Source organism: Acinonyx jubatus, chromosome B3, assembly GCF_027475565.1.
Source record: "Acinonyx jubatus isolate Ajub_Pintada_27869175 chromosome B3, VMU_Ajub_asm_v1.0, whole genome shotgun sequence".
Classification (NCBI taxonomy): domain Eukaryota; kingdom Metazoa; phylum Chordata; class Mammalia; order Carnivora; family Felidae; genus Acinonyx; species Acinonyx jubatus.
The window spans coordinates 69,503,019-69,575,107 of NC_069386.1; the positions used below are offsets into that span (position 1 = coordinate 69,503,019).

A 72,089-nucleotide genomic window follows, 5' to 3' on the forward strand; every position below is an offset into this window, starting at 1 on the left:
TTCCATTGATCTATGTGTCTATTTTTGTGCCAATACTGTTACTGAGAGATAAAAAAGGAAAAAGCCTTGGTTCTTTTTGCTGCCACTGTGAAGAATAACAGGACAGGAAGATGAAAGTAAAGCAGAGCAGTTTTACTAAAGTATACACCAAGGGAGGAACAGGCCAGTTAAGAGAGACAAAGGCCCCAGAAACTCTGGGGTATGAGCTTATATCAGTTTTTTCTCTTTTGGGTGGGTCCTAGAGTAGCAACATTTGAGTGACAGGCCTGGATGATATAATAATTAGCCAACCATGCATGTCTTTTACCAAGATGCATTTGAAATCCCTGCACAGGGTAGGAACCCGCATTATTTCTATTCTAGAGATAGAGGTCAAATAAGGACAGGCAGCTGCTTTCTGCACAAATGCAACAAGCACAACAAATTTAACTCTTCTTCTGCTAGGATGTTGTAACTGCAAGCTGACTGCTAAATGAGTGGGATGGAGTGGTCCCAGCGTGTCCCTTGGTTAGGGCTCTCTGTCAGGACGTCTAAGGTCCATCCTCCTGTTGCACATGCCAAGCTTCCTGCCTATCAAGTACCATACTACTTTGATTACTACTACTTCATCGTAGATCTTTTTTCTAAAGTTTATTTATTTATTTTGAGAGAAAGACAGTGTGAGCAAGGGAGGGACAGAGAGAAAGGGAGAGAGAAGGGATCCTAAGCAGGCTCCACACCGCCAGCTCGGAGCCCAATGTGGGGTTCAAACCCATGAAACCATGAGATCACGCATGACTTGAGCCAAAACCCAGAGTCGTACAGTTAACCAACTAAGCCACCCAGGTGCCCCTGGAGTATATCTTTAAATCTGGGGTTGTAATACCTCCAGCTTTGTAACTCTTTAAGACTACTTTGGCTATTCAAGGTCTTTTGTGGTTCCATACAAATTTTAGTGTTATTTGTTCTAGTTCTGGTGAAAACTGCTATTGGTATTTTGATAGGGACTGCAATGAATATGTAAGAATGCTTTGGGGAGCATGGATATTTTAATATTAATTCTTCCAACCCATGAGCATGGAATATTTTTCAATTTGTTTGTGTCTTCAGTTTCTTTCATCAGTGTTTTATAGTTTTGGAGTACAAGTCTTTCACTTCCCTGGTAAAGTTTATATAAATGGGATTGTTTTCTTAAAGTCTCTGTCTGCTACTTCATTATTAGTGTATAGAAATTTAACAGATTTCTGTATCTTTTCTATCTGCAAATTTACTCAATTTTTGTTTTAGTACTTTTTTAGTAGAGTTCTTAGGGTTTTCTAAGTATAATACCATGTCATCTGCAAATATGGACTGTTTTACTTCTTCTTTACCAATTTGGATACCTTTTTTTCTTATCTGATTGCTATTTTGAGGACTTCCAAGATAAGTTGAATAAAAGTGGTGAGAGTAGACATTCTTGTCTTGCTCCTGATCTTAGAGGAAAAGTTCTCAGTTTTCACCATTGAGTATGATGGGATAGCTATGGCTTTTTCCTTTGGGCCTTTATTGAGATATATTCCCTCTAAACCCGCTTTGTTGAGGGTTTTTATCATGAATGGATGTTGCACTTTGTCAGATATTTTTTTTCTGTGTCTATTGAAATGATCATATATGATTTTTATCCTTTCCCTTGTTAATGCAGTGTGTCACATTGATTTGTAAATGTTCAACCACACTTGCATTCTGGGTATAAATTCCACTTGATCCTGGTGAATAATTTTTTGATATATTGTTGGTTTAGTTTGCTAATATTTTCTTCAGGATTTCTGAATCTATGTTCATCAGAGACACTGGCTAGTAGGGTTTTGTTTTGTTTTGTACTGTCTTTGGTTTTGGTATCAGGAAAATGCTGGCCTCCTAGAATGAATTTGGAAGGTTTCCTTCCTCTTCTATTTTTTTGGAATAGTTTCAGGACAGTGGGCATTAACTCTTCTTTAAATGTGTGCTAGAGGGGCGCCTGGGTGGCTCAGTCCGTTAAGCAGCCGACTTCAGCTCAGGTCATGACCTCGCAGTCCATGAGTTTGAGCCCCGCGTCGGGCTCTGTGCTGACAGCTCAGAGTCTGGAGCCTGTTTCTGATTCTGTGTCTCCCTCTCTCTGACCCTCCCCCGTTCATGCTCTGTCTCTCTCTGTCTCAAAAATAAATAAACATTAAAAAAAATAATAAATGTGTGCTAGAATTCATCTGTGAAACCATCTGGTACTGTACTTTTGTATCTGGAGAGTTTTTTGATTACTGATTCAATTTTGTTGCTAGTAATTTTTCTGTTCAGATTTTCTGTTTCCTCATTCAGTTTTGGAAGGTTATACATTTCTAGGATTATGTCCATTCCTTCTAGGTTTTCTAATATGTTGGCATATGATTTTTCATAATATTCTCTTATAACCCTTTTTTAATGGTGTCCTTACTTCATTTCTGACTTCATTTATTTGAGTCCTCTCTCTTTTTTATTGATGAGTCTGGCTAAAGGTTTATCAGTTTGGTTTATGTTTTCAAAGAATTAGCTCCCAGTTTCATTCATTTTTTCTATTGTTTTGTTGTTTTTGTTGTTGTTGAAACTATTTCACTTATTTCTGCTTTAATCATTATTATTTCCTTCCTTCTACTGGCTTTTGGCTTTGTTTGCTCTTCTTTTTCTAGATCCTTTAGGTGTAAGGTTAGGTTGAGATTTTTCTTGTTTCTTAAGATAGGCCTACACAGTTGTAAACTTCTTTTAGAACAGCTTTTCCTACATCACCACACAATGGTTGTGTTTTCATTTTGATTTGTCTCTGTGTATTTTTTATTTCCTCTTTGATTTCTTGAGTAACCCAACCATTTTTTAGAAGTACATTATTTAGCTTCCATTTATTTGCTTTGTTTCCAGATTTTTTTTCCTGTAACTGATTTCTAATTTCATACCATTGTGGTCAGAAAAGATGTATTTTATTATTGCAATCTTTTTTAATGTATTAAGATTTGTTTTGTGTCCTAACGTGTTCTATCTAGGAGAATATTCCATGTGCGCTTTAAAGAATGTGTATTCTGCTGTTTGACGATGGAACAGTGTGTGTGTGTGTGTGTGTGTGTGTGTGTGTGTACACAAGAATGACACAAGACTGCATAGATCTGTGTCCTTGTTGATTTTCTGTCTGAATGAACTATCTCATTGATGCAACTGGGGTGTTAAAGTCCCCTACTATTATTGTATTATGATCAATTTCTCCCTTTTTCCCTGTTAATAGTTGCTTTATGTATTTAGATGCTTCCTTTTGGGATGCATAGATATTTGCAATTGTTCTACCCTCTTGTTGGAATGTTTCCTTTATCTTTCCCTACAGTCTTTGCTTTAAAGCCTATTTTATTGGTTATAAGTATTGCTACCTCAGCTTTCTTTTCACTTTCATTTGCATGATGTTTTTCTATCCCCTTACTTTTGTGTGTGTGTGTGTGGTGGTATCTCAGTACTGTTTTTTTTTTAATATATGAAATTTATTGTCAAATTGGTTTCCATACAACACCCAGTGCTCATCCCAAAAAGTGCCTTCCTCAATACCCATCACCCACCCTCTCCTCCCTCCCACCCCCCATTAACCCTCAGTTTGTTCTCAGTTTTTAACAGTCTCTTATGCTTTGGCTCTCTTCCACTCTAACCTTTTTTTTTTTTTTCCTTCCCCTCCCCCATGGGTTCCTGTTAAGTTTCTCAGGATCCACATATGACCCAGCAATAGCACTGCTAGGAATTTATCCAAGGGATACAGGAGTACTGATGCATAGGGGCACTTGTACCCCAATGTTCATAGCAGCACTCTCAACAATAGCCAAATTATGGAAAGAGCCTAAATGTCCATCAACTGATGAATGGAGAAATTGTGGTTTATATACACAATGGAATACTACGTGGCAATGAGAAAAAATGAAATATGGCCTTTTGTAGCAACGTGGATGGAACTGGAGAGTGTGATGCTAAGTGAAATAAGCCATACAGAGAAAGACAGATACCATATGGTTTCTATCCCCTTACTTTCAATCTGTGTCTTCAGGTCTGGAATGAGTCTCTTGTAGGCAGCATATAGATGGGTGTTGCTTTTTAATTCATTCTGTCACCCTTTGTCTTTTGATGCAGCATTTAGTTCATTTACATTTGAAGTAAGTACTGATAGGTGTGTACATATTGCTATTTTGTTACTTGTTTTCTGGTTGTTTTTGTAGTTGTTTTCTGTTCTTCTCTTGTCTCCTCCCTTGTGGTTTGATAGCTTTCCTTAAATTGTTATGCTTGGATTTTGTTCTCTTTTTTGTGTGTGTATCACAGGTTTTTGATTTGTGGTTACTATCAGGTTCATATATATCATCTTAGGCATATAGCATTTCTATATTAAGTTGATGGTCACTTACATTCCAAAAACACTAAGTTTTAACTCCCCTCCCTTTTATGTGTATAACTTTTTACATCCTGTTGTGAATCCCTTGATTAATTTTTGTCAATATAATTGATTTTTACTGCTTTCATGTTTTAACCTCCCTACTGGTTTTATAAGTGATTAATCTACTACCTTATTATTTTTTTTAACTGCCAATTATGGACTTTCCTCCTTTCCACTCAAAGAATTCTCCTTAACATTTCTTGTAAGGCTGCTTGAGTAGTGATGAACTCCTTTAACTTTTCTTTGGGAATCTCTTTATCTCTCCTTTTCTGAAGGATAGCCTTGCTGAATAGAGTATTCTTGGCTGCAGGTTTTTTCCTTTCAGCACATTTGAATATATCACCACTCCCTTCTGGACTGCAAAGTTTCTGCTGAAAAATCAGTTGGTAGCCTTATGGAGTGTCCCTTGTATGTACTATTTGCCCTTGCTGCTTTAAAAATTCTTTATCATTACTTCTTGCCATTTTAATTATTATATGTCTTGATGTGGACTTCCTTGGGTTGATTTGGGTGGTGGCTTTTGTTCCTCCTCCATCTGATATCTGTTTCCTTCACTAGATTAGGAAAGTTTTCAGCTATTATTTCTTCCAATATGTTTTCTTTCCCTTTCTCTCTCTCTTCTACTGGGATCCTTATAATGTGAATGACATTATGCTTGATGATGTCACTGAGTTTCCCTAACCTATTTTCATTTTTTATTCTTTCTTCATTTTAGCTTGCCTGCTTTCCATTACCCTGGCTTCCACATTGCTGGTCCTTTCTTCTGCCTCTTCTAATGTGCTATTGATTCCCTCTAGTGTGTTTTTAATTTCTGTTATTGTGTTCTTCATCTCAGACTGGTTCTTTTTTACATTTGTGATCTCTTTTTTGGAGGTCTTACCGAGATTCTCCACTCTTTTTTAAGTCCAGTATCTTTATAACCATCACTTTGTCTTTATCAAGCATATCCCTTATCTTCATTTAAGCTTTTTTGTTGTGATTTTCTTCTGTTCTTTCATTTGAGACATAATCCTGTCTCCTTATTTTGTCTAACTCTGTCTGTTTCTATGTATTAGGAAAGCCAGCTATGTCTCCTGATCTTGACTGTAGTGCCCGTTTGAAGAAAAAGTCATGTGGTGCCTTGTAATGCACATACTCTCTGGTCATCAGAATCAGGCTCTCCAGGGGTGTCTTCTATGGGTCCATGCATCCTAGTGTTCTGGCTGAGCCATGTTTCCTTCAGATCAGTTGGCTGCAGTGGCCCACTTTGGCTGCTGTGGGTGCATAGGGCAGGGTTAGGTCGTGTGCTGTTGAGAAGTCTGAGGCTTCCATGGGCTTATAGCTGGGCAGTGTCAGCAGTCAGGCTAGCTGTATGCACTCATTCTGTCAGTCTGTCACAGTTACTTGCACAGTGAGCTGCAGGGTACTCTCCCTGGGCTGCCCACTGAGAGATTTTTGTTTGTTAGTGGAGCTGGCATTCAGACCAGTTACTTATCTGCCGGAACTGTGGGCACTCTGCTGTGTGTGGTTATCTTCCCCACTCCTCAGGACAGGAATCACTTTGGGGGGACACCAGTCCCTGCTGGGGCTGCCTGCAGGGTGTGTCAGGGCAGGAGCTGCTTTACAAGGACCCCTGTAAGTGGGGCAGGTCTGCCTGGGAATGCAGGGGTGGGGAACATGGTAGCAAGATAGGTGAAGAGTGTTCATGCTGGTTCTCACAGTGCTGGCCTATCTAGGCTGGAGGAGGGGAAGAGAAATGGTGCCCATCAGCACTTTTATTTTTGGAGAAGTCTTCTAAAACTCCCTGCCTTTCCTGGATTCTAAGTACATCTCCTTCATATACCCAGGCACTTTTCAAACTACTGCATCTATGTTGTGTTTTCATTTGGTTGTTATGCTGGCTATATGGTTATATGTTACAGTAACTCAGTTTCTTATTGCCCTCCAGCACTCCTAGAGGTTAGAGAGCTAATAAACCCACTGATTTTTAAAATACTTGGGAGTTAAGCCCCATTCCTCTTCCTAGTGTGAGTCCCCCATGCCTGGGGTGCCTGGAGAGTGGTCTAATCCTCTTTCTTCTCCATGATGGTGGGATCCCTCCCATGGGTGATTAGTTTCTTAAAGAGGTTTGGTTCCCAACCACATCTCTGCACCTCCTACTCTTTTTAATGTGGCCTCTTTACTATATGATTAACTGTAGAAGATCTGTTCTGCCAGTCTTCATACTGTTCTCAAAGTTAGTTGTACAGATGTAGCTGTTATCTCAGTGGGTTCATAGGCTGAAGGATTCTCCTACTCCACCATTTTCCTGACCTCCAGCAACAAGTAAATAAGATTTTTTTTAATTAACAAAATAATTCCAAAGTTTGTCTAGAGGCAAATAACTGGAAATGTTATTTTGGGCCACCTGGGAGGCTGTCTTTAAACCCCATGTCAGGCTTTGTGCTGATAGCTCAGAGCCTGGAGCCTGCTTTAGATCCTGTGTTACCCTCTCTGTCCATCCCCAGCTCACACTCTGTCTCTCTCTCAAAAATAAACATTAAACAAAGAAAACAAAAGAAAAATAATTGAAAAGGTAATGGCTTAGGGACTTTGCAAATTTGATAAAAGCTATTCTCACGTAGATCCAAACAAAAAAAAATATGGAAAATCACTATTTTATATGTACACATAAAATAATGTGATTGCTGAAAATCAATGATAAAAATGAAAAATTGTAAAGCAGCCAGAGAAAAAATAATACATGGCACATAGGGAGAAACAAAGATGCATGACTACAGATTTAGTAGTCATTCTTCTAATAAATTCCAAAAGTATGCACAAATAAAAAGGCAATGGGAGTGGGATATTTGAAATATGAAAAGAAGGTGGGGGTAGCAGGACTCTGTCAGCCCAGAATTCTATTCCTATCAAGAAAGTCATTCAAAAAAATAAGAGTTTTCAAAAACTGAAATGCTGAAATATAATGCATTATAAGTAGACCTGTACTCAATGAAAGCTAAAGGCAAGTTTTCATGTAGAAGGGAAATGATATCAGATGTGAATCTGAATATACAAAAGGGAATAATAAAATATTAAATATATATATGAGTAAATATGTAAGAATTTTGTTCTCATTTTTAAACTCTTTAAAGCAAAAATAGTAACAACGTGCTGTAGGTTCCATAATACATATAGCAATAAAATGTACGAAAACAGTAACACAAGGGAACAGGAAGGCAGAAATGGAAATATACTATTCTAAGATTATAATAAAGTTATATTAATTTGTAATATAGAAATTAAGAATGCATATTCTTAAGAATGCATACTTAACAATGTAAATCCTAGAACAACCTGGAGAAAAGAAAAAAAACAATATAGCTAATTAAAGAGAGAAAAAATAAGAACAAATGATACAAATAGAAAAAAAAAGCACAAGATGATAGATTTAAAAACAATACTGATGAGTACATTAAGTATAAATGAAATAAACCATGTATTATGGAGTAACCATATACTGGAAACTACAAGTGTGAGCCCTAAATATTTTTAAAAATTAATATCCACATCTTAAAAAGTAAACTGATGAAATTAGTTTAAAAATATTTTATTAAACCAAGTATATCTAAATATTACTTCAATATGTAGTAGATGCAATCTTTTTTATATACTTTTTCATACTAAGTCTTTGAAATCTGATAGGTTTATATAGCACACCTCAAGTCAGACTAGCCAGAATTTCAGGGCTAAATAGTTTCATGGGGCTAGTAGTTACTTTATTAGACAGCGCAGGCCTAAATACTCCAATTAGACTTTTCAGAAGTCATATGGACTTTATAAGTAAAAAGGAACAACTTTTAGCTCTTTAAATAAAATAAATCAATAAAAAAGATGGTGTTACAAGAAACCCATTTCAAATATTAAAGATGAGTTAAACATCTAATAAAAAAATCATACAAATATGAATTAAAAGTCTGAAATGACTATATTAAAATCAACAAAGTAGACTTCAGTACAAGTAATATTATGAAAGAAGGGAATAAATGACAAAGAGGTCAATAACTGAAGAGAAAATAACAATCCTGAATATGTATGCATCTAGTAATAGATCTTTGAAATACACAAAGCAAAAAGTGGTAGAATTAACAGGAGAACTAGAGAAACTACTTACATATTTTAGATTTCAATGCCCCTACCTCAGTAAATGATTGAGTAAACAGAAAATTAGTAAGTATATAAAAGACTTGAACAACATTATCAACCAGCTTGTTTTAATTGAGACATCTAGCAACTGCACCAAACAGCTTCTTTTAAAGTGTTAGGAAATATTAAGGCCTTAATAAATCCAAAAGATTTGAAATGAAAAATATGTGTTTTAATTACAATGCAATTAATTGATTTGGAAATCAGTAAGAGAAAGCAGTCTGAAATATCCCAAACATTTAGAAATGTATTTCAAAATACATTCTGTGTATTTTGAATACAGTGTATTTCAAAATAAGTTGAAGAAGAAATCACAATAGAAATGAGGAAATATTTTTAAATGAATGAAAATGAAAACATGACTGATCAAAATTTATAGGATGCATCTAAATCAGTGCTTAGAGGAAAATGTATGCCATTAAATGCTCATATTAGAAAAGAACAGTCGGGGCGCCTGGGTGGCTCAGCAGGGTTAAGCATCCGACTTTGGCCTAGGTCATGATCTCACAGTTCTCTGGGGTTGGAGCCCTGCATAGGGCTCTGTGCTGACAGCTCAGAGCCTGGAGCCTGCTTCAGATTCTGTGTCTCCCTCTCTCTCAAAAATAAGTAAACATTAAAAAAATTAAAAAAGAAAGAAAAGAACAGAACAGTCCTCTCTGGCATTCTGTCCTGCAAATTGTACATGTTGAGTTCTCCCCCTAGAAACTCAAGTCCTTCTTAACACAGAGTCTGCAGACTTCTCTAAGTTTCCTGTCCTTCATTGCTCCCCAGAAATTCTGTCAGGAAAATAAGTTAGGAAACCACAGAACTTACCTGTTTGGTTTTTGGTTTTACCATTTGTTGCCTGATGTTCAGTGTCTTGAAATCTTTTTGGTATATTTTTTTTCTGTTGCTCTAAGCAGGAGGGTAAATTCAATTCCTGCCTCTCCATCTCAATCAGAACCAGAAATCCTGGTTTTCAGAACTGGTTAAAAGCTTTAAATATAAATGACAGAGTTTATTCACTTCATATGGCAATAGTGTTACAAATCGTATGGATAAAATAAGCACAACTATTTTTAAAAGTGAGCAATTCACATGAAAATTGAATACATGAAAAAATATAATCAATAAACACTGTTTGCAATAGTTAAAATAGAAACCTCTACCAGATATAATACTTTGATCTTTTCTAAATGCAGATCTTTAAAAGAGAACAAATACTGGTGTTAGAAATAATGAGGGCAGATAATTTCATATATTTTGGTGGAAAATTAAATTGATAGAATTTCTATGTATATATCAGTGTTTATACCTTGTGATCTAATAATGGTGCTTCTAAAAATTTATTCCCAGAAAATAATTAAATAATTGTGAAAAGTTGTATTTAAAACAATTAAAAAAATTTTTTAATGTTTATTTTTAAGAGAGAGAGAGTGTGTGTGAGTGGGCTAGGGGCAGAAAGAGTGGGAGACAGAATCAGAAGCCGGCTCTGAGCTCTTAGCACAGAGCCTGATGGGGGGCTCGAACTCAAACTGTGGGATCATGACTTGAGCCGAAGTCAGACACAATCGACTGAGTCACCCAAATGCCACTAAAACATTTTTATATGAACTTAACTTAAAATAGCAAAAATCTAAACTTAGAAAGGCAGAGATTAAATATCAAAAATGATAAATAATACATTGTTAAAGAGTATTGTGATCTGTATGTACTTCTTTGAAATATAACTGTAATATTAAGAGAAAAGAACAAGTTTTAAACTCCGAATATAATATGACCCAATTTTAACAAAAGAGTAACTTATTTATATATGTAAACTGACAAAATTTTAATATTAGGTATTTCTGAGTATTTAACTTTCACATTCTTTAATTCATTTATTTAAAAAATATTTACAAGCACCTTCTTTGTTACAATAGTAACAAACAAATCTGTGCTTTCATGGATGTTATATAGCATCATGAAGAAAGAATAAAATAAGTATATGGGACATAGGTCATGTTAAAAAATAATAAGTGCTATGAAAAAAAGTAGTGCACAGAAGGGGGATACAGAGTATTGTGGAAATGGATTGCAAATTTCAATATGGTAGTCAGGAAGGTTTCACATGGAAGGTGACATTTGTGGGAAGGTCTGAAAGAAATTATGAAGTGAGTCATGCCAGTATCTTGGGAAAGCACATTCCAGACAGAGGAAACAAGTCAGAGGTCCTAAGGAGGGAGTAGCCTAGCATGTTCAAGGGTCAAGAAACCAGTTAGGCTGAACAGAGTCAGTGAAATGGGATGTAGTGGGATAAGAGATCAGAAAGTGAAAAGGCGTAGGAATTGGGGCATGCATACAGGGTCACATGGACTTTATAAGTAAAAAGGAACAACTTTTAGCTCTTTAAGAAGTCATTGAAGATCTTTGTTTCAAGTTTTTATTTAAATTCTAGTTAGTTAACATATAGTATAATACTATATGTAATATAGTAACATACCAGTGCTCAACACAAGTACCCTCCTTAATACCCATTACTCATTTAGTCCATCCCCCACCCACCACCCTGTATCAACCCTCAGTTCTCTATAGTTAAAAGTCCCTTATGGTTTGCCTCCCTCTCTCTTTTTTTTCTCCTTCCCCTATGTTCATCTGTAAAGCATATGGTATTTGTCTTTTCTCTGATTGGTTTTGCTTAACATAATACATTATAGCTAGATGCATGCACACACACACACCCCTATGTATTCCACATCTTCTTTTCCAATCATCAATGGACATCTGGGCTCTTTCCATAATTTGGCTATAAACATTGGGGTGCATGTGTCCCTTTGAATCAGTGTTTGTGTATCCTTTGGGTAAATACTTGGTAGTGCAACTGCTGGATTGCAGGGTAGCTCTATTTTCAACTTTTTGAGGGATCTTCATACTGTCTTCCAGAATGGCTATACCAGTTTACATTCCTACCAACAGTATAAACAGGTTCTCCTCTGCATCCTTAATAACATCTGTTGTTTCTTGTGTTAACTTTAGCCATTCTGACAGGTGTGAGGTAATATCTCATTGTAGTTTTGATTTATATCTGCCTGATGATGAGTGATGTTGTGTATCTTTTCATGTGTCTTTTAGCCATCTGGATGTTGTCTTTGGAAAAATGGCTATTCATATCTTCTGCCCATTTCTTAATTGTATTATTTGGTTTTTTGGGTGTTGTGTATCTTAATAAGAAGAGAGATTTGATACATATTTTAACCAGATAATTCTGAGAAAAAAACAATAGAACATGAGCATAAGTGAGACCAGTGAAAAGGCTACAGCCTTAATGTAAGCAAGAGATGATGGTTTGGGCCTAGCTGGCAGAATTTGAGGGAGAGATGACCTAAATCGGTAATTTTATTGTCATAAAAGTAATCCAGACTTGTTAATATATTCTATTTCCAATCTAAGAGAAAATATTTCTAAAATACTATGAATCCAAGACTTTGGGTCAGAGACTAAAAAGATGGAATTATAGTTTTCTAGGTTGGGGTGTGGGGTAGGAGGGAGGTTGTGATGAAGGAAGATTAGGGGTCAGTCTGGAATGCTATGTGTGAGGTGATATTAAAATATGAAAGTAGAGCTGTGGCAGTGGCATAAGGCTGCTGGGTAGAGGAGCTGAGAGTTTATGAGAAAGATATAAAGAGAAGTTATCAATATTTCTTAGATGGAATTCAAAACCGAGGAAGCTTGGTAGCTAAGGAGAAACTCCCAAAGAAGAATGAGGAACAGCTGGCTAAGTGGAGGCGAGACTATGAAAGTGAAGACTTTTGATAAGGCAGTGATGCACTATGTCAAATGCCACTTAGAGGCACTACACTAATGGAAAATATTAATGGGGGGGGGCGCCTGGGTGGCTCAGTCCGTTAAGAAATTAACTTCAGCTCAGGTGATGATCTCACAGGCTCTGCACTGACAGAACCTGGAGCCTGCTTCAGATTCTGTCTCCCTCTCTCTCTCAAATGAATAAACATTAAAAAATATTAATAGGGGAGCATATGTATGTATAGAAGGTGTATGAGAACTCTATTTCCTGCTCAACTTTTCCGTAAACCTAAAATCACACAGGAAAAGTCTACTAATTTTTAAATCTAAACAATGTTTGAGGAGCTTTGCTGTAAAAAAGAAGGGGGAAATGAGATAATATGTAGAGGGGAAAAGGCAGTGAAGTTTTCTTTAATATGAAAGAAATGTGATTATGTACCTAGAAAAAGAATCCAATTGGGAAGATAATGGTGCAAAAGAGAGAAAAAATAATTACCAGAATAATTGCCTTTAGTAGCAGAGAGGATGAATTCTGATGCATAGATCAGGGAGTTGACTCTTGTAGAAGCAGTACCAAGCGACCCAGTTTCAAGAGAGATGAAAGGGAACATGGTCCCAGATGCAGGTATATGGGTAGATGTAGTGGTATGGGCTTGAGCAGTTCTCTTCTTGTTTTAGTGAAATAGTAAGCAACATGATGGGAGTGGAGCTGGAAGAGATATTTGAGAAATGAGAACATTTTTTAATAGCCTGCATATTTTTACCATGGATATGATTTACTTTTATGAGTATTTTAACTTTTGATTAGTTTTTAAATATAAAAAAGTCCTAGACTTCTTTACATTTTTGGTTACAGTGTACTCATAAGAGACTTGAATTTGGGTAAGTTTAATGGGGCAGAGAGGCAGTAGTAGAAGAAGCTTCTCTTTTGCTAGAGGAGATCTGATAGGTACACAGTGCTCTGGATCATTCTCTTGGCTCAAGTCCTATGGTTAATGTGGTGGTATTTTTCAGATAACAGAGGGCAAAGATTGTAGCAAGAACAGCCAGCCCTCTTGACAGCCTAGGTCTTCTGTGTTGTTCTGGGAGACATCTCTGGATGCCCTACTCATTGTCTGTTCTAGACCTTCAAACTCTTTTGTAAACATGTAATCCTCTGTATTAAATCATACTGTGTTTAAAATAACTAGAATAGTTTCTGCTGTCTGCAATAGATTCATGACTGGTCCACCAAGGAATTATTATACTTAGTGTGAAATCAACTAGGGATGAGATCAACAAACATCTAGGAGTCATAAAAAACTGCCAGGAGTAATCATGAAGTTCTGGGAAAAAGTGAAATGTTTCCATGACCTTTTCACATGAAAATAACCAACTCTGGGCTTCTGGTCCAAGATGGCCATGTAGGAAGACCTTGAACTCACTTCCTCCATAAACACACCAAATTTACATTTATTTAAACAGCAGTTTCTCCTGAAGAACTGAGGGCTGACTGAACAGCTTCTGCAGAAGAGCGGACAGCAAAAGAAAATGGCAGGAGAGACAGAGACAGGGTCATGAAGGGAATGCCCATCCCTGAAGCTGTGAACTGCAGTGGCAGGGATAATATTGAGGGACTGTGAACAGATTCATCTGCCTTGGGGCATAGAAAGAAAAGAAGCATGGTTTAAAAGAACAACTAGTATATAAAAGATCTAACCCTGGGGCTCTACCAAATGGCCAGAGGAGCCACTGGAACTCTCTCTGGGTTGGAGGATCTGAGTTGGTGAATGCCAACGGGTTGACACTCCACCTCCATCTCAAGAATGGAGACTGGTGCAGGGTCTCACTGCTGCCTCAGTGAGCCCCAGGTCCCCTAGCCCACCCCAGCCCTTTACACTCAGGGCCACAAAATAGAAGTACAGTTCAAAGCAACTAGCATATAAAAGACCCAGCCCTAGAACTCTACCAAGCAGCAGAGGAGGCTGTTGGAACTTTCTGTAAGTCAGAGGGGCTGGTGAGAACCATGGTTTATACTCCCCCTCTCCCTAAATAACCTGAACTGAAGCAGGGTCTAGGTGCCCTAAACATGCTGCCTTAGGGCTGGTATAGGCTGGGGGACCCGGTGCTTGCTAACTGTGCCACCAAGGTGGCTACAGGTTGTGACACACTGGGACACCCCTAGTCAGCACTCACTATAGCTGCAGTGTTTGCACCAAGGTGACACAGAGGCAAAGCACCCTAAAACACTCCATGCCTGCACCACTTCAGCTTCAGCCAGCTTGCTAGGGCTTCCTCAGTGCAGAATGCTCCCGGACTTCCCAGCTGATAATTCCAGCCTTGATTCCAGTAACCCCACCAAGGTGCCCCCTATGTGGAGTACCCATGACCACCCCCCAGCCTGTGCCTACATCAGTTCCAGCCACTCCACCAGGGCACCCCCTGCACTGGGGACTCTGGGACACCCTGGCTCTTATCCATGTCATCTTGAACTGTCCTGTCAGGGTACACTTTGAATGGAGAGCCAAGGGGATAAACTGGCCCATACCCATTGCAGCTTCCTGTGCAGAGTGCTGCAGGATCCCTAGCCTGCACCCCACCTTGGCTCCAGCCACCCTCCTGGGGCACCTTTGTGCAGAGAGTCCTGGAACACCTTAGTTTACACTCCCTTCAGCTATCCTGCCAAGGTGCCCTATGTGCATACAGCACCAGAACATCCCAGCTTGCACCACTTCATTATCAGCTACCCTGGAAGGATATCTTCTATGTGAAGAGCCAAGGGACCATAGAAACTCATGTCTGCTTCAGCTTAGTAGTCCTGCCAGGGCACCCTCTGCAGACAGAGCCCTGGGGTCTCTAGGCTTGTACCCACTTCAGCTTCAACTGTCCTTCCATAGTGCTGTCTGCATGGAGAGCCCCAGAACCTCCCAGCCTACACACTGCCATAGCTCTAGCTGCCCACCAAAGAGCACAAAGCAGAACACCCCAACTTACAACCACTTCAACTTCAGCTATCCTGGCAGGGTGCCTTCTGCACATAGAGCCCTAGGACTTCCTAGCTTGCACTCACCTCAGCTTCAGCCATCCTGCCAGGGTGTCCTCTGTACTTATAACCCCAGGACCCCTCCCCCCTCCCCCAGCCACTTTAGTTTTAGTTTTTCTGACAGGGCACCTGCTGCATGGAGAGTCCAGGTACTGTTAACACCAACTCATGCCTACTTTAGCTTTAACTGTCTTCCCAGGGCTCACACTGCATAGAAAGTCCTGGTACTCCTCAGCTTTCACCTCCTTTCACTTCAGCTATCCACCCAGGGCACCCACTCCCTAGAGAGTCTCAGGATAACTCCAACACAATTCCACTTCAATTCTGGACATCCCAGTAGGGCCAACCCAGCATGCAGTGCTCCATAGCCCCCACCCCATGCCAGCCACAGCTCCTGCCAGCCAGCAAAAGTCACCTAGCACCCACAATCTGCACAGGTTACAATCACACATAAGACCATTCCTTCAAGAGTAAAAGATTTAGCAGTTCTACCTAATCCATAGAAACATAGAAAGTCAAGCAAAATGGAGAGACAGAGAAATATGCTCCAAAAGAAAAAAAAACTCAGAAAAATAACTAAATCACAAGCATATAAACAATATGCCTAAAAAGAATTTAAAGTAATTATCTTAAAGATGCTCACCAGACTGCAGAAAAGAGTGGAAGAATTCTGAGATGTTCAACAAAAAGACAAATATAGAAAGGAACCAATCACAGTTGAAGAATATAATAACTAAAATAAAAACACTAGAGGAAATAAACAATAGATTATTGGGTGCAGGAGTAAAGATCAGTGATCTCAAAGACAGGGTAATGGAAACCACTCAAGGTGAACAGTGGAAGAGAATTTTTAAAAATAAGGACAGCTTAAGGGATCTCCTAGAAAATATCAAGGAAATGAACATTTGCATTATAGCTGCCCCAAAAGGAAAAAAGAAAGAAAATGGAGAAAACACATTTGAAGAAATAATAGCTGAAAACTTCCCTAACCTATAGAAGGAAATAGACATCCAGGTTTAGGAATCCCAGAAAGTCCCAAACAAGATGAATCCAAGGAGGTCCACACCATTACATAATAATAATTAAAATGTCAAAGGCTAAAGAGAAAAATTTTAAAGCAATGAGAGAAAAAAGGCACAAAAAAAAACCCCATAAGGCTCTCAGCTTATTTTTCAGCAGAAACTGTACAGGCAAGAAGGGAGTGGCATGATATATTCCTAGTGCTTCAAGGAAAAAACCTACAACCTATACTACTCTAACCAGCAAGATTATTCAGAATTGAAGGAGACTTAAAGGTTTCCCAAACGAAAGTTAAAGGAGTTCATCACCACTAAACTGACCTGACAAGAAGCGTTAAAGGGAATTTTTTAAATGGAAAAGACCATAATTAATCATAAGAAAATTATGAATGAAAAGATGTAAAATATGACAGTCTACACATAAAACATGGAGGAGAGAGTAAAAATAAGAGGTATTTCTAGAATGTGTTTGAACTTAAATAACCAACTTTAGTGTCTACTGTATATTTAGGATATTATATATGAACCTAATGGAAACTACAAACCCAAAAACTATAATAGATACAAAACAAAGACAAAACAAAACACAATACTACAGAAACTCATCAATCACAAAGAAAAAGAAAAAAATAAACAGAGAAGAACTACAAAAACAAGTGGAAAACAACAAAATGTCAATAACTACATACATATCAATAATTTAACGTTAATGATCTAAATGCTCTAATCAAAAAACATAGGGTGGTGGAATGAATAAAAAAGACATTGATATTCTTCATACAAGAGGCTTGCCTCAGACCTAAAGACACATACTGAAAGACTGAAAGTGAAGGGATAGAAAAACATTTGCCATACAAATGAAAGCAAGAAAAAAAAAGCCAAGGTAGCAATACTTATATCTAATAAAATATATTTTAAAACAAAGACTAGAACAAGAGGCAAATAAGGGCATTATGTGATGATAAAAGGGATCAATCCAACAAGAGGATGTAACAATTGCAAATATCTACATACTCAACATTGGAGCACTTAAATATATAAATCAAATGTAAATGGGCATAATGAGAGAAATTGATGGTACTACAATAACAGTAGGAAACTTTAACATTCCCCACCCCCTTACATCAATGGATAAATAATCCAGGCAAAAAATCAGCATAGAAATGGTGCCTTTGAATGACACATTAAACCAGATGGACATAATAGATATATACAGAACATCCCAAAATAAGAGTATACATTCTTTCAAGTGCACATGAAACATTCTCCAGAATAGATCACGTTAGGCTGCAAAACAAGTCTCAAAAAATTCAACAAGATGGAAATCATACCATGCATCCTTTCTGACCACAATGGTATGAAAGTAGAAATCATAACAAGAAAAAAAAACTGGAAAAAACACAAATGCATAGAAGCTAAACCACATGCTACTAAATGACCAATGGGTCAACAAAAAAAAATTAGAAAGAAATTTAAAAAATACACGAGACAAGTAAAAATGATAACACAATGGTACAAAATCTTTGGGACATAGCAAAAGATGTTCTAAGAGGGAAATATATGGCAGCACAGGCCTACTTCAAGGAAAAGAGTCAATCTAACCTTATACCTAAAGGAACCAGAAAAAAGCCAAAAGTCACTAGAAGAAAGAAAATAATAAAGATCAGAGCAGAAGTAAATAACATAAGACTAAAAAACAATTGAAAAGATGAACCCAAGAGCCAGTTCTTTGAAAAGATAAACAAATTGATAAACTTTTGGCTAGACTCATTAAGAAAAAAAGAGGACACAAGTCATAAATGTAAAAGAACTGACACCACAGATATACAAAGGATTTTAAGAGAATACTATGAAAAATTATATGCCAACAAATTGAACAACCTAGAAGAAATGGATAAATTTCTATATACATATAAATTTCCAAAACTGAATCAGGAAGAAATAGAAAAACTGAACTAGCCAGGTATGGTAACAAAATTCAATCAGTAATCAAAAAACTACCAATATATATATGTATGTGTACATGTATATATATACATACACACATATATACATACATATATATGTATATATACATATACATAGATACACAGGTGAATTCTACCAAATATTTAAAGAATTAATACCTATTCTCCTCAAACTATTCCAAAAATAGGAAGGAAAGCTTTTAAATACATTCTGCAAGGCCAGCATTACCCTGATACCAAAACTATACAGAGACACCAAAAGAAGAAAACTACAAGCTGATATCTCTGTTGAACATAGTTGCAAAAAACCTCAACAGAATATTAGCAAACTACATTCAACAATACATTAAAAGGATCATTCAACACAGTCAAGTGGGATTTATTTCAGGAATGAAATGATGGTTCAATATTCACAAATGACTCAACATGATAAACAACATCAATAAAAGGAAGGATTAAAATCATATGATCATCTCAATAGATACAAAAAATATTTAACAAAATTCAACATCCATTCACAATAAAAACTCTCAGCATCATGAGTTTAGAGGGAAGATACCTCAACATAATAAAGGCCATATATGAAAAACCCACAGCTAATATCATACTCAATGGTGAAAAACAGCTTTTCCTCTAAAATCGGGGACAAGAGAAGGATATACATTATCACCACTTGTATTTAATGTAGTACTGGAAGTCCTAGCCACAGTAATCAGAGAAAAAAAAAGCATCTATAAGGAAGAAGTTAAACTTTCACTATTGGCAGATGACATGATACCATATACTATACATACTATATACACTATGGAAAGCCCTCAAGACTCCACCAAAAAAAGTACTAGAATAAATGAATTCAGTAAAACTGCAATATAAAAAATACACAGAAATTCATTGTGCTTCTATACACTAATAACAAAGTAACAGAAGGAGAAATTAAGAAAATAATTCTATTTACATTTTCACCAAAAGGAATAAAATGCCTAGGAATAAACTTAATCAAGGAGGGGAAAGAACTATACTCTGAAAACTATAAAATACTGATGAAAGAGTTTGAAGATGACACAAACAAATGGAAAGATATACCATACTTATGGATTGGAAGAAGTAATGTTGTTAACATGCCCATACTATCCAATACAATCTACAAATTCCATGCAATCCCTATCAAAATACCAACATGATTTTTCATAGAATAAGAACAAATAATACTAAAATTTATATGAAACTACCTAAGAATCCAAATAGCCAAAGCAATCTTGAAAAAGAGGAACAAAGCTGGAGGGATCACAATCCCAGATTTCAAAACAATATACTACAAAGTGGTTATCAAAACAGTATGGTTGTGCCACAAAAGAGACAAATAGATTAAAAGAACAGAATACAGAGCTCATAAATAAAACTGGACTTACATGATCAATTAATCTATGACAACAAGGGGCCAAGAGTATACAGTGGAGAAAAGATAAGTCTCTTCAATATTTGCATTTTGCATTTGCTATTGCAAAAAAAAAAAAAAACTAGACCACTTTTTTTTACACCATAAACAAAAATAAAATCAAGTGGATTAAAGATCTACATATGAGACTTGAAACCATAAAACTACTAGGAGAGAACATAGGCAGTAATCTATTCTACATTGTCTGTAGCAATGTTTTTCCAGCTATGTCTCCATAAGCCAGGGAAACAAATATAAACTATTTAAACTGTTAGAAAGTATTATAAACAAATAAGTTTTAGCACAGTGAAGGAAACCATCAGCAAAACAAAAAAGCAACTTACTGAATGGAAGAAAGTATTTGCAAATGACATATCTGATAAGAATTAGTATCCAAAATATATAAAGAACTTATTCAACTCAACACCAAAAACACCCCAAATAATCAAATTTAAAAAATGGGAGAGGACTTAAATAGACATTTTTCTAAAGAAGACAGATGGATGACAGACACATGAAGAGATGCTTAATATCACACCAATCACCAAGGAAATCCAAGTAAGAATCACAATGAGATATCACCTCACCCCTGTCAAAATGGCTAGAATGAAAAAGAAAAGAAATACTAAGTTTTAGTGAAGAGATAAAGGAACCCTCATGCACTGTTGGTAGGAATGCAAATTGATATAGCTACTATGGAAAACACTACAGAAGTCCTTCAAAAAATTAAAAATAGAATTACCATATGACCCAGTAATTTGACTACTAGGTATTTAACCAAAGAAAATGAAAACTCTAATTTGAAAAGATACATGAACCCCTATGTTTATTGCAGCATTATATACAATAGCCAAGATATGGAAGCAACCAAAGTGCCCTTCGATAGATGAATGTATAAAGAAGATGTGGTACACACACACACACATTATATATATATAGAATATGTATATGCATATATGTGCATATATAATATGCATATATATATTGCATAATGTATGTATGTGTAACATATGCATATGTTATATATATGTAACACTATGTATATAATATATAGTGTGTGTATATAATATAGCCAAAAAGAAGGATAAGATCTTGCAATTTGTGACAACATAAATGGACCTAGAGTGTATTTTAAGTGAAACAGACTTAATTTACTTAGCATAATACACTCTAGGTCCATCCAGGTCATTGTAAATTGCAAGATTTAATTCTTTTTTATGGTTGAGTAATATTGCATTGTGTGGTGTGTATGTATATGTATGTATGTATACACACACACACACACACACACACACACACACACCACATCTTCTTCATCCATTCATCAGCCAATGGACATTTGGTCTCTTTCCATAATTTAACTATTGTTGATCACGCTGCTATAAACATCAGGTGCATGTATCCCTTTGATATAGTATTTTTGTACTCTTTGGGTAAATAAGCCAGAGAGACAAATACCATATGATTTCACTCATGTGGAATAAACAAACAAGTAAAGGGAAGAATGAGAGAGAGGTAAATCAAGAAACAGACTCTTAATTATAGAGAACAAACTGATGGTTACCAAAAGGAAAGTTGGGTTAGAGGGATGGGTTAAATAGGTGATGGGGATTAAGGAGCGCACTTGCTGTGATGAGCGCCGGGTGTTATATGGAAGTGTTGAATCACTGTATTGTATATTACACTGCATGTTAACTGGAATTTAAATAAAAACTTAATAAAAAAAAGAGGACAAATACAATATGATTTCACTTGTATGTGGAAACTAAAAACAAATGAATAAACAAAGAAAACACAGAATGACCTATACATATAGAGAACAAACTGATCGGTGGCAGGATGGAGAAAATGGGTGAAAAGGAGTGGGAGATACAGGTTTCCAGCTATGGAATGAAAAGTCAAGGGAATAATAAGTACGGGATAGGGAATATAGTCAATGGTTTGTAATAGTGTTGTGTGGTGACAGTAGCTACACTTGTATTGAGGATGGCATAATATACAGATGTATTGAATCACTATGTTGTACACATAAAACTAATTTAATATTGTGTGTCAACTCTACTCAAGAATTTTTTAAATTGTTTTTGCCTTCATCTAATTTAGAAAAAAAAGTTGGCAGTTTAATTTTTTTCAAAATATAATCCCTCTTGATAATTTTTGAACTCTTGATATCTGCACAGAATCTTGAGTTTACAGCCCTAAGACATTTATAAAACTGCATATGAGAAATCATTCTGCTGCTTAAAGCCTTAGAATGGTTTCTTATTATAATTACAAAAAAATTACCAAAAAAACCTCTTTATATTCACTTCATAGACTCGTGTGTTGAACACTACCTTCAACTCTAATCATTTTCACATTCACTTATTATACCTCAATTTGAACTTTGTTGTATTCTTCAAATATACCAAGTTCATTACCTAATCTTCAGGTTTATGTGCTACCTGTTCCCTCTGCCTAGAATGCTCTGCCTCCAGATGTTTGCATGGTTGACTGTTTAGTTCATCTAGTTATTAGCCAAAATGTCACATCCAGAAGAACACCTTGATTAAAGATGGAAAGTGAACTTATAATGTTCACTCCACACTTTCTCTTATATATGAATCCTTTTGCTTTTTTATTTAGTTTCTGTATCTCTTCCTGAAACCATTCTGTTCATGTTTCTATCTTTAATGTCTATTCCCACTAGATTGTACCTTAAGGAGAACAATGACTTTACTTGTTTCATTAATAACTCTTTCTCCTAGTACCTAAAATAGTACCAACAAAACTGAAAATGCTCAATAAATGCAGTATTTGGAAATGGATAAGTTAACTTCAGAGGAAATTCTCTGGTCTTGATTTTCTTTTCTTTTTCCTTTAATTAGGCTAGGTGCTGATTAAACAGCCTCCTCATGGAAGCTTTTACTTCCTGGTTGCGAAGTGTATAAATCACAGGATTCAGCAAAGGAAAGATCACTGTGTGAAAGAGAGAAACCACCTTGTCAGCTGGGAAGGCTCTGAAGGGGCGAGTGTAGATAAAGATGCCAGGCCCAAACATAAGAAATATAACGATGATATGGGTGGTGCATGTGGATACGGCCTTGCTCTTCCCCTCAGAGGAAGATCCATGTACACGACAGAGGATGACTGCATAGGAGGCCAGAAGCCCCAGGAAGCACAGGAGGGTCATCAGGCCACTGTTGAAGACCATTAGAAGCTCCACCACGAAGGTGTCTGTGCAGGCCAGCTTGATGACCTGTGGCACATCACAGAAGAAGTTATCCAGTTGGTTTGGGCCACAGAAGGGTAAGTGGAGGATGAGGGCCACCTGGATAATGGAGTGGACAAAGCCTCCAAGCCACAGGGCCAACAGCAAGGCATAGCAGGCTCTAGGGTTCATGACTGTGGAATAGTGTAAAGGCCGACAGATGGCGATATAGCGGTCAAAGGCCATCACAACAAGGAGTAACCCTTCCCCTCCTCCAAGGAAGTGCAAGAAAAAGAGCTGAGTGATGCAGCCCCTGTAGGAGATTACCTTCTTCTCAGAGAGGAAGTCCACCAGCATCCTGGGAGCCACAATGAAGGAGTAGGATGCATCCAGGAAAGCCAAGTTGCCCAGAAAGAAGTAGAGGGGAGCTGTGAGACCAGGGTCTGATCTGATGGTGAGGATGATGAGGAAATTTCCAGGAAGGATGATGAGATAGAAAATTAAAACTAGGACAAAGACCAGGAGCTGAATATCTCGAGACTGGGTGAGACCAAGAAGGATGAATTCTTTCACCACTGTGCTGTTGTCATTTTCCATCTCCTCTGTCTGCAGTACATCAAGAAGCAGAGTTCATTGTTATTACTGTTTCTTCTATCTAGACCCTCATTCCTGTCCAACTAAAAATATTTGACATATAGATCACATTAGCTTAAAACAGGTCTCAGCCCTCTCCAGTATCCTGGGTAAACTCCAAACCTTTCATTAACTCCAGATTTAAAGCAAGCAAACTAACAAACAAAAATACTGTTTTATACCACAACTCTTATTCCCATTCAATCATGTGCTTCTATAGAACTGCTCTCCACTTTAAGAATCTGGCATCCTGGGGCACCTGGGTGGTTTCGTTGGTTAAGCATTTGACTCTTGATTTTGGCTCAAGTCCTGATCTCATGGCTACTGTGATGGAGCCCTGTGTCAGGCTCTATGCTGACAGCGGGATACCTGCTTGGGATTCTCTCTCTCTCTCTAAGTCAGTCATTATATTTTAATTTTATTCTTTTCAAATGCTACTTTTTAATATGTATAATATAAATTAGTATCAAGGCATATATGTACTGTATAAATAAATTGCATATACTTAAAGTACATGTTCAAAAATGTTTTGTTATGGGTATGAAATGATCTAAGATTGAAAATTGCTCATCTACAGAAAAATATAATGTAATATATGCCAGTACTGCCTTATGCTATTTATGCTAAATAGCATAGTTGCTTTAAGTAAGTTTGTGGAACATGGGGTGCCAAAAAAAATGCTAATGAGTCATTAGTTATAAAGGAAAGACAAAGAGAAGAGTGAGGGAGGGAAAGAAGAGAGAAATAGAGAAGCCAAAAAAAAAAAAAAACCCAAAACAAAACACAAAACAAAATAGTATGTCTATACAGTGCATTGTTAGGGTACATATTTTAGAAAACATTAAAAATATCTGTTTTAAGTATCTCCAGAGCTAAATAGAGTGAATAATATACAGGTTTCCATGTATTACTTGCAACCACAGGTGGAATTTATGAAAGTCATACTTCGGTATATTGATCAGTATATATACGGGATATACATATACACAAACACCACACACACACACACGGAAAGTGGGACCTACACATAATTTTAATAAAAAATTTGTAGACTCTCTAAATTAGCTTCTCTGCTCACTTCTTAACTTTTCAACATTTCAGCAGCCATTTGTCTCAACATTCATTCCATAATTTTCCTATAAAAATACACCAAAGAATGTGAGTCAAAGCCACCCTTAGATTTTTTGCATCCCACAAACTCACTCAGAGTGTATTATTTCGTGATGTGTTTAAAGATATCTCTAAGACATCAGAGGATTTCTGAAGGTCTTTGTGATTAAGGGTTATAGGCTCTTCTACTCAGCCTCTTTCCTGTCTTTCACCTCTGTTTTTCAACTATTACCTAAACAGATGGTATTACACACTACCTGACATATGTGATTCATTTTTATCCCATAACCTATTTTCGTATATGTGCCTTCTGTACCTGTGATTCTGAAATGGTGGCTGGCATAGATGCAGAGACTATGAGATGAGCATTTTTCTAGGTAAAATAAATTTCTGGACAAAATCTACAAATTACAGCCCTCTTCAGAATAAAAATATCCTATTTTAGCCAATTAGTTGGAAAAGGATCAAAAATCTAAATCCTTACCACTCTATCTCCAATTTTCCTTGCCACTTCAGCTAATTCATATGTTCTTCTCACTGTGGCAATGATGATATATTATAGAAGTAGGAAGGCAAGGGAGAAGGGCTGCCCTCATTTTTAAGGTGGAAACCAACTGTGTAGGCCTGGAGCGCCAACAGTGGTCGACCAGCCCCTGGAGCCAGATGTAGAGACCAAAGGGCCTTACTTCCCCATCTCTTTGAAACATTTACTCATGCTTCCTTCCTAATGTTCCCTCTATTCTCCTTCTCTCCCCTTTCACTCATCACCAAGTCTTCATTTTTCTAATTTATTTGTATAAATTTGTTTATGGTTTCTTTTCCCCTTTTAATTTATTGAGCTCATTTTCTCCTAATTTTCTTTCCTATTTACCTGGCTTTCTATAAATCTAACACTGTATCATTTTCTCTTCTTTCTCCCTATCATGTATTCGTGTTCTCTTCTCTCTGAAATTTTTTCACTCTCTCTGCTTGTCCCCTTGTTCACTGTCACTCCACTATATCCCATGCCTCTCTTGCCATTATATCTAAAAACAAGGGGTGCCTGGGTGGCTCAGTCGGTTATGCATCTGACCCTTGATTTCAGCTCAGGCCATCATCTTACAAACCATGTCAGGCTCTGCGCTGACAGCACAGGGTCTGCTTGGGATTATCTCTCTCCTTTCTCTCTCTCTCTCTGCCCCTCCTCCATTGATATGTACTCTCTCTTTCAAAATAAACTTTTAAAAAATTAATGTTAATCACTTCTTGGCCTTTTGGCTAAGATCAAGTGTAAAAATTAATATAAATATGAAACAAAAACCATATTGTTTCCTTTCAAACAAAACAAGCAATACATATGCTTCCCACCATCTTCCATTCTAAACAGTTGGTCTACAAAATAAAATGTGTAAGTCACTTTTCAGTACTAACCATTTTCTCTTGAATGGTATCCTTACAGTTTACTAAATCTGAACCACTCATTAATACTTCCCATTCCCTCATATATTTTTTTTACTGCATATAAGTGAACTTGATAAAATGAGATGCTTTACCTTTTGAAAAGTAAATTTCATTAATATCATTCTAATGAAATGAATATATTTAACAAAGTTTCCAAAAATTTGAGTGTAATGTCTGTCAGCATATTGATTGAAGCTTATAAATTATTTAAGTATAAATTAATAAGTTCTACATATCCTTAAAAATGTGGATCAAGCTGAAGAACATGATCAAAAATTTAATACTGATGCTAATGATGGACGTATAAAGCACTAAACAAATGTGTTGGTCTTCAGCCAGAAAATTCTCTCATCAGTGAAATGAGATGGTTAAATTAAAATACTTTTAAATTCCCTAGCTTTTTAGGAAATAATAAATAATGTAGAAATATCCTTGGTTTGAAGTCCTTTTATATGATTCTAATACCTTTTTAGAATGAGTGAGTGTTGGCTCAGCAATTCACTAAATGTATTACCCTAGGAAGGTCACCCAGTTTTCAGAAGGCTGAATTTTCATTTATCATATAGAATAATGTGTTGACTCCTTCTGTCTGACAGGGATATAAGGATCAAAGGAGATAATAATAATAATAATTAACTTATTCCAGTGTGTTTAAACCAAAGCTAACCCTGCAAATCTGTAGATGTTACAAGGTAGCTCCACTGAGTGGACATATTGCCACGAGATCCTTTGTCAATGGCTGCAGGGTAAACCCTGGGTGACAGCTGCAAAAATCTGATTAATAGAAGAAATTGTGGAAGTGCAATAAAGCCTTCATGTAAGTCATTTGTAGATCAAGCTTTTCTCGGTTTTACAGGCTTTCACTCAGTTACCCTATGTTGATGAATAATGGAACCACAGACAATAGAAGAAACTCTCAAATATGTTGAGTATGGAAGTTAAGATATCTGCGCTAATCTGAAAAATCATAAAATCTGTTAAGTTTTTCCCCTGAAGACTTTAGCCTAACTTTCTGTATCTTCCTTCCTTCCATCTGTACTTCATAAGGAAAATAAAACACATCAGTCATTTATATGCTCCTTGGTTTTAACATCAAATGTCAATTCGCTGAAAGTCACTGATAATTTCACTTAACTATGACAAGAGAATGAAAGTTTTTGTCCACCATTAAATTCTAAGCATCAAGAGATATGGAAATGTATTAGAGGAGACGGTAGAAAATGCCACTCTGCTGAATTTAGGCCTTTGCCTCTGCTATTCCTACTGAAATTCTGACCTCTGTTCCATTGTATTCCAGGGCAGGAGATGGAGCAGAATAGCTGTAATACCTTCTCTGTTGTTCTTTCCTTCTTGTTTCTTATAAATACAAATACTGCTCCCAGCCCCTGAAATTTGAGTCTCCAAGGGTTTTATGTAATTCTCACAGAGTAGCCATCCTTCCTCTCCTGATAAAAACATTAACTGACCATTCTTATTGTTCATAAATATTTGTTCTCACATACGGAACACATCTTTTGAAACCTCCTTTAACTCTTTGTGATGCAATGGAGAAAGTGCTTTGGACACTTGAGACTACCACAGCTCTACTGAATATTTCCAGAGGGAGCTATTAGAATGTCAACTAAATCAGGCACGGGGAAATACCAGAGCTTTGTAAGAGATAAATATTTTTAAATGAATCACATAATGCCACACTGGGTAAATTCTGAATTTTAAAACCAAAATCCTATCAGTGAATGAGATAATAAACCCTATTTGGAAGCGTATTTATTAGGTCAAAAGTAAAGATCAAGAAAAATCAATTTCTATTTTAGAATTCAAAAAAATGTAAATGAAAGATTAATATGTATACATATACATGATATACACATACACACATACATACATACACATCAAGAAAGCAAGCAAGGCCAGGATGAGAGGGTGAGGAAAGTGAGGTATTTGCCTTAGGCATAAAATTTACCAGGGTACCAAAAACTTTAATAATCAAGATAAATAATATTTTAGTGCAGTATTTTGAAAATAAAAGTTAATGTGAAATTATGAACAGAATAATCACATTTTTTAATAAAGACATAAAAATTACAGATTTTTCCCTTTCCATGAGATTCCAGTATGGCCCAGCATGACATTATTATTGATACTGTCTTTAAAGTTTGGTATTTATTTTGTTCATGATGGATTTTTATAATTAATTTTGATTTTTTAAAAATATTAATTAAAACATTCTTTATTACAAAGTTGGTAAGTTTTTTGGTTACTTCCCTAGTTTTTGCACTCAAGGCAAGTGCTTTACTCATTCTCTAGCATCACCATGATCTGACCCTGAAAGCAAACAATGTGGCTAAGTCAGTAATGAGCTTGTAAGATTTAACACATTGCTGTGATGAAGACATAAGCAGAGAGAATATTAATGCTCATGAAGACTTTGAAGGCATAATTCTTCTTAGAGAAAAGAACTGTTTGGTGTAAGATAGACCATTTCCTCAAGGGAAAGTGACTTCCCAAATAGGATGTGAAAAGATATATCATGATCTCAGTATTTGTTGTTTATTCACTTTTACTCTGCTAGGCAAAAACAAAAATCAATAACTTTTTTTTTCCATTAAAGATTATTAAAGTAAAAATTAAGGGTCAGAGCAATTAAATGAAGCTTAATTTTCTTTTTTTATATCTGATTGTTTTTGTTGTTTTGCTTTAAAGGCAAATCTGAGTTTATGAGTAACTTTACAATTGAAAAAATGAATATACTCTTTGTAAACTAAATATAATTCATAATCAGATATATATTTGTCCTAATCTATTTGCAGCTCAAAAACACAGTGTGAAAAGTAGAAAAAGGAAAAAAGAGAAAGAGATAAAGAGAAATTTAGAATGATCAAAATATAGGACAGGAAAATAAAGTAGACATAAATGTAAAGATAATTATATATATAATTGTATAGTAACAGCCCCATCTTAGAATAGGTTAGAGTCGTGCCACAAAAGACTTAAAAAGGTGATATTTTTCAGGGCACCTGAGTGGCTCAGTTGGTAAAGTGTCCCACCTCAGCTCAGGTCTTGATCTCATGGTTCCTGAGTTTGAACCCTACTTTGGGCTTTGTACTGACAGTTCAGAGCCTGAACCTGCTTTGGATTCTGTGTGCCCCTCTCTGCCCCTCCCCTGCTCATGTGCACAGGAGCTTGTGCCCGCATTCGTTCATTCTCTCTCTCTCTCTCACATTAAAAACAATCATATACATGAAAATAGCCCATTATAGTGAAAAGATTGCCAGGCAGAAAGCAAAAGCTAAGGACATAATCCTGGCTCTAATCTATAAATGTTCAATGGCTTTGGAAAATAACACCACTTTTCTCAGACTGTTTTTCCACCTAAAATGGGGCATTTTTTTATATTAAGATACTGAACTATTTATCTCTATTGCTGAGTTTTTTGACACTCCCTTAGATTCTGCACCAAATTCAAAAATCACTTACTGTCTACCATGAGCCAGGTAGTATTTTAAGTGTCAGCAATGCAGTATGGACAAGACCAACAACAACTCTGTTCTTTGGAATTTTACATTCTAATGCAGGGAGACAGACAATAAACAAACAAGCAGAAAAGAAAACATCAGATAGTAATGAATGTTATAATGAAGATATAACAGTGTGTTGGAGAAAAAGACTGCTATTTTACATGGAGTGGTGGTCAGGGAAGGTCTTTCTGAGGCAGTTTCAAAAGAGTGAGTTCTGAATGTCTAAAAGAAGCCATTCTAGAAAGAAGCCACCAAAAAGAAAGATCTGGGAACACCTGTGTGGCTCAGTGGGTTAAGCATCTGACTCTTGATTTCTGCTCAGGTCTCATGATTCGTGGGTTCAAGCCTCACATAGGGCTCCTCTCTGATGGTGTGGAGTCTACTTGGGATTCTCTCTTATTTCCTCTTTCTCTGCCCTTCCCCCACTCACGCTGTCTCGCTCAAAATAAACAAATACACTTAAGGAAAGGAAAGGGAAGGAAAAGGAAGGAGAGGGGAGGGGAGGGGAGGAGAGGGGAGGGGAGGGGAGGGAAGAAAAAAAAGAAAAGAGAAGAAAAGAAAAGATCTGGTGTGCTGAGGAATAGAAAACAGGCCAGCATGCCAAGATAGTGAAAAAATTATACACAAAGACGATTCCTTCCCATCTTTGTCCCCTATCTATATTCCCCCCCCAACACACAATTCAGAGTAGGAAATAGCTATCATTCTCTCTGTATCTTCCCCAAACCATTATGCATAAATAAGCAAATGGATTGTATATTCTTTTCTCCCTATTAATAAACAAATGTGATAAACATCCCAAAATATATATTTTAATAACAGCATACAAGTCAGGACTTCACAGGTCTTTAAAATTATATATATATATAATTAATATATTAATTATAATAATTATAATATATATTATATATATTATATATATTATATATAATATATATTATATATAATATATATAATATATCATATATTATATATAATATATATTTATATATATCATTAATATATTAAGATATGTATCTTAAATTTATATATATTATATATTTATATAATATATATGTTATTTATATAATGTATAAAATTATATATATAATGTAAGTATATAATATATATCATGCATAATATAAGTTCTAGAATTTTTAAGCTTATACACGTTGAAAATTGTGGAAAATACATTTCAAAATATATATATTCTCTGACCTTTTTCCTATTGTGTATATTTCTCATCGATTCCTTTCTACCACAGTCATGTTTTAAATTATTGTTATTAACATAATCACATAATATAAAACTCTATATTATCTCCTATTTCAAAATTTCCAATTCTGCTTTTTGCAGTAAAAAAAATAATGTATTCAATTACTCATTCTCTTATCAACCATTATTGAAAGTCTACCAGAGTGAGTCATTGTGTCAAGAGATGAAATACAAAAATTAATAAGACAAACATTAACTTCAAGGCAAGCAGAAAATTGTGAATAATATACATAACATTTAAATAATCTTGAGATGTTTTATAACATAACTGTACTTAGAGTATCACAAGAGCAAACAGAAGTGAACACAACTTGGAGCATTAGAAATGTTTCGAGAAGGAAGAAACATTATGGCTGAGTCTTGATTGAAATATTCACCAGAAAGTGGGAAAAGGAGAAGACAGAATGTGCAAAGGCATCAAAGAATCAAAACTGTGCATGTGCAGAAATATAGTAAGAGATAAGATTGGAAAAACAAGGTAATTGCTTAGAGTGATTATATTTGATTAAGTTTACAATTGAGCAAAAGGAAATTCAGGAAATACCCAAGAGACTGCTGTTTTACCCTGTATGTAAAAAATATATCTAGCTGACTTGAGGAAATTTACAGTATGTTGTTTATATGTATCCTGTTATATGTATCCATAAATTCTCAGTATGTTGTTTATATGTATCCTGTAGCTACATTGATCAGACTAAGTTCATTTTTCAAAAGTATACTCTTAAATTTAAAATTTAGAACTCAGTAGGGTGCCTAGGTGGCTCAGCTGGTTAAGCCAACGACTTTAGCTCAGGTCGTGATCTCACTGTTCGTGGGTTCAAGTCCCGCATCAGTATCTGTGCTGAGAGCTCAGAGCCTGGAGCCTGTTTCTATGTCTCCCTCTGTGTCTGCCTCTCTCTTGCTCACACTCTCAACAAAATAAATAAATGTTAAAAAAAAATTTAAACAAAATAAAATTCAGAACTTATTATGGCATTCAACATGGCAGGTCTTAATCCAACAGATTTTATTCTAGGATATAAAGCAAATTTCAACACATTTTTAAATTGAAATCATATTAAATATAATCTTGGACCACAATGAAACTAAACTAGAAATGTATCAGGCTCATTCCCAAATATTCAGGGAAAAAATATACTCTAAATAACCCATGAGTAAGAAAGTCAAACTAGACATTAGGAAGTATTTTTAATTGAATGAAAATGAAAACACAACATATAAACGTATGCAAAATATAGATAAAGCAGTGCTTAGAAATGTGTAGAATCAACCAAATATATTTAAAGGGTTTATAACAAAGGGTATGAATCAATAGTCTAATCTTCACCTTTAGAAAAAGAATAGGAAATGAAATCCAAACAAGGAAGAAGGAATGCAATAACATAGACATGAGAAGAAATATAAGAAATTGAGAAAAATAATAGAGAAAAATAAATAAAACCAGAAGCTAGCTCTTTATAAAGAACAACCAAATTGATAAAAGTTTAGTCAGAATAGTCAAGAAAAAGAAAGAAATTACAAAAATATCAATATCGGGAATTAAAGAGGGACAATCAATGTAGATATAATAAAAATTAAAAATATTAAGGAAACATTATGAGCAATTTATGCCAATGGATTTAATAACCAGTTCAATGCACAAAATTCTAAACGCCTAACTACTAAAGCTAACTCGAGAAGAAATAGACTGAATAGCTATGTATCTATTAAAGAAATTCAGCTTGTACTTAAAAATCTTCCCATGAAGAAAACTTCAGACCCAGATGCCTCCTCTAATGAAATCCACCATTTATTGAAGAAATAATACTGATTCTACACAAACTCTTAAAAAAAACCAGAGTACGAAAAGGAAAATATTTTCTAATATCCTCTAATTTCTTCTTGTACACATTGGGTTATTTAGAAGTGTCTGCGTCTTAATTCAGAAATGTACATAGTTTTTTCTTAATTATTTCTAATTCAATTCCAGTGTGGTCAGAGAATACATTTTGTATGTAATATACTGAGTTTTTTTATAGGCCAGCATATGGTCTACTTGGCAAATGCCTCATGCAAAGAATGTGTATTCCTCATTGTTGGGTGCAATACTCTATAAACAGCAACTAGGTTAAGTTTGTCTCTCGCGTTCAACTCTTCTATACCCCTACTGATTTTTTATCAGATGTTCTATCAACTTTCAAAGACAGTTATTAAAATCTCAATCTATGACTTTGGATTCTCTATTTATTTATTTATATATGTCTGTATTAGAGCATACATTTTTAAGTTCTATTGCTAGAGGAATCACATTAAGATTGTTATGTCTTGATGAATTGAAATTTTTATTGCTATGAAATTCTTTTATAAATACCTAATAATACCTCTGGGTCCTTGAAGTTTACTTTGTTATTAATACAGCTATACCATGAAGTGATTAAGGTTTGCAGGGTGTATTAGGGTTTTCCAGACAAACAGAATAGTAGGATACATAGATACATATTAGAGAGAGAGAGGTTTATTATAATGAATTGGTTCATGTGACTATGGAACTGGAGAAGTCCTACAATCTGTCCTCTCCTAAATGAAGACCCAGGAAAGCCAGAGGTGTCATTTAGTCCAAGTTCAAAGGCCTGAGAACCAGGAGAGCTGATGGCATAAATTCCAGTCCAAGGACTAAAAGAGATGAAATGAAATATCCCAGCTCAATCAGTGAAGAAAGAAATAAGAAGCAAATTCCTCCTTCTGCCTTTTTTTCTATTCAGGCCCTCAATAGATTGAATGATGCCCACTCACATTGGGAAGAGCAATCTATTTTACTGAGTCCACCAATTCAAATACTAAGCTCATACTAACACTCTCACAGATACACCAGAAATAATATTTAATCTGGGGACCCCACAGCCAGTTGATATATAAAATTAAACATCACATATGGCATATCATTCTCCACCCTTATACTTAAAATATATCTGGGTCTTTATATTTAAGAACTGATATCTTACAAACAGTATATACTTGAATCTTGCTCTTTTATACAGTCTGAAACTCTATTTTTTAACTGGCATGTTTGGTTCATTTATATTTAATATTGTTGATCTTTGAGTTCATTGGTATTTGTTTTCTTTGCCCCATTCGTCTTCATTCCTTTGCACTTCCTTCCTTCCTTCTTTTGTAGTGAATGTTTTTTATATTCCATTTTCTTTCCTGTAAAGGTTATCTAATTAAATCTCTTTGTATTATTTTTAAATATGTGGATGCTCTAGTGATTACAATATTCATCTATAGCTTAACAGTCACTTCAAATTATTATTCAAGGATACTTCATGAAGAGTATAAGTAATTTACAAAAACATATATAAATCTTTTATCTTCCCTTAGGTCCTCTGTGCTATTGTTATCATATATTTTACTTCTAAATAAGTTATAAGCCCCATAGTACTTTATTATTTTAAAGCAGTTGATTATAAAGTAAATAATACAAAGTAAAAATACTCCTTGCCATATTTATACACCTTTTTTTTTTACCATTTCCAGATCTTTTTATTCCTCATTAATTCCAGTTTCCATCTGACATGTTTTCCTGTTAACATGAAGAATTTTCCTTTAATATGACTTTCTGTGTGGGTCTACTGCCAACACATCTCTCTCAGCTTTTATGAATATTAAATGCCTGTTACACTTTTCTTTTTGAGGTTTATTTTCAGTAGATATGGAATTCTAGCTTAACTGTTTTTCTTTGAGAACTTTAAAAATCTCATTTCACTGACATGGTGTCCATGGTTTCTGATAAAAGGTCAACCACCATTCTTGTTGCTCCCCTGAAGTGTCTTTTTTCCTCTGTTGCTTTTAAAATGTTCTTTTCATATTTGGATAGCATCTGTTACACTGTGGTCTTATTTGTATTTATATTGCTTGGATTTTGCCAAGTTTCATGGATATGAATTCTTGGAAGTTACTTCTTTTCCTGTCCCATTCTCTATCTCCTCATCTGGAATCCCAATTACACATATATTTTACTATTTGTTATTGTCCCCATAGTATATTAACACTATTAATACTTTTAGTCTTTTATTTCTGTACTTCAGTTTGGGTTGTTTCTAAAAACCTATCCTAACAATCATTAGCCATTTTGTCTGCATTGTCCACAATGCTGTTCATTCAGCTCATCTAAGGAATTTCTTTTAATTTCAAATATTGTTGTTTTCAGTTCTAGCATATCCATTTACATTTAGAATTTACATTTCTCTCCTAAAATCCTCATCTAGTTATCCATTTATTACTTATTTGACATACTTATAATAGTTTTTTCTAAAGTTTTTGTCTGATAATTACATCATGTGGTTTTATATATCAATATTTTTCTATTAGACATACTCTTCCCTATTTTCGTGGCATAGCTCCTAATTTTTAAATGGTAGTCCCAAAACTTCCTGTAAAAATTCAATGGAAGATGAAGAGTATTTAATATTATTTTGCTTAGTTCTTTAGAAACTTCAATCCTTTTCCTCTGTCCACAAGTTAGAATGAGGATATGATCATTCATATTCTTTCAAAGGTCTAGTCGAGGTAAGACTTGGTATCATCTTTAATTAAACTAAATTCAGCTCAAATTACTTTTATCTCCAACATCTGCCAACTGCCACCAAGATCTTTTATCCTGGTGATACTTGGAGCTGGGAGGAGTTTGAGCCACAATTCAGATATTTTTGTTTCCCTTAGGATTCAACTCTATAGACACCCAAGCACTACAATAATTGCTAAAAATGTTCAAATCCCCTATAATTTTTATTTGTTCCTCCACTGCCCCTTTTCTGAGCAAATTACTGGTATAGGTGTCAGTGGGGGTAGTGGGAGAAATTAATAAAAGTAAGCTATTTATTTTTGTGTTTGGGGCTTTTTCAGCTTCTAGTCTGTCAATAGCTTAGAGCTTTTTACTCACCTCTATCAAATATCTCAATCTATGGCACGATCACTCCTCCATGTGTCCATATCCAGACCAGGTACTTGCCCACAAATATGAAAGCTGCCATAGCTCTCTGCTCGTCTTAGATGGAATTTGTCCCTTTCTGGATCTCTGTAATAAGGTTTCCTTGCTTCATCCACTCTTTTTTTAGCCTCAGAGAAAAGTATAATTTTATTTCTGTACTTTTCTTTTTGTTGATAGTACATGAGCAACATTCTTCTACAAGCTAACCAGAATCAGTAGTCTGTATTCTCATCATTTGTTTTTGAGAATAAAATTATGTTAAGCTTTTCCATTTTTTCCTTTGTTAACTTTGTTGGTTTCAATTGCCCATTTCTAGTTTCCTTCTGGGTATGATCTATTTCACATTCATTTATTGAAATTCCTTATGTATTAGTGAATTAATCTTTTATCATTTTTATTAATTTTTAGTTAACAGCTTTTTTATTTTAATTTTTATGCATAGGTACTCCCTTGTACAATCCTGGGATAGGGAGGAAACATTCAATTCAATGTTCATGCAAGCCTCTATAATTGTTGAGAAAATAATCCTCCCATATATATGTGGTAAATGGATTTTCATCAGTTTTTTTTTTACCTTTTGCCTACACATATATTTTACTATGTAAAATATAATTTTTTTTCTTTCCATTTACTATTTTTATATCCTACTTCAGTGGCCTTTCACACTTCCAAGACTGTAATACTATTATCCTACATTTTACCATTTTTGGCATTGTTTTATTGTTTTCTTATAAAGCTGAGAACATATAAACAGGTTCTTCTAGACCTTTGTATCTAGGGTTCCTAATTCTGACTATCAAATGTACTTATGTAAAACTTGAACTTAGAAAAAATTAATTGGAGAGGTGATAACATTAAAGGTATTCTGTATCATCCTCCTGTTCCCAGACCATGGCTAATTTAGATATAGTCCTTCAGTCAAGAATTGGCAAAATAGCTTCTTGGTTCCCCATCTCCTGATTATTGTAGGGATAGATCACTTGGCAGGTTAGTTTTTTACTGTTTTTCTGGCAATCATGTCTGGATTCCCAGCATAGAAAACAGTATTCTATCCCTTCAAAGATTTTGCAAGTACCTAATTTCCCACATTAAACCTATTGCATTTAAAATAATAAAGTAATTTATGTAATCTCCAACAGATCTATAGTGGCAAATAATTATCATTATCATAATGAGTAAAATCAACTGAGGGCAAGGTTTAACATAAAGGGAGGATTTGTAAAAACCCATTAGTAATAATCACGAAGCTCTGAAAAAGTCAGATGAAATAATTTCATGACATTTTTCTATGAAACCAATTACCTTCCTTTCATACCCATTAAGCAAATGGGGGGGTAAGGTAAACAAATTTATATATTAGAGAGAATCATATATAGAGAAAGAGGGCAGGGGGGGAGAGAGATTTTTTTCAAAACAAGTCTGCAGAACAGCATTTAGCTCTTAATGGAGTTTTGCAACTTATTGATCTCTGCCCAGAATCCTGATGTTGCTCTAAACCACAGAAGAAACAACTGTGGATGAGTGACTCTCTTGCTTAAAATGTTAACATGTATTTTTTACAGTATTTAGAATAAAATAAAATTCCTTATCTCAGCCTAATAGACCTTAGTGATTTGACCCTTACAGTCACATAAAATGTAACCCTTAAATCTCTCATAAGTATTCATCATGTTCCAACCATTCAGGTGTTTGTTTTATATTCTTTAGGCATACCAAGCTTATTCCCTAATTATGTATAACTCTCCCTCATTGCCCACAATAGTACCTGACAAATGGGAGGTACTCAGTGAAATAGTATTTGTTAATGAATGTATGATTTATAGCAAGAATTCCCTCTTCTTGACTTCTTTTTATAAAATCTATTCAGCAGACAACATGCCGACTCAGTAACCTCCTCATGGAGGATTTCACTTCCTGGTTGCGAAGGGTATAAATCACAGGATTCATCAATGGAAAGATCACTGTGTGGAAGAAGGAGACTACCTTGTCCACTGGTAAGGCCCTGAAGGGGCGAGTATAGATGAAGATGGCAGGTCCAAACATGAGAAGTATAATAATGATATGAGTGGTGCATGTGGACAGTGCTTTGCTCTTCCCTTCACAAGGAGACCCATGTACATGGCAAAGGATGACTGCATAGGAAGACAAAAGCCCCAGGAAGCACAGGAGGGTGAGCAGGCCACTGTTGAAGACCATAAGAAGTTCCACCACGAGGGTGTCTGTGCAGGCCAGCTTGATGACCTGTGGCACATCACAGAAGAAGTTATCCAGTTGGTTTGGGCCACAGAAGGGCAAGTGGAGGATGAGGGCCACCTGGATAATGGAGTGGACAAAGCCTCCAAGCCACAGGGCCAACAGCAAGGCATAGCAGGCTCTAGGGTTCATGACTGTGGAATAGTGTAAAGGCCGACAGATGGCGATATAGCGGTCAAAGGCCATCACAACAAGGAGTAACCCTTCCCCTCCTCCAAGGAAGTGCAAGAAAAAGAGCTGAGTGATGCAGCCCCTGTAGGAGATTACCTTCTTCTCAGAGAGGAAGTCCACCAGCATCCTGGGAGCCACAATGAAGGAGTAGGATGCATCCAGGAAAGCCAAGTTGCCCAGAAAGAAGTAGAGGGGGGCTGTGAGACCAGGGTCTGATCTAATGGTGAAAATGATGAGGAAATTTCCAGGAAGGATAATGAGATAGAAAATTAAGATCAGCACAAAGACCAGGAGCTGAATATTTTGGGACTGGGTGAGACCAAGAAGGATGAATTCTTTCACCATCGTGCCGTTTTCTAGCTCCATCTTTTCTGCCTATAGAACATCAAGGAATAGTTTATTTTCATCTCTTGCATCTAGATCATAGTTCTTTTCAAACTAAAAGTTATGCCACATCTGTCACTCCATCACTGTCCCACAACCTAAGAAATCTTTTCTACCCTTTATTCTTCTACATTTCATATCTGCCAACACCCTGATCTTAAAGCCACACTCTCTGCTTCTTCAGTCCTGTGCTGCTATTAACTATTCTCTCACGTGGGACTCTGCAATGGACTAGTTTATGATTTGCATGAGACATAAGAAAATGTTTCTGACTGAGAAAAAACTTAAACCCAGTTATCAAGTTCTTCAAGTTTTTATTTGCATGAGGGTTAAGGTAGGGATTGACAGCAAACAGGAATGACAGTTTTTTAAGGTGACAAAAATGTTCCATATCTTGACTGTAATGATTACCAGTGTCTGTTCTTTTGCAAAAAAGTACTAAACTATACAGAAATTGGTACATTTACTTTATGTAAATTATACCTTAGGAATGCTGACTTAAAAAGCTAAGAAAAAACTGTTTACTTGAAATATGTCCTTCTCCTTTATAGAATATCAACCCATCAACCTGGTCTAAAATTTTAAAAATCCTGGTCATTCTGGAGAAATTAATATCTGAGGCTTATCTGTAATAGTGGCATCTAAATTAGGAATGTGGTCACCCAACACACATTATAATTTATTGGCATGAAAACAATAATGGTAGAATTTCTATATATATATTATTATATCACATTCTTTGATGTTCTACTTTTAAAAGTGTTATAGTTTATATATAATCATGATATAATTGAATATAAAATATACAAATAAAATATAGATGTTGCTTGTGCATGTTCAAAATGGTTTTTTATTGAAATGAAAAATTTTAAAAGCTTGAAGATATTTGAACAAGAACAAACTACTGGTGATTTAAAACAATATTTCACATGCTTTCAGTTACATGGCACACTTGTTTTTAAATTGTTGTGAAATATAGACTGTAGAGAAGAGGGCAAGAAGGGTCCACTAAGTATATGTAAGAGGGGAGAGAATGAAAGAGAGAAAGAAAAAAAGAAAAGCAATAAAGTCCCAAGTCAAGAAACCAAAGGAGATTTTTACAATGGCACATCTATTCAAAACATCAAAATACCTGCATTTTGTATGTCTAAACCTAAATAGATTAATTAGTAACTGATATTTCCATGTATAGTCTAAGTTGGGAATTATGAAATAGGTACTTTACATCAAAAGGCACATATATGCACACACATAGTTTCCTAAGCAAAACTGAAGTACAAAAATTTACAAATGGCGCCATCCAAATCAGCTTTTCTGTTTCCATCTTTCTTTTCTTTTCTTTCTTTTCTTTTCTTTTCTTTTCCTCCTTTCCCACCCCTCTCCTCTCTTTTCCTTTCCTTTTTCTTCTCTCTCTCCTTCCTTCCTTCCTTCCTTTAGCATTCACTGGCTTCAATATTTATAATTCCTTTTGTGTATAAAATCTGCTGTTAGAAAAATTAATCAGGAATCCCTCTATACTTAATTCTAAGCATCTTGCACAGTATTATACAGTGGTTATTTCATAGTCTTTCAAACAGTGATTCTGTCTTTAAGACATAGAAGAAATCTTTAAGCTCCTGTAAGGTTAAGAGCTACAGGGTCTTCCACTGTATGTTGTGTTTTATTTCCTATCCTAGACTTCTGTTCTATTAATCCTTTAACAGATGGGATTCATTACCATCTAACATCCCTCACTTCTCTCAGTTAATATATGATGTATGAAATTAAGACCCAATATTAACATTCCCAAGACAATTGGTACTTTAATAAAAGTTTGTATATCTCCAATAAAGTAATTTTAAATATGAGGAAGAACTAAAGCTATACTAACAGATAAAAGGTGTTGTACTAACAGATAAAAGGTGTTGCTGTATTGTTGAATTCAGACTTCACATATTAGTCTATTTCTACTATAATTCTGACCATTACATTCCATGACAGCAAATGCACCACCTGAAGAATTATAATAGCTTTCCATTTATTCCTTCTTTCTATACTTCGTAAATATGAAGACAAAAAGATTTACCTCTCTAGCAATCCAACACTACACTCACACAACAGCAATCACCTCTTAATGGAAGGAACAATTACTGATTATTCCTGCCTTTGTTCTTAAGTATCTCTTCTCACAGAGGAGGCTCTTACATTTTGAAATACACAGCCAATTTGTGATGAAATGGAGAATGTACTTTGGGAATTTAAAGGCTAACAAAGCTATAGAATGCTTTCAGTGGGAATTATTAGAATGCCAACAAGATATAATCTAAGTTTAGACTAAAGAGCCGTTAGGTACAAATATTCAAATACACTCAGTTAAAGAGACACTGTGTCACTGCTGAGATTTAAAAATCAACATTCCAGCAGTGACAGAGACAATGGAATGTCAAGCATGTTTATTAAGTCTCAGTGAGTAGAAAGCCACAGGAAATTGTTTTATATTTTACACTGCAATTCAAAAAAAGAAAAATAGTATAATTGCTAGGAAATCATAGCTACATCAAGAAACAATGTGGCCAATTAGGTAAATATATTAGATTCAACATATTTCTGGTGACAAAAAATAGGCAAAGACAAAATAAATGATGCTTACAAAGAGTCCTTTGGACTTGCCATGGAAAGAGAGGATGTCCTCCAAACAGACTGTATTATGCCCTTGGTATTTGTTGTTTTCATTTTAGACATAATTGTCTCCTATGCTCTGCTGAAGCAATAATGAGGAACTATTTCCTTTTCAAATATATATTATTAGTTTATTATTATTAAACTAAATAATAAGAATCATGTAGTAGAAGGTAACAAAATTTAAGTTTTAGATTTGATTTTGTTTTAAAGAGAAAGATTTTTCAAACTACTAAAAAATCAAAATGCTAAACATAAAATGTTTCTCTAAAATATGCAATGCATAGGGGCACCCGGGTGTTTCAGTCAATTGAATGTCTGACTTCAACTCAGGTCATGATCTCATGGTTCATGGGTTCAAGCCCCGCATTTGGCTCTGTGCTGACAGTTCAGAGCCTGGAGCCTGCTTCAGATTCTGTGTCTCCCTTTGTCTTTCTGCCCCTCCCCTGTTGCGTTCTGTCTCTCTCAAAAATAAACATTGAAAAAAAATTTAATATAATGCATAATCAAAGACATTTCATTCTCATACAATAATATTAGGGGACTTTAACACCCCAGTTACATCAATGGACAGATCATCCAAACAAAATCAACAAGGAAACAGTAGCTTTGAATGGCACACTGAACCAGTTGGATTTAGCAGACATATTCAGAACATTCCATCCTAAAACAGCAGAATACACATTCTTTTCAAGTGTACACAGAACATTCTCTAGAACAGATCCCATATTGGGTCACAAAACAAGTCTGAACAAATTCAAAAAAATCAAAGTCATACCATACATCTTTTCTGACCAAAACACTATAAAACTAGAAATCAACCACAAGAGAAAATCTGGGAAGACCACAAATACATGGAGCTTAAATAACATGCTGCTTAACAATGGGTCAACCACAAAATCAAGGTAGAAATAAAAAATTATATGGAAACAAAGGAAAATGAAAACACAATGTTCCAAAATCTTTGGCAGGCAACAAAAGTGGTTTTAAGAGAGAAGTCAGAAAGCAAGAAAACCTCCAGAAGCAAGAAAGATATCAAACTAACCTTACACCTAAAGGAGCTAGAAAAAGAACAAGCAAAACCCAAACCCATCAAAAGAAAGGCAATAATAAAAATTAGAGCAGAAGGGCGCCTAGGTGGCTCAGTTGGTTAAGCATCCTGATTTCAGCTCAGGTCCTGATCTCAGGGTTTGTGAGATAGAGCTGCACTGACAACATGGAGCCTGCTCGAGATTCTCTCTTTCCCCTCTCTCTGCCCTTCCCCCCTTTCTCACTCTCTCTCTCTCTCTCTGAAAATAAATATTAAAAAATAAATAGAGCAGAAATAAATGATTTATAAACTAAAACAACAATCGAACAGATCAATGAAATCAGGAGGTGGTTCTTTGAAAAGATCAACAAAATTGATAAAACAAAATTGATAAGCTGGACTCATCAACAGAGAGAGAGAGAGAGAGAGAGAGAGGGAGAGAGAGAGAGAAAGTTTGCAGTCTTAGCCAAATAAATAAAATCACTAATGAAGAGGAGAAGTAACAACAAACACCAGAAATACAAAGGATTAAAACAGAATATTATGAAAACCTATGTGCCAACAGATTGGACAACTTAGAAGAAACAGATAAATTCTTAAAAACATATAACACGCCAAAACCAAAGTAGGAAGAAATAGAAAATTTGAACAGACCAATTACCAGCAATGAAATTTAATCAGTAATCAAAAAATAAAAATGCAGGACAAGAAGGCTTCACAGACAATTTCTACCAAAAAGTTAAAGAAGAATTAATACCTATTCCTCTCAAACTATTCCAATAATATAAGAGGAAAGAAAACTTCCAAATTCATTCTATGAAGCCAGTATCACCCTGACACCAAAACCAGATAAAGACACCACAAAGAAACAAACCACAGAACAGTATCTCATAAATATAGATGCAAAAATCCTCAGCAAAATATTAGCAAACCGAATCCAACAATACATTTTAAAAAATCATGCACAACTATCAAGTGGGATTTATTCCTGGGATGCAAGGGCGTTTAATATTCACAAAACAATCAACATGATAGAGCACATCAACAAGAGAAAAGATAAAAACTGTATGATTGTTTCAATGCAGAAAAAGCATTTGACATAGTACAACATCAATTCATGGTAAGAACCCTCTGCAAGGTAGGTCTAAAGAGAACTTACCTCAATATAATAAAGGCCATTGTAAAAAACCCATAGCTAACATCACAGTCAATGGAGAAAAACTGAGAGAGCTCTTTCTAAGGTCAAGAACAGGACAGATGTCTACTCTCACCACTTTTATTCAACATAGTAAAAGAAGTCTTACCCACAACAATCAGACAACAGAAAGAATTAAAAGGTGTCAAAAGTGATAAGGAAGAAGTAAAACTTTCAGTATTTGCAGATGACGTGATACTATGTATAAAAGCCAGAAGACTCCATCAAAACCTACTAGAACTGATAATAAATTCAGTAAGGTTGCAGGATACAAAATCCATGTACAGAAACCTGTTGCATTCCTATGCACTAATAATGAAGTGGCAGAGAGTGAAATTAGGAAAACAATCCTATTTACAATTGCACCAAAACCAAGAAAATATCTAGAAATGAACTTACCCAAAGAGGTGAAAAATCTGTACACTGAAAATTATAAAACACTACTGAAAGTAAAGATGACCCAAAGAAATGGAAAGACTTTTTATGCTCCTAGGCTGAAAGAGTAAATATTGTTAAAATGTCCATACTACCCAGAGCAATATACAGATTTAGTGCAATCACTATCAAAATACCAATAGCATTTTTCACAAACTAGAACAAACAATCCTAAAATTTGAGTGGATTCACAAAAGACTTCAAATAGCCAAAGCAATCTTGCAAAAGAAAAACCAAACTTGAAATATCACAATTCCAGGGGCGCCTGGGTGGCGCAGTCGGTTAAGCTTCCGACTTCAGCCAGGTCACGACCTCGCGGTGCATGAGTTCCAGCCCCGCGTCAGGCTCTGGGCTGATGGCTCGGAGCCTGGAGCCTGTTTCCGATTCTGTGTCTCCCTCTCTCTCTGCCCCTCCCCCGTTCATGCTCTGTCTCTCTCTGTCCCAAAAATAAATAAAAAACGTTGAAAAAAAATTTTTTTAAAAAAATAAAAAAAAAGAAATATCACAATTCCAGATTTCAGTTATACTACCAAATGGTAGTAATTAAAACGCTACGGTAGAGGCATAAAAATAGACATATAAATCAATGGAATAAAATAGAAAACCCAGAAATAAACCTATAATTATGTGGTCAATTAATCTTCTACAAAGAAATGAATACACAAAGGGAAAAAGACAGTCTTCAACAAATGGTGCTGGGAAAACTGGACAGCTACATGCCAGAGAATGACACCGGACCACTTTCTTACACCATACACAAATTAAACTCAAAATGGATTAAAGACCTACATGTGATACCTGAAACTACAAAACTCTAGAAGAAATCATAAGTAGTAATTTCTTTGATATGTGCTACAGAAACATTTTTCTAGATATGTCTCCTCAGGTAAGTGAAACAAAAGCAAAAATGAACCATTTGGGACTTCATCAAAATTAAAAAGCTTTTGTGCAGTAAAGGAAACTGAACAAAACAAAAAGGCAACCTGATGAATAGAAGATATTTTCAAATGATATATCTGATAAGGGGCTAATATTCAAAATATAAAAAGAACTTATACAACTTCACATAAAAAACTTTTTTAAATTAAATAATGGATGGAGAACCTGAGACGTACAGATGGCCAATACACACATGAAAAGATGTTCAACAACTCTAAACATCAGGGAAATGCAAATCAAAACCACAATGAGATATCATCTCATACCCACCAGAATGACTAAAATCCAAAACACAAGAAACAACTGGTATTGGCAAGGATGTGGGAACACAGGAACCCTCTTGTACTGTTGGAAGGAATGCAAATTGATGCAGACACTGTGGAAAACAGTATGAAGCTTACTCAAAAAGTTAAAAACACAACTACCCCATGATCCAGTAATCACAGTACTAGGTATTTATCCAAAAAATACAGAAATGCTAATTAAAAGGGGTAAATGCACCTCTATGTTTATTGCATCATTATTTATAATAGCCGGACTATGGAAGCAGCCCAAGTGTTCATCAACTGATGAATGAAGATGATGTGATATGCACGTGCGCTCATTGAATACCATTCAACCATAAAAAAGAATGAAATATTGCCATTTGCAACAACATGGATAGATCTAGAGAGTATAATACTAAGCGAAATAAGTCGGAGAAGGAAAAATACTATGATTTCACTCATATGTGGAATTTAAGAAACAAAACAAATTAAAGGGAAAAAATGAGAGAGAGAGACAGACTGTAAACTAAAGAGAACAAACGGATGGTTACCAGGGGTAACCTGGTAGAGGAGGGGTGAAATAGGTGTTAGGGATTAAGGAGAGCACTTTAATGAAAATAATAATAAAATAAAATAACAAAAGGAGAGGAAAATAAAAACATTTCACTCTAATTTACATCCAGCTCACCAAAGAGAAGGGGGAAGACTGTCAAATGGAAAGAATAGAGGAAGTAAGAGATACATGATATTATAATAATATAAACAGGAAGGGGAAATTAAAAACAAGAACAATTACAAAAACTATATTAGGAAAATAGGAAATGAACATGAAAAGACAGACACGGAAATGCATATTTTGTAAAACCTTATATACAAAAAACTTGACAGTAAAAGAAAGTTATTTTTTAAAAAATGACACAAACAGCCTTGGTGTTTGTGGCTCTCCTCTGTGGCCAAGGTGCCACCTGCACTGTGCCCTGAGACCAGCTCCTTCACAGGATGCAGGTGCCCCTGCATGGGGGCCAAGGGGAGCTGGGGCTCCGCCCTCCTCTGCCCTGGAAGTCATGGACATCATCGCTTCCCCTGTGCCACCACTGCTTTGTGTGGGGGACATGGCAAAGCACAGGGAGGAGAGGCCCTGCTTGCAGCCCACCCCAGCCCCTAAGTCAACATCCCTGGGCAGTGGCACCATGACCTGAAAGAACAGAATATCTGTCAGGCAAGAGCTGCTGTAATGCTTTATGATAATGCCATTAAGAAGTGGGTGCCAGCCGGTAGCTCCACAGGGTTCAGCAGAGTTTATACATATCATCCTACAGGCAATGACACGCTCAGAATGGTGGGCAAGAAAATTCAGGACCATCAGCATTGCAGTGTGGGGGGTAACCTAGTGATATAAAGATGAAGGAAACAACTAGATGGATTGGAAAGGAAGAAACAAAGCTGACCTTATTCAGTGACAATACACTTGTCTACATGAAAAACCTCAAGAGTATCTGCAGTTAAAATATTAGATTAAGCCTGTTGAGCATGTTTACTGGGTAGAAGATCAATTTATAAAAAGCAGTAGCTTTTTTGTACAACTAGCAATAAACAATTTGAAAATACAGTTGACCCTGGAATAACCTGGGGGTTAGGGAAACCACCTCCTATGCAGTTGATTCTCCATGTATAACTTTTAACTACCCCAAATTTTAGCTATTAATGGCCAACTGTTGACTGGAAGCCTTACCAATAAACATAAATAGTTGATGAACACATGTTTTGTATGTTATGTGTATTATGCATTATATTCTGACAAGAAAGTAAGCTAGAGAAAAGAAAATGTTATTAAAAAGATCGTAAGAAAGAGAACATAGACTTACAGTACTGTACTGTGTCAAAAAAATGTCCATGTAGAAGTGAACTTGGTTTAAACCTGTGTTGTTCGAGGATCAACAGTATAATATTAGAAAGATATTGCTTAATTTTTTGAGGAACCTCCACACTGTTTTCCAGAGTGGCTGCACCAGTTTGCATTCCCACCAACAGTGCAAGAGGGTTCCCATTTCTCCATATCCTTTCAACAATAGCCAAATTATGGAAAGACCCTAAATGTCCATCAACTGATGAATGGATAAAGAAATTGTGGTTTATATACACAATGGAGTACTATGTGGCAATGAGAAATAATGAAACATGGCCTTTTGTAGCAACGTGGATGGAACTGGAGAGTGTTATGCTAAGTGAAATAAGTCATATAGAGAAAGACAGATACCATGTTTTCACTCTTAGGTGTATCCTGAGAAACTTAACAGAAGACCATGGGGGAGGGGAAGGAAAAAAAAAAAAGAAAGGGAGGGAGCTAAACTATAAGAGACTCTTAAAAACTGAGAACAATCTGAGGATTGAGGAGGGCACCTGTTGGGATGAGCACTGGGTGTTGTATGGAAACCAATTTGACAATAAATTTCATATTTAAAAAAAAGATATTGCTTAAAGTAACAACAATGTATCTAAGAATAAATCTAATAAATTGGTTGTCTTTCAAAAAATAAACAAGAAAAGAAATGAACAATGAAATATGGGGAGAAAACTCCTCATCTTGGAGAATGTTACAGTCTATTGCCACCAAAGACTTAAAATGTGTGGGTTTTTTTTTTCATAACTATACATAAACAGGGACCTTGTCTTCTAATGTTTGCCACGGCACTTAAAATTAACCTGATGATCTAAACTAGTTTTCAGAATGGAGACTTCTTATTTCTGCTGGGAAAAATTTATCATTTTAGACAATCTTAGAAACTAAAATCATGAGCTAGTTGGCATTATAGTGTCAGCAATGTAGCACTGAATGAGGCAAAAAAAAAAAAAAAAAGTTCCTGGGAATTTGACACTCAAATGCATGGAGAAGACAATAAACAAACACACCAGAAAGGAAATATCTGACTGTGGTGAGTGCTGGATAGAAATATAACCAAGTGATATGCTGGAAAGAGTCGGGGAAGAGGCTGCTGTGCTAGGTGAGCTAGCCAGGGAAAGTCTTGCTGGACAGCTGGCATTTCAACAGATATCTGAATGTCTGGAATAATCCCACTATGTGGATATCTGAAGAGCTGATAGAAGGCCATGAAGCAGGAAGAGAATGATGCACTAAGCAGCAGAAAGGGAGAGAAAGAAAGAGAAAGGCCACTATGGCAAGAGAGTAGTGGCCAAATGGAATTTTTAAAAAGTGTTAGTCAAGATAGAGAGGAAGGGCCAGATATGGATCAAATGCCAATTGGTCATCATTTCATTTGAGATGTTATAAACAGATGAGTGACAATATCTGATTTACATTTTTTAAAGATTATTCTGATACTGGTAAAGAATGGGTTTTAGAAGCCAAGAGTAGAAGCAAGGAGGCCAGTTAGGGAGCATTTGAAGTACTGTAGACAAGAGATGGTGATAGGTTAGGCTAGGAGGTAGAATAAGAGATGGATACTTAACCAACAGAGCCACTCAGGTTAAGTGTTGGACTCTTGATTTTGGCTCAGGCCATGATCTCACAGTTGTGAAACGGAGCCCCAAGTGGGGCTCAGTGCTGGGCATGGAGCCTGCTTAAGATTCTCTCTCTCCTTCTCCCTCTGCCCCTCCCCCAACCCTCACCTCTCATTAATTAATTAATTAATTAATTAATTAATTAAAACCTACAAAAGTTTTTCCTCTGCAGGTTAACATCAGACTTCTTTCAATAGCAACATAGAAAGTTGTTTTGTTTTATTTTAATTTTTTTAATGTCTATTTATTTTTGAAAGAGAGAGAGAGCACGAGCAGGGGAGAGGCAGAGAGCGAGGGAGACACAGAATCTGAAGCAGGCTCCAGGCTCTGAGCTGAGTGCACAGAACCTGACATGGGGCTTGAACTCATGAACCGGGAGATCATGACCTGAACCAAAGTTGGACGCTCAACCAACTGAGACACACAGGTGCCCCAGAAAATTGTTGTTTTTTTAAATGAAGCAATATTTTCAAAAACTTAAAGTATACAAGGATTTTATATAATCTAAGCTATCTTTAAAGTCTCAAGACAGTTTTAAACATGCATTAACCCAGAAATTTATATTCATGCACTTTCCCTGTGTAATATTAAGGACAAATTTCTTCCAACCAAGAGAACAGTGAGGAGTCTTCAGCAAACAGATAAAACAGGATAGCAGTATCCTTCTGACCAGAGAGGGGAAAAAAATGGGACTAAAGGGCATATAGCACACCACAAAGATAATGCTAATACCTTTACTTATAAAGGGTGATAGGGTGTGCCTGGGTTTATATTATTATAATTTCTATGCTCATCATATCCTTTAATAGATAATAAGACTCCATAAATCAGAAAGAAAAAGAAGTCCTATAACAAAATCCTATTTAGGAGATTAAAAATAAGAGAGTTTATACTAATTGCTTCATATGTCATCTCTAGAAGTCAAAGTCTATTATTAAAGCTGTAATTAAATAACTGAAGTATAAGCAATAAAGGTAAAATTAAGAATGATAAAACTTTTCATCACTACAATCTGGGTTGAAGAAGAGGAAAGAAAGGTTTATACTAGTTTTATCTTTGCTGATAATATGGATCTATCGATATTATTAAAAATTCCAGAAATTATTTTATTATATGATATAAAGACAAATCCTGGAAAAGTGATGTGGCCATCAGCCATATGTGACTATTGAGCACTTGAAATGTGAATATAAGCTGAGGAAATGAAATTTTAAATTTTGTTAGTTAAAATTTTTAAAGTCATATGTAGTCCATGTAATGCATAGCACAATTCTAGGATAATACATGAACTTTAACTAATTTAACTTTATATTCTTTCTAATTTATTTGTTATTTTTCATTTTAACCTTGTTTTTTCAGTGTTCTGGAGTGTCACCCAAACCTGCAACAGGCCTTATGTAAGTGAGAAGTAAACTTCTGATGTGTAAAACCAATGATCTTTCTTTCTGTGGCCTAACCTAGTAAGTCTGATAGTCACCCAGAGTTAAAGTAAACCAGTATCCTCACCATCTTCCTGAAAAATACAAAGACTACTACATTTAACTCCAATCACACAACTCTTATGTAAATGTTATTTTCATAAACTTTAGTTCTTACTTTTTCTAAACTTCAGAAGTTTGTTTGTTGTTGTTGGTAGTTAAATACAGAAGTTTGTTTAGATTTACCACATACTTGCCATTCTTTTTCTGTCATCTCAAATCTCCCACCTGGGATCATTTCCTTATTTCAAGCGTATCCTACAAAATTCCTCTTAATTTTTTTTTTCTTCCTAAGGATGTTTTTATTTTATTCTCACAGAGTTGATGATTATTTTGTCTCTGAACATTGAATATAACTCATCGTTTTACATTTTTGCTGTTAAAGCAGTCTGTTGTTAACTACCTTTCCCTTGAGGGTAATTCCTGCTTTTCTATTCAGATACTTTCAACATCTGCTCAGTTGTCTTTATGGATTTTATGATGTGTCGCACATTGTCTCTTCAAAATTGCCTCTGCCACATTTTGTCTACCCTCTTCTCTGGTGAACTTTTATTCAGTTCTCAATGTCTCTTACCCTTTCTTTCATCCTTTTTATCCCATTTGGCTTCTGCCCTGCAATGCTGGTAGTTTACTCAACTCTATATTCTAGATTACTATTTTTTCTCTGAATGTGTCTAATTTGCATTCAGATGCATCTATGGAGTTTTTTAACTGAATCTAAGTTCTCTTTGTTTTTCATATAATTTTCCTATTTGTCTTTATAGTGTCCTCCTTTTTCACATTTCCAACCCTTTTTCTATTTCTCAAAGAATACTAAATATATTCAATTTATATTCTGTAGTGGTTTTTTTTTTCTGCTTTTCTGTTGTTCTTCTGGCTCTCACTCACAGAGCCTTGCTTTCTTGTGTGCTCATGATGTCAGATTGTAAACTCTTATTTCTTATATGTAGAATACTTTAAAAGTCTTGGGATAATGGCAGCATACTCCATATGGTATTTGTCTTTCCTTCTATCAGGAGGCATTACAACTCTGGAACCAGAAACTGTAAATAAAATTATCAACTAGCAGTGATTCAGACTACTCAATAGTATAAACTCAAACTCAAAAAATATGTGTGATCTCACTTATAGTTCATAATTCTTTTTTCTCTTTTTAGCATTTTGGGTGGTGGTTTTTTTGAAAACTTTATTTCACCACTACTCTGAGAATATATCCTTTGAGATCTCAGCTTTTTGTGGAATATTTCTTTGTGTGAGCCCAAGGCTTTGTCTCCTGTCCATCTCTGTCCCTACCACACAAACTCTGGCCTTAAAAACAGAACACAAGTTTTCACAATAAAAGATGATTTTTATTCACCATTTATTTCTCTGGGTTCCCAATTTCATTTGATTTCCAGATTCTCAATATTCTATGCTGTCATTTTTTTTTGCTAGCTAATCAAAGGATTTCAAAAACAATGTTTATCCATCGTGTGTATTCATTTTTAGTGACAGGTTCAGTAAAGCTCTCTAATGTGCCACAGACGGAAATAGAATGCAGCTCTATCATTTCTGCATTACAAGGCATGTGGCATTTCATACTGTTTGATCATGCAAATCACATTAGTTTCAGTCTTAGATATAGTGTAATATATTTAATATTCAGTACCCATACCTCTGTCCTAGCTCCTCGATCTTCATGACTGATTGAAGTTTATTCTGATAGTTTCTTCAAGAATTTCTTGAAAACCACATTCCCAGAATTTTGTTTAATGCTTAAACCTGATGGTAGTCATAGCCTTTTAAATTAAATGCCAGTTTTGCTAGGTATAAAATCTGAGTTTTACACTTACTTGTCTGAAGACTTTTTTCCACCTCACCTTCACTTAATGTTAGTTTATTGTGTTTTGTAGCAATGCAGGCAGGCGAACTGGCCTGCTTCCAATTGAGCTGGTTGGGTGAAACTTCACAAACTTTGTTAAACAAAAACCCCAATCCCTGGGGAAAAAAAGACTACCAGTAATGTTTGTTTTTCTACTTACAAGTTCTTATATTTTTAATTTTTAATGAACCTATTCTATTAATTAAAAAAACAGAAGACCTTTATTTTTGTTTGGATAATAGAGATGTTTTTACCAGCTGTAACAATAAAGTCCATCTTATTAATATTGAGATACTGTTAATATTTTCTTTACACTGCTATGTTTGATATCTTTTCTTCTTATTCCTAGCTTCAATATTTTCAGCAAATATCCTTCAGTAGCAGCAGTATAATAGTGTTTGAAGAGCATATTGAGTCAGTAGTCTTTTCCCCAAAAACATTCATTCTACCTAAATGAAGAATAAGTGACCAAATGAATACAAGTCTGTCTGGTTCAGATAGAGAGAAATAACAGTAAGGAAATATAAAATCTAGATACATAAATTATTTTTTATTGTGTATGTATATATCTTTTGTGTGTTAGATGGTTTCTTCATGCCCTGTTGTAAAATATTAGAGAAGTCTACTATTTTATTCATTTCCAGGCAATGAGAAGTCAACTTAAAATTCAGGAATCATAAATTCCATCAGTATATTTGGGTTCTTAGAAGAGAAGTCCCTGTCGTTTTGAACATGAAAGAGGGTCATCGTAGAGAAAACTTCCCACAGCAAAGAATGAACTTTTTGCACCATTATTCTATCCTGTGTACCTGAGGTTTTCATCATTTTCATTGTTCATTTATCTAGTTTCATTCCTAAAGCTAGTCATATACTTTATCAAAGAAAATATAAGACTAAAGCTAACAACAAATAATATGCTCTTTTATGGAGAGAACCCTAGTTTGGAAACTGAAAAGTTAATTTAAGTAAATAAATTTATATGAACTCAAATATTCTTTTATATTCTGAAGCACAGTCAATAATTGGGTTCTTAGTGTCAGCAATAGTAAATTGATCTCTAATAAGTAAATCACTAAAAGATGATTAAAACCAATACACCTAGGTCTCTTCCATATGTACTAATGAAAAAAAAATGGGTTAATGGGAAAGAACTCTGAATTATAGGGCTAACAAAAGCAGCACCCTACTAAACTAATTTAACATGAGAAGAAGAATTAGCAAATACAGAAAACACACAAAAATGGCAAAGGAGATAATAACCTTTTAAAAATCACACAGCTAGATGTCTGTTCATTCTAGTCAGCCTAGAATCCCTTTCCTCCAAGTCTGCTTTCACACTGGAGGATGTAAGTAGAGACTGGCTATAAAAAGCACTACTTGGCTGGAGACTTCCTCTGGAAAGAGAGGGGTCTCACAGTCTCACATAGTAACAAACTCTGCTATGAATTCATAAAAATTGCTGTAGGCTGTGACAAAATCTTGAGTTCTGTCACCAATACTGTTGAGTGGTTGCCACATGAAATATGACTTAAAACAGCTTGTATAAATGAATCCTCAGTTTCCATCATGAATTCTTGGAGTAGGAAAAGATGAAGTACAAAATAATCTGTTTTTCTAGTCCCAGGAAGGTGGGTTACCAAACACCATCCCACTGGGCTAGGACTGAACCATGGGAACAATATTTAATTTGGTCACTTGAAGCTACTCATATTCATATGCTAGCCACTTACTTCTTCATATTCACAGACAACATGTCTCCCAGGTCTTATTTATTTTATTATTTCTCAACAAACATTCTCCTCACAGCCAAAGCCTCTTCAGAATACTCATTCAATAAACAATTAGTGAAAATGTGTTTAGCAGACCATCACTATATGTTTTTTTTTATTTTGTTTTAATCTTTATTTCTTTTTGAGAGAGAGAGACAGAGCATGAGCAGGGAAGAGGCAGAGAGAGTGGGAGACACAGAACCTGGAGCAGGTTCCAGGCTCTGAGCTGTCAGCACAGAACCTGACGTGGGGTTCAAACTCATTGCAGATCATGACCTGAGCCGAAATCAGATGCTTAACCAACTGAGCCACCCAGGTTCCCCTACACCATCATTATATCTTAATTTCTAATGGTGATCTGCTGTAAGTTTCATGGAGGGTGTGAGTAAACTTATTTTTATCTTATTTTCTTTGTTTTTTCAGTGAATTGAGGGAAAAAATCTGGTAGGAATTTAAGAACTCAGATGAAAAGCAGTATTATTACCACTGCAAATGCTTCCTACTTTAGGATGATGACCTTCAGAAAGATTCTAGAATATGCCACTTTCGCTTCTCTTTACATAAAATATATCTGTTGACCAACTTCCTCATGGCTGTCTTTACTTCCTTATTTCGCAAGGTATAGATAATGGGATTAAGTAAAGGGAATATCACAGTATGGAACACTGACACCACTTTATCTAGGGAAAAAGAGTCAAATGGGCGAGCATAAATGTAGATGGATGGCCCAAACATAAATACCACAATGGTGATGTGGGAATAGCAGGTGGACATGGCCCGGCTGGTACTCTCATCTGAGCCTGAATGTTTCTTAAGCATGGCCAGGAGGAAGGCGTAGGACATTAAGAGAGCAATGAAACATACCACAGAGATCAGACCACTGCTAAAAATCATCACTAATTCCTCCGGGAAGGTATTGGCACAGGCAATCCGGATAACCTGCGTGATGTCACAGAAGTAACTGTCTAACTCATTGGGCCCACAGAACGGAAGTCGAACAATGAGAGCCACTTGTATTATAGAATGAATAAAGCCCCCCAACCAGGAGAGAACCACCAGGATACTGCAGAGACGTCGATTCATGATAGTAGCATAGTGGAGAGGACGGCAGATAGCAGCATAGCGGTCAAACGCCATTACTGTGAGCAGGAACATCTCTGAGGCTCCAACAAAGTGCAAGAAAAAGAGCTGTGCAATGCACCCACCAAAGGAAATTCTCTTCCTTTCCACAAAGAAGTCTATGAGCATTTTAGGGGCTGTGATGGAGGAGTACCAAATGTCAAGGAAGGCCAGATTAGCCAACAGGAAATACATGGGTGAGGTCAAATGAGGGTCAAGCCTGATTGTGCAAATAATAAGAATATTTCCTGGAAGGATGAACAAATAGAAGGATAGAAATATAACAAATAGGACTAGTTGTACCTCTCGAGTCTGGGATAGGCCAGTGAGAACAAACTCTGTTACTCTGGTGTAATTTGCAAGTTCCATTTCTTCACTTTTTAAAAATAATGTGGCTATAAAAAAAATAAAGAAATTGCAATTACTCCAAATAGCATTATTTTACTGCTTTTGAAATCATCAGATTGGCCTCTGTCATTAAGAGACTGTATTAGGATACATCTGATTGTCCCATTTGATGTCTGATAAGCCAAAATAGGGGGAAAGTAAGTGATGACCTGAAAATTAGAAACACTGAAATCATATGAAGTGTGTCACATATCAGAAACCAAAATCCCAATCTATTAATGTTATTAATTTCTATTTTTTGTGAAACTCGGCAGTGCGCTAATTCTTTCCCCATGCATCTACCTTAGTAAGAAATATATGCAGCTACTTATAAGATAAGCCAAACTGTAGACTGGTAATAAGAAAAACAGCTGTTATTTCTAGATTTTTTGTTGTTGTTGAGAAATATAGCCAACTTGGAAACTTGCTTGTCTAATATCAGGTACACTGATCTGGCAGTATTTTCTTTTTAATCTTTCAAAAAGATCCCAGGGCTTCATGTGTAATGAATGGACATTTCTTCTTTAACCAAAGCCTATACAGCTTAATCCTTGGTAATAGGTAAGTAGCCACAATATACAACAATGCAGGGCCATAGATGATAATTCTTTGGGCTGCGATCAGATCTCATTACTGTACTGACCGTGCATTTTATCCACTGCCCCAGGAAGGTAGAAAAAGATATAGAGATCTAAGAAATGGGTTTGCTTACTACCCAAGCTGACCCATTCTGCCATTTCAAGATGACAGTGGGAATAAGATTATTGTTAAAATTTTGCTCAAGGCCTAGTCTTGAACCTACTACTATTAGATAAAACAAAACCCATTGAATAAAAATAATATAATCATTCACTTTACCAAATATGCTTCCTCTTTTAGGTAATATAAACACTGCCCATCAAAGTAAGTATTTCTTATAGCCAACAACCAATATGAAAGAGTTGCTTCTGTTCTACTGATGTGCTGTTTTATCATATTGCCTCTCCTCAGGAGGTAAGCATAGAAAAACAAAGTTAAGATTCTATAAAACCAAGTGGATGAAACAGCATCCAGGCAATAAAGATTATGTATACTATTGATTGAAGTAATCCAGTGTTTCTTCCTTCAAAGCTACCCACTCAATTTGTGCATAATTTTAATGACCATAGACATATGACTTTCAGAACTAATATGCTATAAAAGCAAGAAAATAATGCTAAAGAAGGATGGTTCACTATAAGTCAACACACTGAGAAAATACCAGTATTTGCCAGCAATCTGACACAAAAGGAAGAAAACAAAAACACTGAGAAAGTTCAGCATTGTGGGACTTTTTAGCAAAAGGATAAATATACCCACTCATGAATAGCCCAAGGTGAGCCTTAGTGAGTTAATTAATCACGTTTAGTAAGACAGTGAAATTTAAAATTCAGTTTGGAAAATTTTTAATCAAAAGAAAGATAATGCTGCCAATTTTCAATCCTCAACTTTCTTAAAAGCATGGTTATCCAGATTGACATATTTCCTAGGAATCCAGAAAGCAATGGTTTTACTATATTTACCTAGACAGGGTGCCTGATAGCCTCCATAAAACATTACACATGATACTGAAAGCTCTATCCCAAAACATATAGCTTCTGTGTCACTTCTATAAATAACCCATTTGTTTATTCAACAACTATTTAGAGGATATCTACTATGTCTTAACTGCTGAGAATACAACAATGAACAAGACTTGGTTTCTGACTCACTTAAACTTCCATTTTAGAAGATTGACAGAAAACTAATTAGTAAACAAGCAATAAGTAAATAAATGAATGATAAATAATCAAAACAAATAATTACCACTATTGATAAGAGACAAGAGTGAAGTAAAAAGGGGATTATGATAGAAAATAAATGGTAGTGGCACATGGTGGTGATGGTGATGGCTTTTTTAGAAGAGCATCTTTGAACTAGTGACATTTCAACTAATTGAAAGCAAGAGAAAAAGCATTCTAGGAATAGGGAAGAGCAAATGCAAAGGCCTTGTGATAGGGAAGGGTTTCTCGGAGCTATAGAAGATCTGCAACTTACTGAAGCACAAAAACAGAATGGAGATAGCCAAAGGACCAAGTATTGTGTCTTATAAGAAGAAAATTATATTTTAATAGCTTCCAATATATTTTAGAATAAAATCTAAAGAATAACTTAACAAGATTTGTGATTTAGAAATATCACCCTTGCCTCTTTGCAAATAAATTGAAGTAGGATTAGGTGTGGGTTAAACTACAGACACAGCAACAGCTATTAAGAGAAACAAAGTGTTTTCTTTAGAAAATACTTAGGAGATCCAATTGGCAGGATTTAATGTTGAATTGTATATTGTCATTGTCCCACTACCAAAGTCAGTCAGAATTTGAGCACCATAATGGCAAACTATTAAAAAATGTATCTTTAAATCTTCTGTGTCAAAAATGAGGTTCATCCAGCACATTGAGGTTTTTAATAAAATTTGAGTGAATCTGCCATAACTATTTAGGGATGCTCTGTCCACCCCCTAAGAAAAGCTTGGGATTGTGCCAATAGAGCCGGGAGCAAGGAATCATGTCTGTGGAAATTCTGCAGGGAGCGAAGCCACCTATGGAAACTGAGGTAGGGCATTTCCTTCCTAGGCTGCCATTTAGGAAATAACTATTCCAAGCCACTGCTTACTCTTAGAGCAGCTATGTTGCTTGGTCAAGTGGATTTTAATTCATCCTGCCTACACCTATGCCTCCTAAGTTTCATGATACAAGCCCTCTCTTCTTTTTGTTCTCTTTTAATAAAAATTGTATATATTTAAGGTGTACAACATGGCAATCTGATGTACATATTCATAGTGAAATGAGTCCTATTATCAAGTTAATTAATGTAATCTCTTCACACAGTTACCTTTTTTTTTCAGTGACAAGAACACCTAAAAATTATTCTCTCAGGAAATTTTCAGTATTCAGGACAGAATTATTAATGATAGTCATCATTCTGTACATGAGATCTCTAGACTTATTCATTAATTCTGCATAACTGCAAATATTTTTTTGAGCAACATCTCTCTATTTTCCCCCACCTGTCTGTCCCTGGTAACAACCATTCTCCTCTCACATGGCTAAAGAAATTACGATATAATAATATATATAATTCTGTCTTTAAAAAAAAAGAGATTTAACATTTACAACAACATGAATGAACTTGGAGGATGTTATGCTAAGTGAAATAAGCCAGACAAAGAAATACTGCATGAGCTTACTTATATGTGGATTCTAAAAAAGCCTGCTCCTCTTTTAACAACATCTAGCGAATTCCCATTCTGTGCTTAATCTGTAGGGATATGGTATCTAGAGGATGACTATGGGAGATACCTAGAAGTACAGACACTCTCCCTACAGGTGAATGAACTGTGAACTCTCCTCAAGGGAAAAAATGCTTTGGGGAAAATTAAGAATCTGTGCAGAACTTCTTACCAACAATGCAGTGTGCATCCATGTATCTAGCCAAGCTCTCAGTAATCACATGGAGAATAGATATCTTGCCAATAGATATCTTGAGGAATTGGGGATGCTATCACATAGATCCTGAAATAGTAAAAGATGAAATGACTCAAGAGATATGCAGTTACCTTCATACAAGAGGCATTTTTAAAACATTAGCTATCATCTATGACCACTGTCAATTCTCTTTCCTTAGATGAAGATGTGAATGAAGAAGCCAGTGTCTTCCAGAGTAAAAGTCACTCATCCTAGCTCCTCCCAAAAACCAAAAACTCACAACCATAAGAACTGCTTTCAGACTCTGCTTCAATAACATCATGTAGAAGGAGTAAGCTGAAACTGAGAGGCTGGGAAAATGGAAGAAAAGGAAATGTTGTATTGATGAAGGGGGAAAAAGGCTGTAAAAGAAAGAGGAAGTTATTAGTCAGGCATTTCTTCTGACGATGAAAACAGTCCATCTTTATGGGTCATGTTGCTACCAGTGAGTATTCATTTAAATGAAAAAGTAAAATAGTTTTATAAAATAAATTAAAATGTTCATAAATAGGTTCAAGTGATGATTTATTGAAAATTCTTCCCCAGTACTTTCAATTTATTGAAAGTACTTCCCCAAAAGTACTTCAGCCTTCCAAACCCACTGATCATGGGACAATGGTGAAGACTATGTAGGAGAGCTTTAGCCTTACTAAGCTAGGGGACCTTGAAAAATGGGGACTAAGGTCAAGTGAGAAAGGGAGGCTATAGGCAAGCACGGCAGGAAGATACTAGATTTTTAGAAAATAGAGACATGTGGACTTTAATTTTAAAGAGTACTCTACCTCAGTAAGATCCATGTTAAAGCAAATCATTAAGAAAAAAAGATATTTTTAGAATAGTAGGATAAGGAATCACAAAAACAAAGTCATTATTTGAAATCTTTTGTTTTGTCTTTATAACTCATATATTACATACACATACAGACATATGTATTACATATTCCTTTAATTTCTCCAAAATATTTATAAAGAGGTGAATTTTACACAGTGTAGGATATTTATATGATGCATACTCCAATTTAAAAGGCATCTATAAAGAGCTCTGAACAAGAATTAAGAAACTTGGATTCCCATGACAGCTTAGCCACCAAAATCTGGGGACCTTAAAAAGCTCTACAGCAGCTTCTTCATAGCAACATGAGGGATTTCAACTAGAATTTTAATGAATAACCTACTGTATAATTCTCTGATTCTATGAAGATAAAATTAAGAACAATGTGGGTGACGATGTGGAGGGATAGTGATTTAATCACCATTGTAGATATACACAGCACATAAAATACATAACTTAAATTCATTTTCCCTATTCCTAAGACATCGAGCTTACCTATCTTATTATGTAAGATAGGGAGGAGGTAAAAGCATCTTCACCACATACAGGGGTATGTGGAGACCAGGCATCTTGAGTCTCACAAATAAACCAACAGCAGAGAATACTACAATGTAGTAATTATCTAGATTTCCTAGATATTTTGTTGCCCACAATAAACTAGGCAAGAAGAAAGCATTAGGATCTGAGAAGGGCTTATTTCAGTATGAGAGGATCATTTGCTGCTTGTGCATTTCTCTTAAAATAGACAGATATGTAGTGTAAGTGCCTTGGTTCTAATTGCAGCTGACCAGTTACTAACTATGTGATCTTGAACAACTCACTCACTTCTCTTCCTTAATGTGTCCATAAGTGCAATGGAGATAGTAATAGTACCAACTTCATAGTTTTTATTGTAGGGATTAATGAGCTAATGCATGTAAAGCTCAGAAAAATATAGTTCATACTTACTTAAATTACTATTATTGTCATTATTATAATGATGATGTTTATATTCCCTTTGCAAAGAATCAAGCTCAATAGAGAAACTATTCTTCTTATATATAATTTCTAAAATATTGCCCTTTAATATCTATTTGTATTTCTCTATCCCCAACTACTCTCCTTGGATCCAGAAGACTAAATTTGAGAAATAGCTTAGAGAAGAGGTCAAGAACATCTGACTTCTAAACACTACTATCTTCTCCTGTTTTCCCTAGACTCTAATCCTATGTGACTGTTGATAAATCGCTATTATTAAGTCCTCTGACTAGTCTCAGAGGCCTTTTTCCATAATGACTGAAATCTGTATGAATGATTTCTAACAAACACCAGAGAAATTTGGGCTTGCATAGTAATGCTCTATTCACATCTATTCACATCAGTTTATATTTTGGCCAAAATGCAACTGAAACTCTAAGCCCCTTGAGGACATGAAGCATGTCTCATTTATATATCTATCTAGTGCCTAAGATAGCTTCTGCCCCACTACAGTCACTAAGATGTGTTTATTGAATGAATGAATGAATGAATGAATGAATTTATAAGTGAATAAACTAGTTGATGACTTTATAGGAAAAAATGTCAAATACTTCTAAATCTAAATGTTTTATTAATCCATTTGGTGATTTCTGACTCTGATTCATGATTCTTGATTTTATTTCCTGGAATCCTCTTTTTTTAAGATACCTATTCTACCCATATTAATTTCAAATGAAAGGCTGCTTTTAAGGGTTTTTTTCTATTTTCACTTACAGAGTTGTCATGACTACCAACTCCAGTCCCTTCAAAATGAAATATGTCAGGCCCTATCTCCCCCATATTCACAGCAATCATCCTGAAGAACTATCGTAAGTGAGGTTTTTCCTAACTTCATTTCAGGAGTGACAGGATTCAAAATTTTGGAAGGTTCTTTTAATGGTTTGGTACTTACTGAAGACCCATAAGACAGAAAAACCTTCTCTGATTGAGACTGTTTAAGAATGTCTCATCCTGCAAGCATGAGATAATGAAGTCATCTTCTAAATGTCCAGTTCAGAGTTGGGTTTAAAAATACCTGTGGACATGAAACAAAAGAAGAAATAGTTTGTCCACCATGGTCAAGGCCGGCTGTATATGATCACCATGTTTCCTTAACACCTTTCCTTACTAGAAGCTTCTGCTCCTTACCACTATTCTTTGAGTATTTTACATAATCATTCTTATTATTATATCTACCTCATAGTTTCAACAAATAGAGTGGTTTATGTAAATATTCTAACACCATTATTCCACCTACCAGTTGCTAGTGACAGTCTTGGTGTAGTCAAGGACTATAGAGGGGGTAGAGGTGCCTCTTCCCCCATCCACAACAGAAAGCTTTGTTTCTATATTTTGGTATATATCAGTTCCTTCCCTGATGTAACAATGAGCTAACTAGCATCATGGATTTTGACTAAGAAAATCAATTCTCTGCAGGCCAGGGCCAGCCAGTTAGGAATCAAAACACTGAGGGAATAATTTAAAAGTTGATGTGTTCTTCATCCAAGGAACATAGAATCACAATATCTGAATTTTCCAGAACAAGTAAGGAAAATGGCTCACCTCCCTAAGTTGTAACTACAAAATGTTATGATGTGGGATATGCTCTCTAAACTATGATGTGTAGTTCCAACTCACTTAGAGATGTTGGATCCTTAGGAAAATGGAGATCTATCAAAATCTAATACTGCCTGAATTACTTGAACACTTTAGTGATGTTTGCAATAAAGATCTTAAGTAATAACTCCTTAAAATCTCTAACTTTTATTCAATGTCTTCTTCATGTGCTTAGCTACTATATGTCAGACATGGTAGTAGGCACCAGGCATATAATGATGAGCAAGAGAGGAATTGTCCCTATTTCCCTAAATCAACCTATAAATGATTGTCCACCTATGAATACACAAACACTTGCCTATACCTCTCATCTAGAAATGTTCTCTGAAAACTTTAGGTAGGTAAGGTAGATGATAGATAGATGGATGGATGGACAGATATATAGATAGATGATAGATAGATGATGATTATGATAGAAAGAGAAAGAAAGAAAGAAAGAAAGAAAGAAAGAAAGAAAGAAAGAAAGAAAGAAAGAAAGAAAAAGAATTTTAGGTTCTATCTCAATTTTATTCTATCAGCTTGATCTCCATCTCTTATCTTTCAGATATTTTTCCTCCTAAAATTATCTTTATATTAAACTATCTGTTTGTAAAGTAAGGATGACTGAGTTACCTTTAGTAAAGTTGCAGGATACAAAGTTAATATGAAGAAATTGGTTTCATTTATGTACACTAATAACAAATACCAGAAAGAGAAGTTTAAAAATTATCCCACTTACAACCATGCCAAAAAGAATAAAATATCTAGAAATAAACTTAACCAAAGCTGTTAAACAACTATACTCTGAAAATTATAAAACACTGATCAAAGCAATTGAAGACAACACAAACAAATGAAAAGATATTCTACACTCATGGATTGGAAGAATTGATGTTAAAATGGCCTCACTATCCAAAGAAATCTACATATTCAATGCAATCCCTATCAAAATACCAACAGGATTTTTTCACAGAACTAGCAAAAATAATCCTAAAATGTGTATGGAAGCAAAAAAGACCACGAATAGCTAAATAAAACTTGAGAAAGGAAAACAAAGCTAGAAGTATCACAATGCCATATTTAACTATGTACTATAAAGTGACAATAATTAAAAACAGTATGGTACTGGAACAAAAGTAGACACATAGATCAATGGAACAAGATAGAGAGCCCAGAAATAAACTCACATTTATACAATTAATCCATGACAAAGGAGGCAAGAGTGTACAATGAGGAAAAGACTGTCTCTTCAACAAATGGTGCTGGGAAGACTGGACAGGTACATGCATAAGAATGAAACTGGACCACTTTCTTATACCATACATAAAAATAAATTCAATATGGGTAAAAACTTAAATGTGACACCCCAAATCATAAAACTCCTGAAAAGAACATAGGCAGTAATTTCTTTGACATCAGCCACAGCAATATTTTTCAAGATATGTCTCCTCAGGCAAGAGAAAGAAAAGCAAAAATAAACTGTTAGGACTACATCAAAATAAAAAGTTTCTACACAGCAAAGGAAACAGCCAATAAAGCATAAAGGCAACCTACTGAATGGAAGACAATATTTACAAATGATATATCCAATAAGGAGTTAATATCCAAAACATATTAAGAAAGAACTTAATACAACTCAACATCAAAAATAATAACAAATAACCCAATTTAAAAATGGGCAGAGGATCTGAATAGACACTTTTCCAAAGATAACAATTGGGCAACAGACACATGAAGAGATGCTCAACATCACTAATCATCAGGGAAATGAAAATCAAAGCCACAATGAGGTATCACCTTATACCTCTCAGAGTGGCTAAAATCAAAAAGACAAGAAACAGCAAGTACTGGTAAAGATATGGAGAAAAAGGAAACTTTATGCATTGTTGGTGGGAATGTAAATTGATGCAACCACTACGGAAAACAACATGGATGTAACAAAAAGTTAAAAACAGAAATACCATATGGTCCAGTAATTCTGATACTAATATTTGATACTGGATATCAAAAGGATATATGCACCTGTATATTTATTGCAGTATTATATACAATAGCTAAGATATGGAAGCAACCCAAGTGCCCACAGATAGATGAATGGATAAAAAAAAAAAAAGGATGTAGTATATAGCTACAATAGAATACTATTCAGCCATAAAAAAAGAATGAGATCTTGCCATTTGTAACAACATGTATGGATTTAGAGGGTATTATGCTAAGTGAAATAAGACAGGGAAAGACAAATGTCATATGATTTTACTTACATGTGGAATCTAAAAAACTAACTAACTAAATAAATAAATAAATAAATAAATAAATAAACAAACAAACAGAAACAGACCCATAAATACAGGGAACAAACTAATTGGTTTCCAGAAGGAAGGAAGTTTTGGGAATTGGCAAAATAAGTTAAAGGGATTGGGAGATACAGGTTTCCAGTTATGGAATATATAAATCACAGGGATAAAAGATACAGCATAGGGAATACAGTTAATGGCATTGTAATAGTGTAAAATGACAGACGATAGCTATGCCAGTGAAGAGCATAGCATAATGTATAGACTTATCGAATCACTATGGTGCACATGTGAAACTAATGTGACATTGTGTGTCAATCAGATTTTAATTTTAAAGAGAGGGAAACATGGAGGAAAATTAAATACATATTACTAAATGAAAGAAGCCAATCTGAAAGGCTACCTACTGTTTCATTCCAACTATATGACATTCTGGAAAAGGTAAAACTATGGAGTTGGTAAAAAGATCAGTGGTTGCCAGGGCTTGGGGTTTGGGGATTGGGAAAGGGAAAGATGAAAAGGCAGAGCACAGAGGATTTTTAGGGCAGTGAAACTACTCTGTATAATAATATACTGATGGATACATATCATTATACATTTTTCCAAGCCCACAAAATATGCAACAGTAAGCGTAAATCATAATGTAAACTAGACTTTGGGTGATTATGATATGCTGTAACAAATATATCACTCTGTTGGGGAACACTGATAATGAGGGGAGTTATGCATGTGTTGGGGCAGGAAGTATATGAGAAATCCTAGTACCTTTCCTTTAATTTTTCTGTGAACCCAAAAACTGCTCTAGGAAAATTTAGTCTTAATTTTTAAAAAATCAGGAGAAAGAAAATCTCTCTCCTTTCAGGTGTCTATATCTACTCTCTGCCATTGCCTTCAGGCACAAAGGTATTAACAGCTCTCCTGCTCCTTACCCTTGGTTATATGCTGTCCCATGTGACTCCTCCATATCTACAATTTTATAGACAGTCCCCCTGTGAATTTCTCTTTGTGAATTATCCTATCTTGAGAGTGTCATCAGCTTTCTGATAAGAGTCCTAAATGATACAGTTTTCGATAAATGTGCCCTTAAACCCATCAACTTGCTCCATCCTATTGCCTATACCTTTATAATTCAGATGCTCCATCATCATCTTAAATAATATAAATTCCCACTCTCTCTCTGTTTTCCAAAGCCTCCCTTCCTGGGGCTTCTATCCTTCTGCTTTCATCCATTTCTATTGCCCCCTATGCCTGCTTCACAGCTCTCATCTTAAAAGTGCTTTTGGCCACCCCTGCATTGATTTCTTGAGCCTATCTCCTCTTAGTTGTTTTTCCTGGGACACATCCTCCCATACTTTCAAAGAAAGTGTACTTATAGAGTAAATTTTATAAATCTTGGCATGACTGAAAATGTGTTATTCTACTTTCACACCGGATTGATGGTTTTGTTCTATATAGAATTCTTGCCTGAGAATCAGTTTCAGTCACTTTTCCACTGTATTGAAGGGACCAGTGTTATTATTGAATACTCTAGTGCCTTTTGGACTTTGCATACTTTTTTGTGGCCTGTATTTTTTCCTCTCTCAATAATTTTATGATCTTATCAATCTCTAGGGTAATAAAATTTCATAATAATGTGCCTTAGTTACTGTTTTCTCATCACTAGGGTAGGCACTCAGTACATCTTTTGTATCTAGAGACTTAAACCCTCCTGCTCTGAGTTTTCATTTCATTGTTTCTTTTAAATTCTTCCCCTCTGTCTTCTCTGTTCTCCTGGGGCAAATATGAGTTAAGTGTTTTACCTCTTGACTTGAATTTTCATATTCAGTTGTTTGGAGGTGACTGGATGGCTCAGTTGGTTAAGCATCCAGGTCAGGTCATGATTTCACAGTTTGTGAGATCGTGTCCCAAGTTGGGCTCTCTGCTGACAGTGCAGAGCCTGCTTGGGATTCTCTCTCTCTCCCTGCCTCTGCTCCCTCCTGCTCATTCTCATTCTCTCTCTCTCTCTCTCTCTCTCTCTCTCTCAAAACAAATAAATAAACATTAAAACAAAAAGATATCAATGGTTTTTACAGTGAATTTGTGTTATCTCTGATTCCAAAATTCCCTTTTGCCTTCCTAACAGCTCACGTTTTACTTCAACTACCTTATGTATATTAAAGACTTAGGCACCAAAACTTTGACCAAAGGCAGAGATCAACAGAGCAGAGCTTACTGACTGCTGGGCTTCTGATCAAGGTTCTAGCAGAGAGGCAGCCATTCCATTTGTGATCTCCAAAGGAAAAATGTGAAAGACTTTTCTCTAACATAGTTTAATTTCTTAATGCAAAGATGTCAGTATTCTGTTTGTGAAGTGTATGCCTGTGTGAGCATCTGAGAGTGAGGGGTGAAAAGAAAAGGTGGTAGACTGAACCATTCCTTTCTCTTAATTGCCCTATAACTAGCCCTGAACCCCACTATCATCCTTGCCTGGTGCCCTGGCATCTCAAACATGTCAGGGATTCTGGGAGATAAATCTGTCTATTTCTCCTCAATATTCCTCTCAGTTGCTACTTTCATGTTAGCCTTCTCTCCTCTGCCTTATCAGTTACCCCGCCTTTGTCTTGTCTTTTCCAAACATATGTTGAAATCTTTTGTCTGCATCTAACTTCTGTCCTATTCGTGAGTCTAAACTTTTTTCTCGTTTGTTGTTATTGCTATTTTATTTAGATCTTAGGAGGAAAAAGGAAAACTCATGTATCCCACAATTTTAAATATAAGTTCAGTATATTTGATATTTTTTAAAAGGATAGAATGATCCTTTTTCACAGAGGAAAGGTAATATGAAAAATAACTATAGGGAAATGCAACAAAAGGTTAGTGGTGGTATTTTAATATTTTAATGGGGTCACCATAAATAATGTCGTCTCTGTTACTAAGGGAAAAAAGAAACAGTGGATACTGGGATAACAACAGGTAGACCCTGTCACAAATAGGTATTGTGCATCCAGCTCTGTGCCATACATAGGGAGTAGAAAAAAGGTAAGATATGTTATTTATATCATTAATACATTACAGAAATGAGGTAAAATCCAGTAAGGGAACAAAAACTGGGGGAAAATGTCTGATACCATTTTATAAACCATATGGAGGTGTGCTTAAGGCACACAGAAAACAGATGTTGGATGAAAACAATCAAGGAAGAATTCTTGAAAGATATAGAGATATAGAAACAAGATCCAAAAAGTTCCTCAGAATAAAAGTGCTTTTCTGAAGTACTGAGACCATCCAGCTATCCTCTGACCTTACTAAGAACACAACAGAAAAGAATCTATTCTGTCCCTTTCAAAAATTGAAAATAAATTTAACCAAAAATGTATAATATATCTCCTTGACTTAGTCATTGCAATAGTTCAAATGTCAATTCATTTTAGTTGCTTTAATTAGTCTGTTCTATGTATTGCAAAAATAAAAGTAGGATAACTTTTAGTACAAATAATATACTACTAGGATTATAGAGAGTATTCAAATTTTCCAACAGGATCTTTAAAAAATTGCTCCACACAAAATATGTAAAATGTACCCCTTTTCCCCCTGTAAAGAAACAATCCTTTGGGCAGTTTATGAATGTACACTACCTCTTAATTGTATGCAGCGTATATTTCTATGTATGCATTTTCACTGCATTCTATGTATGTATTATCGTTATCTCTTTATGAATCCATTTCCCCTACTAGATTATATGATATTTGTGGGGAAAGACTAGGAAAGGAAAAAAAAAGGGAAAAAAAGAAGGAAGGAAAGAAAGAAAGGAGGAGGGAGGAAGAGAGGGAAGGGAGGGAGACTGGGAGACAAGGAGGCAGTTTCTGGGAAGTTAGCCTTCTGTTTTTAAGAGAAATGGTCAGATTCCTCAGAGATCTTTCTCTTGTAACATCAATCTACATTGTTGAATTATAGTTTAAGAAAGCTTAATTTGAATTGAAGGGACATAAAGCAGTTAAAGAGATACTGGCTCAGAGTGTTTACTCTCCTACTCTAAAAGTAAGAGAGGATAAACCTTGACAGTATAGAAACCTAGACAGTATAGAAAGGCTTAAGTTTAGCCCACCTAAACATTGAAAAAAGAGTCTCAAATTATTCCTGGTTAAATGAAAAGTACAAGATAATTGAATTTTAAGGACTATTCCTTAAAAATCATTAATAAGTTACAGATAATTGAAGGTATTAGCTAATTCTCTGATTTTGCAATTCTGACAAGCTATCCCTTCCCCTTTTCCTTGAAGGAGACCTTGCGACTCCATATCCGTTTCATGGCATTCTTTACATCCTCATTCCTCAGAGTATAGATGAGTGGGTTTAGCATTGGGGTAATGGTAGTATAAAACACAGACACAGCCTTATCCAGTGGGAAAGTAGTGGAGGGACGGAGATAAATAAATATACAAGGGACAAAGAAGAAAGTTACTACAGTGAAATGAGACCCACAGGTAGAGAGAGCCTTGCGCCGGCTCTCTGAAGACCGCTTACGAAGACTAAACAGAATGATCATGTAGGAGGCCAGAAGAATGAGGAAACACCCCAGAGAGATGAGACCACTGTTGGCAACCACCAACATATTTACCAGGGTTGTATCAGCACAGGCAAGCTTTAGGACTGGGTGGACATCACAAAAGTAGTGGTCAATGACCTGATCATTGCAGAAAGGCAGCTGAAAGGTCAGAAGGGTCTGAACAAAGGAATGACCCAGGGCTCCTAACCAGGACAATGATGCCAGAACAATACAAACATTGGCACTCATGATGGTAGTATAACGGAGAGGTTGGCAGATGGCAGCATAACGGTCGAAAGCCATAACAGTCAAAACAAAAATCTCCGCACACCCAAAAAAGTGGAAGGTAAACATCTGAGTTACACAGCCCCAGTAGGAAATGGTCTTTTTCTCAGAAATAAAGTCTGCAATCATCTTGGGTGCTGTGGCTGAGGAATAGGCAATGTCCACAAAGGACAGGTTACTGAGGAAGAAATACATGGGCGTTTGGAGCTGGGGATCAGAAAAGACCGTAAGCAAAATGAGCAGATTTCCCACCATGATCACGATGTAGAAGAGGAGAAATAAGGCAAAGAACATCAGTTGCACTCCAGGATCTTGGGAAAGTCCTAGGAATATAAATTCAGTGACATTATTAGCCACTTCCATGGGGACCCGGATGGTACTGGCTTGGTGGCTCTGGTTCTCTGCAAAAATAAATAAATATAAACCACTGTAAGCATGGTACAGCCTAAAGGAGAAGTCTTATTAAAATATTTAAGAGATGCTAAATATAGGAGAGGAAACTTCATATTTCTTGAGCATAGTCAATTTTCTTACCACATTATTGACTCACATTTGGTTTCTGTTACACTCAGACCTATAGTTCTTTTCTCTCAAATAATAATCTAGAGAATATGATGATTTTTTTATTGGATTTAACGTTGTTCCCTAATCCTCCCTCTCTCTGTCTCTCTCTCTCGTATTGCCAGAAATTCTCTTTCAGATGGAAAATTTTAAATCAATTATTAAATAAATTTTTGAGGCTTAAGGTAAATATAAGTAGTCAGAATCTGAGATTTGATGCCAAATTTCTTAGATGGATCTTTTTTAACATAATGTACAGAGATCAACTTTAGAAGAATAACATTCTACTTAATCAAATGATAAAGACTGTTTTTAGTTTCTAAATTAGGTTGGGAGTTTCAATACAATTAAAGATTAAGTCATTTTTAGTGATGAACAACAGCAGAAACAGAGGTCTCCTGCTTACCAAAAACCCATGCTTATTAAGTAACATCCTGGGAGTTTGAGTCCTAAGACTTGGTATCCATGTGAAAATTTCATTTTGCTTGTCAGTAAGGAATACGTGAAGAGTGGTCAACCTATACAGAGAAATGTTTTTCTCTATGTTGCTCTAAAGAGTTGAAAAGCTAAAACATACTGAGGCCCCTATCATTCTCAATCCCTTTGCCTTGAAATAGCCTTCTGTCCTTGTAATCATAGGTAAGAATCAGTAGTTAAATTTCCATACAGAAAAAGCTGTAAATGGTAGTTAAAGAATAAGTCTAACACCATTTTACAAACTATACACAGGGATGCTCAGGGAATACAGATAAAAATATTGAGTAAAAATTATCAGGGAAAAATTCTTGAAAGAGATAAATCATAAGACAGGATCTAAAGAAGTTCCTCAGAATAAAAAATGGCTTTTCTGAAGCATTGCAAATTACTAGCTATCTTTCATCTTTGCTAGGAACACCTTTTTTCTGCCTGGATAGTGAAAGCTAAGTGATTTAAGTTTGAACACCCCCACCAAATGGATTACTTTAAGTAAATCTATTTTCTCAATCTCAATCTTCTCATTTATAAAAGATGGGTAACAAAAATTATTTTACTTCACAGAACTGTTACAGAAATAAAATGAGATCATTTGTGTAACTTTTTTTGTATTTATGAGGTGATTTACTTTGTCATTTGAGTCTGTGAAGTGTGAGATCTTTTTAGTAAGTAGAAGTTTTCATTTGATCTATTCATTATATAAAAATTATATATAAAATATTAAAATTTATCCATAATTTTATTCCTGAGATAATAAACGATAATATCTGTCCATCTCCATGGTAGACATATTATTAATAGTGGTGATACTGGTAGTAAATATTTACTAAGCACTTTACTATGTGCAGGATTATATGCTAAACTATTAGCATATGTTACCCCATCTATCCTCACAGCAACATTTTAATTTCTATCTCCATTTTAAGGAGCACAAAATTTTGAAGAGATTAGGTAAATTATCTAGTAAAACACAGTCAGTGAAGAGGCTGGTATTTGAATTGAGACATTCTGATTCCAAAACCCACACAACACTCATCCCCCTAAATAAATAATAGGTAGAACAATAAGTGAAAAGATGATAATGATAGATGATAGATAGATAGATAGATGATAGATGAAAGAAAGAACTAGAGATAGAAAAAGAAAGAAAGAAGATAAACTTCTCATGAAAAGGAATTCCTTTTTTTAAAAAATCAACTGTGCTCTTATGGTGTAAAGTCCTTTGATTAGAGGATACGCTCCAAGTCCTTAACATCTTTGAATATTCTGACACTACAACAGCAAAGCCAAATTGTTCTCAGTCATAACCAAATGGCAGAATCATAAGGGTTGAAAATCATTTAGGTAATAATAGAAAATTTCTATTGTACTTACTATTGTCTAAGTGGTAATAATTCATCTAATCCTCATAACATTCTTACAGTGTAGGCTATCATCATTATCCCCACTTCAGAGATGAGGAAACTGAAGCACAGAGAAAGTGTATAACTTGCCCAAGGTCACAGAGCTAGGTAATTGACAGAGTTGGTATTGGAACCTAGGCAAAAGGACTTTAAAGTTTATTTTATTTTTTTATTAATTTTATTTTTTTAAATTTACATCCAAGTTAGTTAGCATATAGTGCAACAATGATTTCAGG

The 72,089-nt window shown here is 35.4% G+C and overlaps 4 protein-coding genes across 4 annotated transcripts; all 4 read right to left on the reverse strand.

Moving 5' to 3' along the window:
- Positions 1-22,652: 22,652 nt before the first annotated feature.
- On the reverse strand, positions 22,653-23,769 carry LOC106969876 (olfactory receptor 4N2). Its single transcript, XM_015066401.3, has one exon. The coding sequence runs from the start codon at positions 23,574-23,576 to the stop codon at positions 22,653-22,655; it is 924 nt and encodes a 307-aa protein (XP_014921887.1). The 5' UTR covers positions 23,577-23,769.
- A 13,994-nt stretch (positions 23,770-37,763) lies between these two features.
- On the reverse strand, positions 37,764-38,850 carry LOC106969877 (olfactory receptor 4N4C). The gene has a single exon (XM_015066402.2). The coding sequence runs from the start codon at positions 38,688-38,690 to the stop codon at positions 37,764-37,766; it is 927 nt and encodes a 308-aa protein (XP_014921888.1). The 5' UTR covers positions 38,691-38,850.
- A 15,505-nt stretch (positions 38,851-54,355) lies between these two features.
- On the reverse strand, positions 54,356-59,012 carry LOC106969832 (olfactory receptor 4M1). The gene is made up of 2 exons (XM_015066365.3): positions 58,826-59,012; positions 54,356-55,372 (listed from the first exon to the last, which is right to left on the reverse strand). Exons 1-2 carry the CDS (start codon positions 58,845-58,847, stop codon positions 54,378-54,380), a joined length of 1,017 nt encoding a protein of 338 aa, XP_014921851.2. The 5' UTR covers positions 58,848-59,012; the 3' UTR covers positions 54,356-54,377.
- A 9,773-nt stretch (positions 59,013-68,785) lies between these two features.
- LOC106969878 (olfactory receptor 4S2-like) lies at positions 68,786-69,778 on the reverse strand. The gene has a single exon (XM_015066403.2). It carries the CDS (start codon positions 69,776-69,778, stop codon positions 68,840-68,842), a length of 939 nt encoding a protein of 312 aa, XP_014921889.1. The 3' UTR covers positions 68,786-68,839.
- Positions 69,779-72,089: the final 2,311 nt, after the last annotated feature.

What these genes read in the sequence shown, in the direction of transcription:
- LOC106969877 (XM_015066402.2), bottom strand. Translation starts at nt 38,690, where the DNA reads ATGGAGCTAGAAAACGGCACGATGGTGAAAGAATTCATCCTTCTTGGT.
- LOC106969878 (XM_015066403.2), bottom strand. Translation starts at nt 69,778, where the DNA reads ATGGAAGTGGCTAATAATGTCACTGAATTTATATTCCTAGGACTTTCC.
- LOC106969876 (XM_015066401.3), bottom strand. Translation starts at nt 23,576, where the DNA reads ATGGAAAATGACAACAGCACAGTGGTGAAAGAATTCATCCTTCTTGGT.
- LOC106969832 (XM_015066365.3), bottom strand. Translation starts at nt 58,847, where the DNA reads ATGGATGCACACTGCATTGTTG. An exon ending in GGATGCACACTGCATTGTTG is followed by an intron (nt 55,373 to 58,825) that starts GTAAGAAGTTCT and finishes TTTTTTTTATAG; the next exon opens with CCACATTATTTTTAAAAAGT.